Consider the following 60,948-nt stretch of genomic DNA (forward strand, 5'->3'; position numbering starts at 1 on the left):
AAAAGGGAACCCTCTTGCACTGTTGGTGGGAATGTAAATTGATACAGCCACTATGGAGAACAGCATGGAGGTTCCTTAAAAAACTAAAAGTAGAATTACTATATGATCCAGCAATTCCACTACTGTGCATATACCCAGAGAAAACCATAATTCAAAAAGACACATGCACCTCAATGTTCATTGCAGCACTGTTTACGATAGCCAAGACATGGAAGCAACCTAAATGCCCATCGACAGAGAAATGGATATAGAAGATGTGGTACATATATACAATGGAATATTACTCAGCCATAAAAAGGAACGAAATTGGGTCATTTGTAGAGACGTGGATGGATCTAGAGACTGTCATACAGAGTGAAGTAAGTCAGAAAGAGAAAAACATCATGTATTAACGCATATATGTGGAACCTAGGAAAATGGTACAGATGAACCGGTTTGCAGGGCAGAAATAGAGACACAGACGTAGAGAACAAACATATGGACACTAAGGGGGGAAAGTGGTGGGGCGGTGGTGGTGGTGGTGTGATGAATTGGGCGATTGGGATTGACATGTATATACTCATGTATATACTGATGTGTATAAAATTGATGACTAATAAGAACTTGCTGTATAAAAAAATAAAACAAAAGAATAGAAACATTGTACATATTGTCAGGGATATGTGATCTAATGGATTAAAGGATACCAAATTTTATTGCTTTGAATTTGCAAAAAAAAAGAAATTATAAATAAAATATAAAAATTGCCTCATAAACTCAGGTGTTTTGAAAGTGGCTTGTTAAGAATAACAAAGGACACTCCTTTCACCTTTATCACTCTGTAGGTATTTCAGCAACTGGGGATAAAACCAAATATTACAATAAAAGATGCTTCTTTCACCTGCTTTAGGATCCAGGGAGAAAAAACAATTATAACAAGAGATGTTCCTATTACTCCTATCACTTAGGAAGTGATAAAGAGTTTTAGAAGCTCTGTGCCAAGAACCAGGACAAAGACCAAATATGTATTTCTTATTATATCAAAATATCACAGTCATCAAGCTTGTTGATTTTAAAAATAAGAGTCAGTTATTTTACCAGCAAAAATTGGTTTAATTGCGAATAGCAGAGAGTTGCAATTCAGGACAAATAAGCCACAGCAAAAACCATAGGCAAGTCCAACAAACAAAGGAGAGGAACGTTATTTTATAGAGAAAATGGAGGAAGTTGGAAAAGGTTGTTTTGAATGAAAGCACACTGAAGAAAAGTGAGGGTTCAGGGTGATGACACTTTCTCATTGGCTGAGTTGCTGGGGTAGTCGAATTCTTGTAGGATACTCAACATACACCTCTTCCTGTTGGGGCCTGTAATTGGTGATTTTTTCCTGTTGATGATTCTTCTGTTGGGATCTGTAGTTGACTTTGAGTGGTACTGCATGAGAACTTCCACTCCTAGCCTCTTGATGCCATTTTTAGTGAGGTTTCCCTTTATTAATTTTCACAGGTTTACAATATACAGCTTTCTGTGTGCATGTTACACTTAGATTTTTTTAAAATATAAATTTATTTATTTATTTTTGCCTGTGTTGGGTCTTTTTTCTGTGCGCGGACTTTCTTTAGTTGCAGCGAGTGGGGGCTACTCTTTGTTGCGGTGTGCAGGCTTCTCATTGTGGTGGCTTCTCTTGCTGTGGAGCACAGGCTCTAGGCACGTGGGCTTCAGTAGTTGTGGCACGTGACCTCAGTAGTTGTGGCGAGCGGGCTCTAGAGTGCAGGCTCAGTAGTTGTGGTGCACAGGCTTAGTTGCTCTGCAGCATGTGGGATCTTCCCAGACCAGGGCTCGAACCCATGTCCCCTGCATTGGCAGGCGGATTGTTAACCACTGTGCCACCAGGGAAGCCCCCGACACTTTGATGTTTTTAAAACCCTTATTAATTAAAAAAAATTCAGGGGGACTTCCCTGGCAGTCCAGTGGTTAAGACTCCGCACTTCCACTGCAGGGGGCACAGGTTTGATCCCTGGTCGGGGAGCTAAGATCCCACATGCCATGTGGTGTGGCCAAAAAAAAAAAATCAGGAGATTTGAAGTAGCTAAACCATTTTTGTTTTTCACCAGTTCATTAATGGAAGTTTCCATAAGAACCCCACTGTCTATGAACATGCCTATCACACAGACACAGTGGGGGTCAATAGCCAATCTAGCTAGTAGGGTCTGCTAAGATTCTTTGAGATTAATGTTTGAACAAGAAATGTCAAACAGATATAGGGGTGAAGTCTTAATTTGGTTTACCCCAGAGTAGGACCTGAGATGAGAATTGCATGTAGTTTGTGAGATGATTCTGTCACCTAACTCAGGTTCAGCCACTTATCACTCAAGAATCCAATACTGAGAGACAAGTGTTGGGTAAAAGGAAAGACAGCTTTACTGAGGAAGCTTGCAATCCTGGGGAAGAGGTGGACTCATGTCCCAAAGAACAAACTCCTGACTCCCCAGGTTTTACTCAGAAATTATATTGGAAAAGAAGGGGATACATCCTGAGGAGAGGGTTGTGGGTTATGTGATCAGCTCATGGACATTCTTCCGACTGGTTGGTGGTGAGGTACTCAGGAGTCAACAGCATCAACCTTCTGGTTCTGACTAGTCTGGAGTCTACGTGCTTGTAGGCGGGATATAATTAACTTCTTCCATCTGGCAAGTGTTTCAGTATCTGCAAAATAGCTCAAAGAATATGGCTTAGAATATTATCTATAGTCCTTGAGGAGGAACTAAAGGTCCTTGACTTTGTTTAGTGGCTAAACTATTATTATCTTGTCTTATTTGACTGTTTTCCTTTGTCTCCGCATTTTCTCACTTCTCTGATTAAATTTATTCATTGGAACTCAGGGAAGGCCTAGGAGGCTAAAGTTTTTCTACAGATAATAGGCTTGGAAATAATAGGCAGAGGAAATGTGTGTGTGTAGGGGTTCTGTCCCAGAAAGGCCCCATAGCGTCCTGCTCAGTTACAATTTCAGGAAGCACCCATAGTACAGAAGTAGGAAAGTGAGACAGAGAAGGGAAGATAGCCAACACAGAGTACAGGTTCTCTCTGTGGGTAGTTGAGGCTCGATCCCTCTAAAGTCCTTTTGATGATGGCCCCCATTTTAAAATACAGAAATGGGGGATGAGAGATATTAAGTAATCTGCACAAGCTCACAGAGTTAAGAAGTGGTAGAACAAGAATTTGTACCAATCTGATCAGAGACCAATGACAGTTTAGCCTGAAGGACACCAAGCCAGGTTTTAGAAACTGGAATCTAGAAATGAGGGAAAAGGAAACCAATGCAAGCAGGCTGCAAGCAAATGGAGTGACCGCCTGGAACTGGCACTGTGTCTGAATTTTGCTTTTATATGATGACTGGGTCAGGTGAAAGGTTGAGTCTGGTGATGGAGCTAATAAAATGTATGGAATTCTCTTTCAAGAATATGAGCTCAGACATTCTCAATGAATCCTTTTGTAGTCTTTATAAATTCATAAGTTAAAGAACCCCTTCCTCTGATGTACTGGTGTAGGTAAGTATCTGGACTGAATGCATTTTCCTGAAGGTTGCACTGTGAGCAATCTAAAAAAGTTGGATAAACCAGGTTGGCAGCCCCCCTGACAAAGTATCATTTTAACAAGCCCTATTTCCATCCACATGTGCTACTCTTACAAGAACTCTTAGGGCAAGGTGGCCATTAGTAAACTTACTATTGGTAACTTCATCTCTGGCAAAAACTCCTGGATCTTTTCCCTGGGTCAGAAATAACATTACTCTCTTAGTGTCTGTACTTTGAGTTCAGCACTCAAAGATAGTACTCAAAGTATTCAATTATTAGTACTTGATTCAGCTCTAGGATGAACAACAAAAAGCTGCTGCAGCTTTAGAAGCTTGTTTCTCAGATGCTTGTTTTAGCAGACCAAAGTACTATTTAGTTCTTGGCACTGCTGTTTAGGTCTTGAGTTCCTCATTCTTTCAAAGATCTGTACCCTGCAACAGAAAGCAGGCAGAAATCTAGGTTGCAGCTTTGCTATGAAAGAGGATTGTGGAAGAAAATATTTTTAAAATATACAACTGATAAAGTACCATTATTCAAAATATACAAAGAGCTCCTAAAACTCAACAATAAGAAAACAACCTGATTTTTAAAAGTTTGAACAGAGATTTGAACAGAGATTTCACAGAAGAAGATACACAGATGGCAAGTAAGCATACGAAAGATATTCGACATCATTTGTCATTAGGGAATTACAAATTAAAATAATGAGATACCACTACACACTTATTAGAGTGGCCAAAATCTAAAACAATGACAACACCAAATGCTGACAAGAATGCAGAGCAAAAAGAACTCTAACTCCATTGCTGGTAGAAATACAAAATAGTACAGCCACTTTGGAAGACACTTACAAACTAAACATACTCTTACCATGCAATCCAGCAGTCGAGATCCTTGGTATTTACTCAATAAACTGAAAACTTATGTCCACACAAAAACCTACACATGTGTATTTATAGCAGCTTTATTCATAGTTGCCAAAACTTAGAAGCATTCAAGATTCCTTCAGTAGGTGAATGGATAAAGAAACTGTGGTACATTCAGGCAATGGAATATTATTCAGTGCTAAAAATAAATGAGCTAACAGGACTCCCCTGGCAGTGCAGTGGTTAAGAATCCGCCTGCCAATACAGGGGACATGGGTTCGAGCCCAGGTCCGGGAAGATCCCACATGCCGCGGAGCAACAAAGCCTGCGAGCCGCAACTACTGAAGCCCATGCACCTAGAGCCTGTGCTCTGCAACAAGAAAAGCCACTGCAATGAGAAGCCCGTGCACCACAACGAAGAGTAGCCCCCGCTTGCCACAACTAGAGAAAGCCCACATGCAGCAACGAAGACCCAACACAGCCAAAAATAAATAAATATTTTAAAATGTTTTTTTAAAAAAAAAGGAAAAGAAATGAGCTATCAAGCCATGAAAAGACTTGGAGGAAAATTAAATGCATATCACTAAGTAAAAGAAGCCAATCTGAAAAGGCTACATACTGTGTGATTCTGGCCATATGACATTCTGGGAAAAGCAAAACTAGGGAGACAGTGAAAAGATCAGTGGCTGCCAGAGATTTGTGGGGAGGGAGAGATGAATAGGCAGAGCACACAGTGCAACTATTCTGTATGATATTACAATGGTGGATACAGATTACTATGCATGTGTCAAAACCTATAGACTGGACAACACCTAGAGTGAACCCTAACGTAAACTAGAGACTTTGGATAATAAGGATGTGAAAATGTAGGTTCATCACTTGTAACAGATGTACCGCTGTGGTACATGGATGTCTACTGTGGGGGAGGGTGAGTCTGTGTGAGGGGAGGGATATATAAAAACTCTCCGTACTTTCTGCTCTTTTGCCTGGGAACCTAAAACTGCTCTAAAAAATAAAGTTCATTAGTTAAAAAAAAAAAGTTTGGAAAGCAAAATGATAGGGGACAAGGAGGGTCCAGAAGGTGAACCTGGCAGAAGAGAAGAGGAAATTCAAAGACTGGGCAGACAACAGGCCAAATAGCAGAGGCAATCAAGGATGGAATGATCAGCAGGTTCTGTTTAGGTCTGTACAGACAAGAGGTGGTCAGTTCAAGTAGGGAGAAGGGAACAAGTATTGGATCTGGATGGGCAAGCAGTATCCTAAAGGAAGCAGCACTGGTGGGTGGAATTGGCAGGCTCTGATCCCAGAGCCAAACCATTTGCTCTTTACCCTGTTCTAAACATTCTTCCAGAGGCTGGGGGCTGGTCCCCCAATGGCTCATGCTGAGTGTGCTGAGGACAGAGATGCCAGGTTACGTGAGAGTTTCCACCATTGTTCCTTCCTTCTCTATTTCCTTGTCAAGGTACTGGCCACAGGTCTACCCATCAGCAAACTAATGTTAGCTCCAGAGAAATGAAGGGCTTCTGAAGAAACCCCAGCAAAGAAGAACTTGATGTATAAAGTCTCGTGCATGGAATTCCCTGGCTGTTCAGTGGTTACGACTCTCTGCTTCCACTGCAGGGGGCCCGGGTTTGCTCCCTGGCGGGGGAACTAAGATCCCACATGCCGCACAGGGTGGCAAAAAAAAAAAAAGTCTCCTTCACTTTGCTGAACTCCTTAAGGACAGAGCCCCAACTATAAAAGGCTTAATCAATAAGGCAAAGTTGTTATTCCTCATAAGCACATTAGCAATGAAAGCGTTCTAGGGGAGGTTAATTCAGTGACAGCTTCTTTCTTCCTTTTTTTAAACTTTATCCTTTTTCCAATCTCTTTCTATTCCCCACCCTCCACCCCCCGGTCCCTGGCAACCACTTTTCTACTCTCTGTTTCTATGAATTTAACTTTATATTTAGAGTCCGCATATAAGTGGTACCATGCAGTATTTGTCCTTCTCTGTCTGACTTACTTCACCTAGCATAATGCCCTCAAGGTCCATCCATGTTGTTGCAAACATGAGAATTTTCTTCTTTCTTGGACACTTAGCTTGTTTCCATATCTTGGCTATTGTGAATAATGCTGCAGTGAACATGGGAGTGCAGGTCTCTCGTCGATACCCAGTATTCGTTTCCTTCAGATATACATATATACCCAGAAGTGGGATTGCTGGATCATAGTAGTAGTTCTGTTTTTAATTTTTGAGGAACTTCCATACTATTTTCCTTTGGGACAGGTTCTTTTCCTCTCTCTGCTCTGCTGCCCTGGCTTACTCCCTGAGGCTGGTTCCCCTCACGGCCGTAATAGGCTGGATGCTGCAGTCCCTGGCATCATATAAAGGAAAATCCAACAATATTGAGGGATGAAGAGAACATTTTCTCCCATGTGTTTCTTTTTATCATCAGAAAAACTCTTCTCCCAGTCACAAGAAGACACAATTCCCCTTATGTGAGGAGTTAGAATAGCCAAATTCACAGAGACAGAAAGTGGAATGGTGGTTTCAGGGGCTGAGGAGAGGGGAGAATGTGAAGTTGGTATTTAATAGGTACAGACTTTCAGCTGGGGAAGATGAAAAAGTTCTGGAGATGGAAATGGTGGTAATGTTTGGACAACAGTGTGTATGTTCTTAATGTCACAGAACTGTACACTTAAAATGGTAAAAAATGGTAACATTTTTAAATTGAGATATAATTGCCATATAACATTATATTAGTTTCAGGTATACAACGTAATGATTCTATATATGTATGCAGTACATGATGATCACCATTGTAAGTGTAGTTAATGTCCGTCACCACACACAGTTACAATTTTTTTTCCTGTGATGAAAACTTTTAAAATCAAGTCTCTTAGCAACTTTCAAATATACAATACAGTGTTATTAAATATAGTCACCATGCTGTACATTACATCCCGAGGACTTATTATTATAACTAGAAGTCTGTACTTTTTGACTACCTTCACCCATTTCACCCACCCCCCCAACCAAAAATGGTAAATTTTATGTTATGTATATTTTATCACAAGTTTAAAAAAATGTTTTCTCAGAAGCCCCACAGTAAATCTCCTCCCACATTTCATAGGGCAGAATTCTGCCACCTGCCCATTCCTAAACCAATGACAATGGCAACAATAATAAAATTACTGTGATTGGTTTGGTCTAATCAAGATTCACCACCCTTGTGACTAAGGGGGTGGGTAGACCCAGAGTCCCCTGAAGTACACAGCTGCCCAATGCTCGAACAATATTTGGATTTAGATTCTGTTAATGAGGAAAAAATAGCGGGGGTGGGGAGGTATTGGGGAGGATGGCCACTGGGTAGGATACAAAGACCCTAGCAAGGTTTCCCCACTGAGGCAAGGAAGGACTTGATTCCTTCAGGACCCCCAAACTTTTCTGAAAATTCATGTGAGACTTACTGACTCCAGCCCCCAGGAGGCCTTGGGGACTCATACTGTCTCTCAGGTCTGTCCCTTTCCTTTTTCACTCCAAGGACAGACATTGTAATCTCATCACTTCACCTCTGACTGTGATACCAGTCTCCTGAGGGACATCTCTGCCTCTGGTTTCATTCCCATTTGGATCCATCTTAAACACCAGTGCTAGAATAACTTACAGAACCAACACCGCACATATGTCCAAACTGCTTACCAGGCTGGCTAGAACCCTTTTGCAATCCTCGTTTTCAGTCTCCCTACTAGTATGCTTCTTAGGGCAAGGATTTTGCCTTACTCATTTTATTCCTAATACCTGGAATAGTGCTGATCATTCATTCATAGGTTTTGCCCATTCAATTTATATTTATGGTGTTCAGCAAATATTGAATAAGTAAATAAATTATTCAATGAATGAATAAATCCATGACCTGACTTTTAGCAGTTTGTGTCGTTTTTCTTTTTCTCACATGAATCTTTTGTTGAGAGAAAGTCAACAAAATACTCACTCATTGTTCCCTGACCACATCATGTACCTTGCCAACCACCCCTGTGAATTTACCCACACAGTTTCTCCAGTTTGTAATATTCTTCTCTCTCTTCTCTGATAATCAGAGACCTACATTTCCCTTAAGGCCAAGACCAAATCCCACCTTCAATGTGAGTGCTTCTCAGTTATCCAAGGCTTCAGTGACCTACTCTCTCATCATCTATGATTTTTACGGTCTGTATCTACTCAGCACACATTTTATATATATTTTCTTTTAAGTATATATTATCTTTTAAGTATCTCCCCAGTTAGTATTTAAACCCCTTGAATTCAGGAATCCTGTTTTATGTCTGTTTTTATTTCCAATACCTAATCTAATACTACAATAAATATAAGTTTCTAAGGATGGTCGGATTTTTTTGCATTGATATAATACATCATAAAAAGTCTGGAGCTTCTTTAAACCTAATTGAGATTATAAGTGAATAATTAAGCTCTTAAAATTAGAGAGTAATATTTCCATTAAATTTAATCCTAGTATATGTATACATTGTGTACCCGTATATCCATTTACCAGAATATACACAGAGCCACAATTACATCTGGCTGTTGTACTAGGTTGATGAACTATGGTCACTTTTCAAAGGCAAATATTATAGTGTATCCCAGGACACCTGTGTTCATAGGATCAGCCTTTGAAACTATATTTGGATGTACAAGCTATTAAAAGCTTCTTGTACTGAGTGACCTTTCAGGCAGAATTTAGATCGAATACTCACACTGCTGCTGCCTGTTGCTGAGTGGAAGAGAGCAGAAAACCCTGGATTCAAACCTCTATTGGGTTTTTGTTTTGCTTGTTTTCTTTTTCATTTTGCCTTAAGAAGATGAACAATGAAACCACAACCCTGATATCCTTAAAGGAGGCAATGAAAAGGTTGCTAATGGCTACAGGGAGGGAGCAAGCATGGGTCTGCTTTTCTGGGAAGATGAGTAAGAGAAGAATGAAGAATAAAAATAAGCAAAAAACTATGGACATGCTAATTAGAATTCTTTCTCTGTTAACGTGTTCAGGTTCAAAAAATGTCAATTAATAATAAAGAAAAATCTACTCCCAGGTGCTATAATTCCATTCAATTATTGTATGTGCTATATGCCAGGTTTGCAAAAATAAGTAACATGTGGTTTCTGCCCTCAAGGAGCTCACAGCCTTAGGAATAACAGAAGTATTCAAAAATGCTTACAATTTAATGTGACTGACATTATAATGGTGATGTTCCTAAAGGGCTATGAGAACATGAAGAGAGGAATGAATTTTGCCTTTGACACTAGGAAAGGGAACCCTTCATAGAGGGACATTTAGGCTGGATCTGAAAGTGTGAGTAGGAGTTTACAAGAAATAAAAATACGGTAAGGAATTCTAGGCTGAGGAAACAGTACATGGAAGCATAGAAGCTTGGAATTGCATATGGTATTCTGTCAGCAGCTAGATGTCTCATATGACTGGTGACTAGGATGTGTGAGAGGACTGGTAGAAGATGGGGGCGAAGGGCAAAGAGCCTGTTTCCTGCTGAGGAAATCCAACTTGGCTCCAGCAATATCACTGGGCAAGTCGGCAGCATAAAACGTATATAATAGTCAAATTATAAAATCAGAATTGTGTTTTAGAAGAATATCTCTGGAGAATGGATTGGACGTGAAAAGGAGGAATCATGTTAGACTACTGTAATCCTAGGTCCAAGTGAAAGATGGCGATTAACTGGCTTACTGGAGATAGAGAGGACGGGATAGATTAGAGACACGCTGATGGAGAGAAAGGGAAAAAATGGTGAGTTATTCTGAGATTTCTAGTTCGAGGAATTGGGTAGATGGTGACGCCATTAACTGAGCTGGAGAATTGTAGTAGAAATGCAGATTTGCAGACATGTTGTTTAGGATTTATGTGGAATGATCGGGAATGCCTTTTGGTGAAAAGATTGCAAAGAAATGCTCCAATTGTAAACCTTTATACTGAATGACAAGCTAGAGTTTCCCTCTAGAGTTCAAGCTAGAGATGACCTAAAAGCAGTATCTTCTTAAAGGTCTAAAAGTTAATACAAAGAGTTTGCCAGATATCATAGTTTTGACTTGCAGACAGAGATTACTGGCATATTAGGCCATGCAGGCCTATACTACAAAAATGCACATTTCGTACAGAGCCTTATCTATATGTAAATAGAATCCAAAGCAATGAGAAAATTCCATTGCCGAAATTCCTGAAGATGGGGTGCGAGAGGAGGGAGGAGGGACTTAGTAGATTCAGCTTAAGACAGTTGAGTTTGACATCACCATCCAGGTGGAGATGTGCAAAACATAGTTGAATATACAGGTCTAGAACTTAGGAGAGGGGTCGTACCTGAAGCTAAATTAGCCTTGGGAGAAAGTAAAGACCAAGAAGAGAAAATGGTAAAGGATAGAACCCTAGGCAACCACAACAGTATTCGGGTGACTGGGGACATAGAAACTCGGGGAACTGGCTGTGTGCGTATCATTTCCTTCGTGAAAGACAATGTGGGTGGCTTCAGGCAAGTGAGTTGTGTGGTTCCAATTCTTTGTGGTTCAGTTAGACATAATTTTGGTGCCACAGCGCCCTCTAATGATCAGGGCTGTTCAGAGCTACTCAGCTCCCCCTTTTGCTGTTACACTGCTTAGCATTTCACTAACATCAAAAATGTCAATCATAGGAGACACGTTGTATTACTTCTGTGTAAGGCCTCTTATAGGTATTGGGGGACAGGCATAAAGATGTCCAAGAAATAGTCTCTGATCCTCTCCCTCCAAGAGCTTACAACTTAGATCATGAAAAACTCTTTTTGAGACTCAATTTCTTTATCCGTAAATAGTAAAAATGACTGCTTTACTTCTAATGGTTGTTGTGAGAATCAAATTAAAGCTTGTATAAAATACTTTTTAACGTATAAAGTATGGTACGAAGACAAGACATGGCATGTAATTGAGGTAATTAGACAATTCACATGTTTGGCAATATAAGGAATGCCAGACCTAGGATGATGACTAGAGAGAACGGCAAATGGGAACAACTGTTCATAATCTTAAAATGTAAATAGCTACTCAAATTTGATAGTGGTTATAAACAATGTATTATAGCCTTATATTAAGACAGAACCTTAGTTTTGTGCCCTGACCTAAATTAACCCTTGATTCTTTTATCCTATAGAGTAGACCACAAACTCCAAGCATTAGAAGCACAGTTTAAAGAACTGGACTTCACCAAGGATAATCTGACACAGAAATTTGAACATCATAGCAAGACTCTGGCAAACCAAGCTGCCCAATATGAGCTGTGGACAGCAGTTCTGTCATTCAAGTGAGTATCCAATCAGAAATCAGTGGAATTTTGTGGTTTTGTGAGAGCTTGCTGTACTCATTCTAAAATTGGGTTTCTTTTTTTTTTTTAAAAATAAATTTATTTATTTATTTTTGGCTGCACTGGATCTTCGTTGCTGCATATGGGCTTTCTCTAGTCGCAGCAAGCAGGGGCTTCTCTGGTTGTGGAGCATGGGCTCTAGGCACGCAGGCTTCAGTAGTGGCAGCACACGGGCTCAGTAGCTGTGGCTCACAGGCTTTAGAGCGCAGGCTCAGTAGTTGTGGCGTACAGGCTTAGTTGCTCCGCAGCATGTAGGATCTTCCTGGACCAGGGCTCGAACTCGTGCCCCCTGCATTGGCAGGCAGACTCTTAACCACTGTGCCACCAGGGAAGTCCCTAAAATTGGGTTTCTTAATATGGTTCCAACAATGGATTGTGAAGAAGTTACGTTTTCTTAAGCTCATTCATTCAAAAGAGATTAATTTGAGCACCTGTTTACTTGCCAGAACTGTGGTACACATCTCAGAGTCCCTTGCTTGCCAAAGTCTTACTAACATAGAGATGGATAATATAACTCCTCTGCCATGGAGAAACTTAACAGTATGAGTGGCCTGAGATCTAAGCTATCCAGTTTAGTGCAAGCCCTATTTCTTTTCTTTTTTTTAAAATTCTTTTTTTTTTTATTCTTTTTTTTATTTTATTATTTTTTTTTATTAAAATTCTTTTAATAGTGTGTATCTGTTAATCCCAAACTCCTAATTTATCTCTCTCCCTTTCCCCTCTGGTAACCGTAAAATTGTTTTCTATGTCTGTGAATCTGTTTTGTAAATAAGTTCATTTGCATAATATTTTTAGCTTCCACATATAAGTGATACCATGTGGCATTTGTCTTTGTCTGACTTAATTATGATAATCTCTAGGGCCATCCATGTTGCTGCAAGTGTCATTACTTTGTTCTTTTTTATGTCTGAGTAACATTCCTCTGTATATATGTATCACATCTTCTCTATCCATTCATTGGTCGATGGACACTTAGGTCGCTTCCATGTCTTGGCTATTGTAAATAACTACTATGAACACTGGCAGGCCCTATTTCTAAAGTAAGCATTTTCTAAACTGCAACAGCTGGTTGTTACCTGAAAACTGGGTTCAACTCTTGGTGGGCGTTGAACCAAAAGACAACCAAGCCAAAGACTGGGACAAGAAAGGATGTATTACTTGCAGCAAGTAAGGAAAACACCAGGGATCTTCCCCAAAGCAGCGTCTTCCCAAACAGCAAAACTGGGGAAGTTTTAAGCTAAGGGTACATGCCTAATCATGAAGGCGCTTGAATAGAGGAGAACTCAGCAGCAAATTGGGGCAAAGGTTGACAGAGTCCAAGCTTTAGTTGACTGAAGTCATAAGGGTCAGAAAAGGTCAACATCATTATTCCATCTTCCACTGGGTGGGGACCTCAGTTCCTGCAGAACTCAAAAGATATGTATCAGATTATTATATATATCCCTTGAGGAGGAACTAGGACTCTTATTACTAAACTACTTTTTCTTGAAGCTTTTCCTTTGTCCCTGCATTCCCTCACTTACCATTAAAATCATGAATTACTGAGACCTGTTCAAGGTCAAGCACTGTGGCCAGGATTAGATCACAAAATGGCTTAGGTCAAAAATGGCTTCTCTTGGGCTTCCTTGGTGGAGCAGTGGTTGAGAGTCCGCCTGCCGATGCAGGGGACATGGGTTCGTGTCCCGGTCCGGGAGGATCCCACATGCCGCGGAGCGGCTGGGCCTGTGAGCCATGGCCACTGGGCCTGCGCGTCCGGAGCCTGTGCTCTGCAGCGGGAGAGGCCACAACAGTGAGGCCCACATATCGCAAAACAAACAAACAAAAAATGGCTTCTCTTATGTTAAGAGAGCCATGCCTGGTTCTCTTTCTCTGGGGACCTCCTACTGTATCTGCTTACAGTTCTCCTAGTAGGTTTATACTTCTTTGAATTATCCTAAGAAAATTCATTTTATGTTTGTATGTAAAGAGTTCTAATGCTTAAGAAGCTCTCCACATTTTTTGTAGGTTCACTCCAATGGAACTGAATATTTTATACAGCTACGTCATTGAAGTACTCATCCGCTTGCACACTCGTGTGCTTGAGAAGCTGCCAGATCTGGTGAGAGGTCTTCCCACCTTAGCCTCCATCCTTAGACGAAAAGTCAAGAACAAGCGCATTAGAGTTGTATGGGAGTCTGTTCTGGAGGAGCATGGGATGCAAGAAGAAGATATCACAGCACTGTGTACCTTCTTTGTAGCACATGGTAACAAGGCAGAACACTACATTGCTAAAGTAAGGCAAATGTATATAAAAGATGTCAATTTCATGATCACTAATATGGTAAAGAACCAGGCTCTGCAGGATGGTTTGCTAAAGGCTGTTCAGGTCATTGAGAAGGGAAAAGCAGTGAGGGCCCCTGAAGAGCAAAAGTCATCCCTAGAAGAGTTGACACCATCAGCCAAAAGCTAACCTGTTACCCTAGACCCAGAGATTACGCTTCTAGTAATTTATCTTGCAAATGGGAAAAAATACATACATGCAACTTATTACAGGGTTATTTTTATAGCAAAAGTGAGGAGAGTGTTAAATTATGATATACTGATACAGTGGATACTTTCTGTGTAGCAATACAAGAGAATGAAGAAGCTCTTCATGTAATCGTATAGTAATATGCAGTTATCACCAAGATGTGTTGTTTTAAAATATTCATTTCCAGGGCTTTCCTGGTGGCGCAGTGGTTGAGAGTCCGCCTGCCGATGCAGGGGACACGGGTTCGTGCCCCGGTCCAGGAAGATCCCACATGCCGCGGAGCGGCTGGGCCCGTGAGCCATGGCCGCTGAGCCTGCGCGTCCTGAGCCTGTGCTCCACAACGGGAGAGGCCACAACAGTGAGAGGCCTGCGTACCGCAAAAAAATAAAATAAAATAAATAAAATAAAATAAAATATTCATTTCCAATATATATTGCTAAATGGAAAAAAACGAGCAAAAACAAACATATAGGCTACTATATCTATAAACTTCATAAACTTCTGGAGAAATACATAAAAAAGTGGTAACATTGGTTTTCTTAGGGAAGAAAACTGAGAAGCTAGGGATCAAATGTAGGAGGAAGTCTTTTCAATGTTAATCTATTTGTACTTTTTGAATTTTGAACCATGTGAATGTACGTACTAAAAGCAATAAATAAATAAAACATCTAATATATTTTGTATGTTGATGTGCATTTTCTCTCTAGTACAGTTCCATAGTTACTTGTACTAGAAAGGGAATTCTCACACACTGACCATATATTTATAATTTAAAAAAAAATTTATTTATTTGGCTGTGCCAGGTCTCAGTTGTGGCATGCGGGACCTTCGTTGCCACGTGTGGGATCTTTAGTTGTGGCATGCGAACTCTTAGTTGTGGCATGTGGGATCTAGTTCCCTGACCAGGGATCGAACTCATGCCCCCTGCACTGGGAGCGTGGAGTCTTAGCCACTGGACCACCAGGCAAGTCCTATTTATAATTTTTTTTTTTCTCCCATTGCGGAGCACAGGCTCCAGACGCGCAGGCTCAGCGGCTATGGCTCATGGGACCAGCCGCTCCGCGGCATGTGGGATCTTCCCGGACCGGGGCACGAACCCGTGTCCCCTGCATCGGCAGGCGGACTCTCAACCACTGCGCCACCAGGGAAGCCCCCTATAATATTTTTTGAATAAATGCCATGCACTAGGTAGTGTGAATAACAGAAACATTTTAAAATGTGGATCCTGCCCTACAGGTAAAAGTTAAACACTGATACTTTATTTGGGAGGTACAAATTCAGGACAACCAGAATGAGTAACACTTTGGAAGGCTGTTATGTAGAGAAGGATGAGAAGTAATACAAGATGATGTGTTACCTTGCTGGCTCCTCCTTGACAATAGGTTGCTTGCTAGATCCATGCACTCAGTCTTGTCCTTCTCCAGACACATTGTTTAGAGACACCATGCAAAATAAAAAAAAAAGAGAGAGAGAGAAACCATGTGTTGGAAGTGTTACTGAACCAAACTTGGTCTGTTTGCCCGCCATGCAGCAAAGCCAACCTACTGACATGGGGGTGTGTTGAAGGAAAGTGCAGCGTTTATTGCAGGGCACCAAGCAAAGAGAACGGGCAGCTAGTGCTGGAAAGACGACAGGAACTCCTCTGTGGCTTCCAGAGAAGGGTTTTAAAGGCACCTTTTGATGTGAGGGTTGCAGCTCACGGATTTTCTTTTGATTGGTTGGTTGTGAGGTAACAGGGTGATGTTTCCAGAATCTTAATCATCAACCGATTTCTACAAGTTTAGGGTCTAGTGCTTGTTATCAGCATGTAGTCACCATCCTCCACCTGGGTGGGGTGAGCCTTAATTTCTTCAGAACAACTCAAAAGATATACATCAGATCCTTGTGTACATCCCTTGAGAAGGAACTAGGAGTGTTTTATCACTGAAGTATTGTTTAACCTATTATTAATTTTTCTACTTGGCTGCTTTTCCTTTGTTTCTGCATTTCCTCCCTTCCCTAATTTGTAACTGCTTGAGTCTGCTCTTTGGAACTCAGGGAAGGGCTAGGAAACAAAAGCCTTTGTTTCCTACAAGAAACAGGAAACATGGAGGGACCTTTGTAGCCGGAAGGGCCCTGCAGGGTCCTGCTTGGTTTCAATCCCCCCTTTTCTTTGATACTCCTCAATCCTACTGGAACAAAAAAGGGAATAAAGTTTTCTACAGAGAGGTTAATCATAAACTTGGCAGGGAAACTCGATTTTAGAGGGGCTTGGTTTCAATAGGAAGAAGGAAGGAAAATTTCTCTGTTGTGCTCACAAAGTCTACTGTTTTCAATTGGTCAAAATTGGCTCTGTGGGGAGTGACCCCCTCATACTTCCAGGATGCATCATCTAAGCCCTCCTAGCAGCCACTGGGAAGCCAGTGACTGCATTGTTCAGTGCAGTGTTTCACAGGATCCCAGAAGTGGCAGGAGAAGCCAGAGATTCCAGAATTGCAACTGGTCAGCCCCAGGCAGAGGAAAGGACTGTGGGTCCGCAAAGTAAACGAGGCCAGGGAAATCTGAGGAAGCACATAAACTGTATCCATTACACAAGACACAGGTACCGGAAAATAGAAATCAAAATGCAAGAGTTAAAATAAGATTACAAAAAACCCCATAATCACTAGGCAATATACATATGAGTGAGTTCAGAGGAGGGGTATCATTGTGTGGTGGAGAAATATCTCCTAGAGGAAGTGCCTTGAACGAGGCAAAGCCATGAAGCAACTCATTTAGGATGAACTGAGATTTCAAGCAATGGCCCCAAAACACAAGATTTGTATGACAGTGAATAGATCATAACTGAATGTTTAAAAGAATAATAGGAGATTCCACAGGAAAAGGAGGTTGGGATCACATTAGGGAGCCTGGAATTAAGGGATTGATACTATGGACAACTGGATGACAACCAGTTTTTTGAACTCGAGTTAAAAAAAACGAAACTTCCAAAGCTCTCTAGAAAGGATCCACACCTCCTAGTTTTGCCTTCATCTGTAAACCACTCATCTCCAGCACCTAAATGACCTCAGCAAACCTAAAAGACCTTAATGACTATTTACATGCACAGTGACTTTCTTTCCTCTTCGTCCACAGCTATTTAGCATTTACTCAGAAAACTCAGACCTGTTTTTTTTCCAAAAATTTTAAAATTGAGGTAAAACACACATAACATAAAATTCACCACCTTAACCATTAAAAAATTTTTTTTATTTTTTTTTTAAGACTAGTCAAGTGCAGTAGTGAGAACCACCTTAACCATTCTTACGTGCACAGTTCAGCAGTATTAAATATTTACATTCATAAAATTGTGCAACCATCACCACCATCCTTCTCCAGAACCTGTAAAACTGAAACTCTATATCCATTAAATAATAACTCTACTTTGTCTCTATGAAGCTTGGTTCTTAAGTACTAGAGATCACAGTCTTTATATAATCCCCACCGTTTTCTTAGCCAAAATCTACTTTTTCATACAACTCAATTCAGTAGGATCAGTTGTCAGTAAAAGAACTCAATACCAAAGTAGAAAAACTTATTCCAAAAGCATAAAAAGATGAAATATTTTCCTTTTGACTTCCTTTGTAATTCTGACTGCTCTAGACTGAAATTTAACAATAAAGTAGTTAAGCCCAAGATCGTGGCAGCAGCACCAGTTTGTTTCCCAAGTGCCTGTTCAACTGCAGCAAGTTTGTGGATTCTCTGACCACAGCCTTTCTCGGAGATGCTTTTCCAAGAACTTTGGAAAGCGACCTAAGAGGCTTAGTTACAAATTAACGAAAACAGAAGTGTATTCTGTGGAGTACTGATGAAAGAATTTTTTAAATTACTATTCGGTTTTTAGTTTGTTTTGAGGTTTCCCATTTTCAGCCCAGAGACTAACCTTGCGACACTTCCGGGCTTCCGCAGTCTCCGGGAGCAAGAATCAGGCGGGAAAAGTGGAGCCGCAGGGGTTGCGACGCAAGGGGAGGGCCCTCTCCCGGGGGCGGGGCGGGCGGCGCGCGCAGGCCCGGAAGTCCCTCCCGGCCAAATGTTAGCCGTCTCTGCTGTTGGTCGGTTCTCTAAGGTGGGCGGGGCCGTTTTGGCGGGCAGTTGTGACGTCACTAGCCCTTGTCGGTTTGCTACAGCACTGCAGCCAAGATGAGGCTTTCTGGCTGACCGAAGAAAGGCGAGGGGTGGGCTCAGAGCCCCGGGAAGTGCTCGCTTGCGGCCCCACAGCAGCGGTAAGACTGGAGTCCCGCTCCAGCAGAGGCCGGCGTCCGGGCGGAAGCAGCGTTCTTTCTCGAGCGGTGGCCTGGTGGTTGCGCGCCTAGGCGGCCTCGGGCTTGGCTGCCTGGAGCTAAGAGAGCATCCTCCCCTGGTAAGAGGGAGGAGGGGAACTTGGTGCAAGCCTCCTGCGGCGCCAAAGAGCCAGAGCCCACCGTTCTCCTTGCCGCAGCGGTTGTTAACGCCTGGGAGCAGCCAAGGTTCATTTGTTTTCTTTCCGGATGTTTGTCTTAAACATGGACAAATACACCGCCTTCCAGGGTCGTACTGTTTACCTTGCCAGCAGAACATCTTTTTACTTCAAGACGTTTGATACTCCCAATCTCTGAATTCTGGTAGACTGCTGAGCATAATATTTAAACACATAACTGTTAATTTGCTTTTTCCTTACTTGGGCTGGAAATACGATTCTTTCTCTTTCAGGTGTTGATGTTGAATATGCCTTATTAGCATATTAAAATGGCTGTACCCAAAGACGCCATCCCTTCCTTGTTGGAATGCCAGTGCCAGATCTGTGTGGAAATCCTAATTGAGCCTGTGACACTCCCTTGTAACCACACGCTCTGTAAACCATGCTTCCAATCGACTGTTGAAAAGGCAAATTTGTGCTGTCCCTTCTGTCGCCGCCGGGTCTCTTCGTGGACTCGGTACCATACCCGAACAAATTCTCTTGTCAATACGGAACTGTGGGAGATAATTCAAAAACACTATACAGAGGAATGCAAGCTTAGAGCCTCTGGGCAAGAATCAGAGGAAATTGGTGAGTAAAACCCAAGGCGTTTGTTATCTAAAATCAAAAATCCTTTTAAAAGCCAATCACCGGGCTTCCCTGGTGGCGCAGTGGTTGAGAGTCCGCCTGCCGATGCAGGGGACATGGGTTCATGCCCCGGTCCGGGAAGATCCCACGTGCCGCGGAGCGGCTGGGCCCGTGAGCCATGGCCACTGAGCCTGCGCTCCGCAACGGGAGAGGCCACAACAGTGAGAGGCCCACGTACCCCCCCAAAAAACAGCCAATCACCAGTAATCCATTTTTTTTAATTAATTAATTATTTGTTGGCTGCGTTGAGTCTTCGTGGCTGCGTGTGGGCTTTCTCTAGTTACCGCGAGCGGGGGCTGCTCTGTGTTGGGGTGCACGGGCTTCTCATTGCAGTGGCTTCTCGTTGCGGAGCCCGGGCTCTAGGCGCACGGGCTTCAATAGTTGCGGCACGCCGGCTGTAGAGCACAGACTCAGTAGTTGTGGTGCGTGGCCTTCGTTGCTCCGCGGCATGTGGGATCTTGCGGACCAGGGGTCGAAAGGGATAGAACCCGTGTCCCCTGCATTGACAGGCAGATTCTTAATCACTGCGCCACCAGGGAAGCCCCTAATTCATTTTTTTAAAGAATAAAACAGAAAGCCCGGTTAGTGTTTGTCTAAATTTTTCAGGGGTATTTGGGTTTTATGGGTCCCAAAATGTTGATTACGGTCAGTGGCACGATTTTGTTCATTGTCACAGCGCAGGCTGTATTCAATTGATATTTGCTGGATTAAAAATGAAAAGAAAAAACCTAGAACAGAAGAATTGCTTGCTAGAGTCTTAAGTCATGTGAAAAGTTACATAGTCACAGATGAGCAACAGTGTAGTATAGCAACAGCAGAAGTAAGGAAACTACTGGATTCTTGTGTTAATATCTTTTTCACTTTAAATTACTTTCTCTAACTTACTTGCCGTGCATCGCCATTCATTTAATTCTTCAGCTTGCAAGTGTTACAGTATCCAAGCTCTCTGCTCCCTGGCGACAGGCCAATAAATCAGAGACGAGGTGTTGAGGAAAGGAATACGAGTTTATTTGGAAAGCCGGCAGACCTAGAAGATAGCCAACTAAAGTCTCAAAATAGCCATGTTACCGGGTTTGGATGCCAGTTTCTTTTATAGCACAGAGAGGGGGAGGAGATGAGGAAGTAAAGTAAAAAAGCCATAAATTTTGCAAATATCCCAGATGTTTCCTTGAACAAAGGCACTTTTGGTTTAACATTCAGGCAGAGAGGCAGGGTTCCCCCAGGCAAGCCATTATGTGTAGACAGTATCCTTTTAGTGAACAAAAGCAACAGGAAGCAAAGGTTAAAGTAAAAAACAGATCTAGTCTGATTTGCCTCTTCCCTGTTACACTGGGAGCCTAAAATAGCTTTCTGTGGCCAGTTCCATCTAGTTCATCCATTTTTATTCATAGCTCTCCACAGTATGTACTATTCATTATGCTCCAAACTGAACACTGGACTCTAGCAGCCTGATCACTCACGTGATCAATAAGTCATGCGGTGTTTCATGTTTAGGCTTTGAATGTGGTGCTTATGCTCTGGTCTACTTGCCTTATTTTGGAATTCTTTTTATTGTGGTAAATAAAATTTGCCATTTTAACCCTTTTTAAGTGTACAGTTCAGTGTTGTTAATTACATTCACAATGTTTTGCAGCCATCACCACTGTGTTTCCAAAACTTTTTCATTACCCCAGACAGACTCTTCAACCATTAAGCAATGACTCTTCCGCTCCCCTCCCCCTTTCCGGAGTTTCTAATCTCTATGAATTTGCTTGTTCTAGGTTTTTCATATAAGTGTGTTCATTCAGTATGTGATCTGTTGTGTCTGGCTTCTTTCACTTAGCATAATGCTTCCAAAGTTCATACAAGGTTATATCAGTACTTCTTTCCTTTTTAGGGCTGAATAATTTTATGGATATATTTTTTTCACTCATCCATTGATGGACATTTGGGTAGTTTTCATCTTTTGGCTGTTTGAACAGTGCTGATATGAATATTCATGTACAAGTATTCGTTTGAATATGTTTTCATTTCTTTTGTGTATATATCTAGCAGTGGACTTGCTGGATCATACGGTGATTCTATGTTTAGCTTTTTGAGAAACTGCCAAACTTTTCCACAGGTTTGCATCGTTTTACATTCCCACCACAATGTGTAATGGTTCCAATTTCTGCACATCCTAACCAACACTTGTTATTTTCTGGGGTTTTTTTTTGTTTTTCTTTTAATTTTTTTACAGCCATCCTAGGAGGTGTTAAGTGGTAGCTTAGTGTGTTTTTTAAATTGTGGTAAAGTATACATAACAAAATTTACCATTTTAACCATTTTTAGGTGTGCAGTCCAAGGTATTAAGTACATTCACATAGGTGTGCAACCATCACCACCATCCCTTTCCAGAACTTTTTCATCTTCCCAAACTGAAACTGCATACCCATTAAACAACAATTCCCCAATTCCCTCTTCCTCCAGCCCGTGGCAACCACCAGTGTTACTTCCTGCCTCTGAATTTGACTACTTTGGGTACCTCATATAAGTAGAATCATAGTAGCTGTTTGTGCTTTTGTATGTGGCTTCTTTCTTCCTTTCCTTTCCTTTCCTTTTCTTTTCTTCCCTTTTCTTCTCTTCCCTCCCCTCCCCTCCCCTCCCTTCCCCTCCCTTCCCCTCCCCTCCCCTCCCCTCCCTTCCCTTCCCCTCCCCTCCCCTCCCCTCCCTTCCCTCCCCTCCCCTCCCCTCCCTTCCCTTCCCCTCCCCTCCCCTCCCCTCCCTTCCCTCCCCTCCCCTCCCCTCCCCTCCCCTCCCTTCCCTCCCCTCCCCTCTTCTCCCCTTCCCTTCCCTCCCCTCCCCTCTTCTCCCCTTCCCTTCTCTCCCCTCCCCTCCCCTCCCCTGCCCTTCTCTCCCCTCCCCTCCCCTCCCCTCCCCTGCCCTTCTCTCCTCTCCTCTCCTCTCTCTTCTTTCCAGGAGGACAAATGGGCAATTTTTTTAAAAATTGAAGTATAATTGACTTACAGTATTGGTTTCAGGGGTACAGCAGTGATTTGATATTTTTATACACTACAAAATGATCACCACCTTTCACTTAGCATAATGTCAGAGTTCATCCATGTTCTAGCATGGGTCAGAATTGCATTCCTTTTTATGGCTAAATGATATTTCATTGTATGTATTTACCATGCTTTGTTTATGCATTCATCTGTCAATGGATCTTTGGGTTACTTCCATCTTTGGCTTCCACCTTTTGGCTATTGTGAATAATGCTGCTGTGAACATTGGTGTACAAGTGTCTTATCCCTGCTTTCAACTCTTTTGGGTATGTACCCAGAAAGGAACTGCTGGATCACATGGTAATTCTATGTTTAATTTTTTGAGGAACTGCTATACTCTTCCATAGCAGCTGTACAATCTTAAACACTCCCACTAGCAATGTGCAAGGGTTCCTTTTTAGGATATCTCGGTCAGCATTTGTTACTTTATGGTTTTGTTTTGTTTGTTTGATACAGCCATCCTAGTGGGTGAGAGATGCTATCCCATTATGGTTTTGATTTGCATTTCCCGAATGACTAATGATATTGAGCATCTTTTCATGTGCTTATTGGCCATTGCATATCTTCTTTGGAAAGATGTTTATTTAGGTCCTTTGCTCATTTTTTAATCGGGTATTTGTTTTTTTGTTATTGAGTTGTTAGTATTCCTAATATATTCTGGAGTTAACCCTTATCAGATATGATTTGCAAATATTTTCTCATTTCATAGGTTGCCATTTCACTTTATTGATTGTGTCCTTTGATGGACAGAGTATTTAAGTTTGATGTAGCCCGTTTGTCTATTTTTACTTTTGTTACTTGTGCTTTTGGTGTCATATCCAAGAAATCATTGCTAAATCCCATGTCATGAAGCTTTTCCCCTGTTTTCTTCAGGAGCTTTATATGTAGTTTTAGGTGGCCTTTCAGTAAGTATGACTAAAAAGTGGTGATGGGCAATTAACTGTCATTGTATAGAAGTGTCTTGTGTAAAATGTTTGAGGTTAAGATGGTAAAGATAATAATGTAAGTGGTGGACAGTTACAATTTGTGGCTGCACAACATCTTACGTTTTGATAGTTTCCTACCTCAGGGTTCTGTCTTCTCCACAAAATTACAGGATTCATACTTCCCATCGCCTAGGGTCAGGCATGTGACCTAAGACCTGGATTTAGAAGTAAACAATATGAATATGTAGCATTGAGCAGGAAGACTGACCTGCAAGCCTGGTGACAGAGAAACCCACTTCTTCAGGGGCAGCACTGCTTGGACTTTTGGAATCCAGGTCTGAGCAGAAATGGTATTTTTGCTAGAACAACTCTCATGGTGTAATTGGGCATTATTGCCGGTTACATACCTTTAGGACCTGGGTCTCAGGCCCACCCAAAGATTATTTCTATATTTGATTTCTATAATATGCTATTACTAGGCAGACCTGTTTGATAATTGATAGCAAGATTAGTTGCAAGTAGGAGACCTTCAAAGATGTGGGAATCTCACATTGGTTGTAGCAACTGTTTGGGTTTGATGGCAGTGAGGATAAAATTAGTTACAGAGGATGTGACTTTAGCAGTCCAATATCATGCAGTGATGAAACAGTTCCTTAAGTTATTACCTAGAATAAAGTGCCCACTTAAGGAGAGGCTATGGGTGCTTGCCATGGGTTTGTATAGAATTCTTCTTTTCCCCCACTCCATTACTCAGAAATTTTACTTAAGTAGAATTCTTTCTTAAGGCATTAAAAAACCCAGGAAGTTTCTGTGATTTCCCTAAGAGAGTTTTCTCATCTTTTACAGTCATAGGCTGATACTGTCAAAACACAGAGCCTGAGCTTGTGAGTTGATGAATTACAACATAAATTGAGTTTAAAATCTCACTAGATCTCTTATAAAAGTTAAGGGACTTAGTAGGGAAAAGAGTGGGACCATAAAATTGGACAGTGACATAGGGCTGATTTGGGTGACTAGTACCTCAGACCCCACTTCTGAACTAAATTCTCTCACTGTTACAAATTTTGATCAACTATGTGCAAGAGGCACAGCAACAAATAACGGCTTAAACAAGGAAGACATCTTTTCTCAACAAGAAGTTCAGAGGCAAGCAGTCTAGGACTTGACTCATGTGGATGTCATCAAAGAACCAGGTTCCTCCCCGTTTTTTCCCCCCTCCATCCTTAGTATTGGCTTGTGTCCTCATGGTCACAGTACAAATGCTGCGCTCCCGTATTCCAGCATGGACAAGGAGGGAAGGGGGTGGCGTCTCTATTACAAAGGTAAAACAGCCACAGATAAAGAGTTCTGCTTGTTTTAGCTGGACACATTTTCTTGTACACAGTTGAGGTTCTTTTAATAAGGAAGCAAAGAAGACTGGGTGTGAAATAGGAAACTAACAGAGTCCATCATAATGTCATTCTTTAAAATCAGCCTTCATGATACACCGTGTTATTATCTGTAGTCAGTCCAAGCCATTGCGTGTCACGTGAGCACATCTGTTTGCTTTTCTGTCAGTGCTATTTGTTTATTTTTTAAAATTTCATAGCTTTATTGAAGTATAATTAATGTGCAGTAACTGAGTGTATTTAAAATTTGCAATTTGACAAGTTTTGATATGAGCATCTTTTCATGCGCTTTTTTGCTGTCTGTCTCTTTTGGTAAAGAGTCTGTTCAGATCTCAGGCTCATTTTTTTCTTATTGGGTTGTATATCCTTTTTTTTACCCCACCCCGTGTGCTGTGCAGTATGTGGGATCTTAATTCCCTGACCAGGGATTGAATCTGTGCCCCTTCATTGGAATTGCAGAGTCTTAACCACTGGACTGCCATGGAAGTCCCTAAGTTTTTAACCCATTTTGAGTTAATTTTTGTATATGGTGTGAGGGAAGGGTCCAACCTCATTCTTTTACATGTGGATATCCAGTTTTCCTGGTGCCATTTGTTGATAAGACAGTTATTTTAAAGTTTTTGTTTAGTAAGTCTGATGTGTAGGCTTCCTTAGGGATGGTTTCTGTTCCTTTGAATTGTCCAAATGTTCTTGTTTCTTAGTATGCCTTGTGGTTGGTTTTTTGGAGAAAATTGAACATTTGAATATTACAATGTGGTAACTCTGGGAATCAGATTCTTCCCTTTCCCTGGGGTTTACCATTTTTTTGATTGTTGAAGGCTATAATAGGCCATTTGTTACTGAGTTTCCCAAACTATTTTTGCAAAGACTGTGTTCCTTAATGTGTGTGGTCACCGAGTCTTTGTCTTAGTTTGTGTTCAGTTAGTGTTTTGACAGATTTCTTTGAATGTCAGGAGCCGGAAAAAAACAAGAAAAAGAAACAAAACAAAGAAGCACTTCTCCGTCTTGGCACATTGGCTTGGTGCCAAGGCTGCCCTTCAGCAATTCGCCAGCCTTGAATTGAGCCTGGGATCAGCCCAAGGTGAAAGCTTAGGGTCTGCTCAGATGTTTTCTGAGCATGTATCTTGCCCTGAGTCTGCTCATTTCCCTCCAGAGCCAGGAACAAGTGTCCCAATCTGAGAACGTGGGTTTCCCTCTTAAAGATTGCCAGTATGCTGAGGAGGGTGTGGGGCAAGAACAAGTAAAGTGTCTGCAAAATTTTCCTACTGCTTTTTTTTTTTTTTTTTTTTTTTTTTGCAGTACGCGGGCCTCTCTCTGTTGCGACCTCTCCCATTGCGGAGCACAGGCTCGGGACGCATAGGCTCAGCGGCCATGGCTCATGGGCCCAGCCGCTCCACGGCATGTGGGATCTTCCCGGACCAGGGCATGAACCTGTGTCCCCTGCATTGGCAGGCGGACTCTCAACCACTGCGTCACCAGGGAAGCCCCTTACTGCTTTTGAGATTGGCTTTTTCTTTTTCTTCTTTTTTAAACATTTAATGTTATAATTCACATTTACCCGGCTTTAGAAGAATAAGAAAGATACAACACTAGGATCTCCATAGAGATATATCTTAGACAAACCACTAAAAACCCCATTGGAAACAGCAAGACATTATCTTTTGAAGTTTTTTCTATTTTATTTTTTATGCAGCAGGTTCTTATTAGTTATTTATTTTATACATATTAACTTATATATGTCAATCCCAATCGCCCAATTCATCCCATCACCACCACCCACTGTTCCACTTTTCCCCCCTTGGTGTCCATATGTTTGTTCTCTACATCTGTGTCTCTATCTCTGCCCTGCAGACTGGTTCATCTGTACTATTTTTCTAGGTTCCACATATATGTGTTAATATACTATATTTGTTTTTCTGTTTTTGAGTTACTTCACTCTGTATGACAGTCTCTAGATCCATCCATGTCTCTACAAATGACCCAAATTCGTTCCTTTTTATGGCTGAGTAATATTCATTGTATATATGTACCACATCTTCTTTATCCATTTGTCTGTCGAAGGGCATCTAGGTTGCTTCCATGTCTTGGCTATTGTAAATAATGCTGCAATGAACATTGGGGTGCATGTCTTTTTGAATTATGGTTTTCTCTGGGTATATGCCCAATTAGTGGGATTGCTGGGTCATATGGTACTTCTATTTTTAGTTTTTTAAGGAACCTCTGTACTGTTCTCTATAGTGGCTGTATCGATTTACATTCCTATCAACGGTGCAAAAGGGTTCCCTTTTCTCCACACCCTTTCCAGCATTTGCTGTTTGTAGATTTTCTGATGATGCCCATTCTAACTGGTGTGAGATGATACCTCATTGTAGTTTTGATTTGCATTTCTCTAATAATTAGTGATGTTGAGCAGCTTTTCACGTGCCTCTTGGCCATCTGTATGTCTTCTTTGGAGAAATGTCTATTTACATCTTCTGCCCATTTTTGGATTGAGTTGTTTGTTTTTTTAATATTGAGCTGCTTGAGCTGTTTATGTATTTTGGAGTTTAATCCTTTGTCCATTGATTCGTTTGCAAATATTTTCTCCCATTCTGAGGGTTGTCTTTTCATCTTGTTTATGGTTTCCTTTGCTGTGGAAAAGCTTTGAAGTTTCATTAGGTCCCATTTGTTTATTTTTGCTTTTATTTCCATTACTCTAGGAGGTGGATGAAAAAAGATCTTGCTGTGATTTATGTCAAAGAGTGTTCTTCCTATGTTTTCCTCTAAGAGTTTTATAGTGTCCAGACTTAAATTTAGATCTCTAGTCCATTTTGAGTTCACTTTTGTGTATGGTGTTAGGGAGTGTTCTGATTTCATTCTTTTACATGTAGCTGTCCAGTTTTGCCAGCACCACTTTTTGAAGAGACTGTCTTTTCTCCATTGTATATCCTTGCCTCCTTTATCATAGATTAGTTGACCATAGCTGTGTGGGTTTATCTCTGGGCTTTCTATCTTGTTCCATTGATCTATATTTCTGTTTTTGTGCCAGTACCATATTGTTTTGATTACTGAAGCTTTGTAGTATAGTCTGAAGTCAGGGAGTCTGATTCCTCCAGCTCATTTTTTTTCCCTCAAGACTGCTTTGACTATTCAGGGTCTTTTGTGTCTCCATACAAATTTTAAGATTTTTTTGCTCTAGTTCTGTAAAAACGGCCACTGGTAATTTGATACAGATTGCACTGAATCTGTAGATTGCTTTGGGTAGTATTGTCATTTTCACAATATTGATTCTTCCAGTGCAAGAACATGGTATATCTCTCCATCTGTTGGTATCATCTTTAATTTCTTTCATCAGTGTCTTATAGTTTTCTGCATATAGGTCTTTTGTCTCCCTAGGTAGGTTTATTCCTAGGTATTCTTTTTGTTCCAGTGGTAAATGGGAGTGTTTCCTTAATTTCTCTTTCAGATTTTTCATCATTAGTATATAGGAATGCAAGAGATTTCTGTGCATTAATTTTGTATCTTGCAACTTTACCAGATTCGGTGATTAGCTCTAGTAGTTTACTGGTGGCATCTTTAGGATTCTCTATGTATAGTATCATGTCATCTGCAAACTGACAGTTTTACTTCTTTTCCAATTTGTATTCCTTTTATTTCTTTTTCTTCTCTGATCGCCATGGCTAGGACTTCCAAAACTATGTTGAATAATAGTGGTGAGAGTCGACATCCTTGTGTCATTCCTGATGTTAGAGGAAATACTTTCTGTTTTTCACCATTGAGAATGATGTTTGCTGTGGGTTTGTCGTATATGGCCTTTCTTATGTTGAGGTAGGTTCCCTCTGTGCCCACTTTCTGGAGAGTTTTTATCATAAATGGGTGTTGAATTTTGTCAAAAGCTTTTTCTGCATCTATTGAGATGATCATATGCTTTCTCTTCTTCAATTTGTTAACAGTATATCACTTTGATTAATTTGCGTATATTGAAGAATCCTTGCATCCCTGGGATAAATCCCACTTGATCATGGTGTATGTTCCTTTTAATTTGTTGGATTCTGTTTGCTTGTATTTTGTTGAGGATTTTTGCATCTATATTCATGAGTGATATTGGTCTGTTTTGTAGTATATTTGTCTGGTTTTGGTATCAGGGTGATGGTCGCCTTATAGAATGAGTTTGGGAGTGTTCCTTCCTTTGCAATATTATGGAAGAGTTTGAGAAGGATGGGTGTTAGCTCTTCTCTAAATGTTTGATAGAATTCACCTGTGAAGCCATCTGGTCCTGGGCTTTTGTTTGCTGGAAAATTTTTAACCACAGTTTCAATTTCATTACTTGTGATTGGTCTGTTCATATTTTCTATTTCTTCCTGGTTCAGTCTTGGAAGGTAATACCTTTGGAAGAATTTGTCCATTTCTTCCAGGTTGTCCATTTTATTGGTATAGAGTTGCTTGTAGTAGTCTCTTAGGATACTTTGTATTTCTGTGGTGTCCGTTGTAACTTCTCCTTTTTCATTTCTAATTTTATTGATTTGAGTCCTCTCCCTCTTTTTCTTAATGAGTCTGGCTAAAGGTTTATCAATTTTGTTTATCTTCTCAAAGAGAACCAGCTTTTAGTTCTTTTGATCTTTGCCATTGTTTTCTTTGTTTCTATTTCATTTATTTCTGCTCTGCTCTTTATGTTTTCTTTCTTTCTTCTAACTTTGGGTTTTGTTTGTTCTTCTTTCTTTAGTTCCTTTAGTTGTAAGGTTAGATTGTTTATTTGAGATTTTTCATGTTTCTTGAGGTAGGCTTGTATTGCTGTAAACGTCCCTGTTAGAACTGCTTTTGCTGCATCCCATGGGTTTTGGATCATTGTGTTTTCGTTGTAATTTGTCTGTAGGTATTTTTTGATCTCCTCTTTGATTTCGTCAGTGATCTCTTGGTTATTTAGTAATGTAGTGTTTAGCCTCCATGTGTTTATGTATTTTACGTTTTTTCCCCTGTAATTGATTTCTAATCTCATAGCGTTTGGGTCAGAATAGATTCTTGATGTGATTTCAATTTTCTTAAATTTACCGAGGCTTGATTTGTGACCCAAGATGTGATCTATCCTGGAGAATGTTCCGTCCCCACTTGAGAAGAAAGTGTAATCTGCTGTTTTTGGATGGAATGTCGTATAAATATCAATTAAATCTACCTGGTCTATTGAGTCATTTAAAGCTTGTGTCTCCTTATTAATTTTCTGTCTGGATGATGTGTCCATTGGAGTAAGTGAAGTGTTGAAGTCCCCCACTATTATTGTGTTACTGTCAATTTCCTCTTTTATAGCTGTTAGCAGTTGCCTTATGTATTAAGGTGCTCCTATGTTGGGTGCATATATATTCATAATTGTTATATCTTCTGTTTGGATCGAGCCCTTGATCATTATGTAGTGTCCTTCCTTGTCTCTTGTAACATTCTTTATTTTAAAGTCTATTTTATCTGATATGAGTATTGCTACTCCAGCTTTCTTTTTGATTTCCATTTGCATGGAATATCTTTTTTCATCTCCTCACTTTCAGTCTGTATGTGTCCCTAGGTCTGAAGTGAGACTTGTAGACAGCATATATATGGGTCTTGCTTTTGTATCCATTCAAGGAGCCTGTCTTTTGGTTGGAGCATTTAATCCATTCATGTCTAAGGTAATTATCGATAATTATGTTCCTGTTACCATTTTCTTAATTGTTGTGGGCTCGTTTTTGTAGGTCCTTTTCTTCTCTTGTGTTTCCCGCTTTGAGAAGTTACTTTAGCATTTGTTGTAGAGCTGGTTCGGTAGTGCTGATTTCTCTTAGCTTTTGCTGGTCTGTAAAGCTTTTGATTTCTGTGTTGAATAAGAGCCTTGCTGGGTGGAGTAATCTTGGTTGTAGGTTCTTCCCTTTCATCACTTTAAATATGTCATGCCGATCCCTTCTGGCTTGTAGAGTTTCTGCTGAGGAATCAGCTGTTAACCTTATGGGAGTTCCCTTGTGTGTTATTTGTCGTTTTTCCCTTGCTGCTTTCAATAATTTTTCTTTGTCTTTAATTTTTTTCAGTTTGATTACTGCATGTCTGGGCGTGTTTCTGCTTGGGTTTATCCTGCCTGGGACTCTGTGCGCTTCCTGGACTTGGGTGGCTATTTCCTTTCCCATGTTAGGGAATTTTTCAACTATAATCTCTTCAAATATTTTCTCAGGTCCTTTCTCTCTCTCTTCTCCTTCTGGGACCCCCATAATGCGAATGTTGTTGTGTTTAATGTTGTCCCAGAGGTCTCTTAGGCTGTCTTCATTTCTTTTCATTCTTATTTCTTTATTCTCTTCCATGGCAGTGAATTACACCATTCTGTCTTCCAGGTCACTTATCTGTTCTTCTGCCTCAGTTATTCTGCTATTGATTCCTTCTAGTGTATTTTTCATTTCAATTATTGTATTGTTCATCTCTTTGTTTGTTCTTTAATTCTTCTAGCTCTTTGTTAAACATTTCTTTCATCTTCTCTATCTTTGCCTCTATTCCTTTTCCAAGGTCCTGGATCATCTTCACTATCATTATTCTGAATTCTTTTTCTGGAAGGTTGCCTATCTCCACTTCATTTAGTTGTTTTTCTGGGGTTTTATCTTATTTCTTCATATGGTACAAAGTCCTCTGCCATTTCATTTTGTGTATCTTTCTGTGAATGTGGTTTTTGTTCCACAGGCTGCAGAATTGTAGTTTTTGTTTCTTCTGCTGTCTGGCTTCTGCTGGATGAGGCTGTCTAAGAGGCTTGTGCAAGCTTCCTGATGGGAGAGACTGATGGTGGGTAGAGCTGGGTGTTGCTCTGATGGACAGAGCTTAGTAAAACTTTAATCCTCTTGTCTGCTGATGGGTGAGGTTGGGTTCCCTCCCTTTTGGTTGTTTGGCCTCAGGCGACCCAGCCCTGGAGCCTACCCAGCTCTTTGGCGGGGCTAATGGCCGACTCTGGGAGGACTCACGCCAAGGAGTACTTCCCAGAACTTCTGCTTCCAGTGTCCCTGTCCCCACGGTGAGCCACAGCCACCCCCCGCCTCTGCAGGAGACCCTCCAACACTAGCATGTAGGTCTGGTTCAGTCTCCTATGAGGTCACTGCTTCTTCCCCTGGGTCTCAGTGCACACAGTACTTTGTGTGTGCCCCCAAGAGTGGAATCTCTGTTCCCCCCAGTCCTGTCAAAGTCCTGCAATCAAATCCTGCTAGCCTTCAAAGTCTGATTCTCTAGGAATTCCTTCTCCCGTTGCCGCACCCCTAGGTTGGGAAGCCTGATGTGGGGCTCAGAACCTTCACTCCGGTGGGTGGACTTCTGTGGTATAAGTGTTCTCCGGTTTGTGAGTCACCCACCCAGCAGTTACGGGATTTGATTTAATTGTGATTGTGCCCCTCCTACCATCTCATTGTGGCTTCTTTGTGTTTGGATGTGGGGTATCTTTTTTGGTGAGTTCCAGTGTCTTCCTGTTGACGATTGTTCAGCAGTTATTTGTGATTTCGGTGCCGTCGCACGAGGGAGTGAGCACAACTCCTTCTACTGCACCATCCTGAATCAATCTTCCTGAAGTTGCCATTTTCTTGGTTGCTATAAACCTTTGCTTTCCAGAGTTCTGAAAGTGTTGGCTCTGGTAGTTTCTCCTTGCTTTTTTGATGTTTCTGTGGAGGGATGAGAGCTTGGAGCTGCCTGCTCTGCCATTTTGCTGACATCACTCCACCCTGCCTTCTCTTTTTAAAAAAAAAAAAAAAAAAAAAAATTATTTATTTATTTATTTTTGGCTTCGTTGGGTCTTTGTTGCTATGCGCGGGCTTTCGCTAGTTGCGGCGAGCAGGGGCTACTCCTTGTTGTGGTGTGCGGGCTTCTCATTGCTGTGGCTTCTCTTGTTGTAGAGCATGGGTTCTAGGCACGCAGACTTCAGTAGTTGTGGCACACAGGCTTAGTTGCTCCACGGCATGTGTGATCTTCCTAGACTAGGGCTTGAATGCATGTCCCCTGCGTTGGCAGGCGGATTCTTAACCACTGAGCCACCAGGGAAGTCCCACCCTGCCTTCTCTTTAAGTGTTTACCACTAAAATTGCCATTGTTTTCAAGAGTGCCTTTAGGCTTGAACTAATCCACATTCTATTCCAGATAAAGTCATTTTCTTTGAGGGAAATCTTTGGAGCCCTCAGTTCTTATGGGCTGTCTCTTTCCCTTGGCAAAATCTCTGAGCCACTGCTCTGCAGCTGGAGGCAGAGACAATGGCTTACCTCTCTCTTTAGGAACAGGCCAGTGGACAGGCATGGTAGTCTCTTCTCGGCTTGCCTGTCCTAGAACCCTTGGCCCTATGAGTGAGCTGTGATGAGGGCAGTGGGGCCCCGTTATTGTTCCATATTATGCCTGAGTGGGAAGTGGACGGAAGAGCAGAGCCCACAATCAGCTCCACTTAGCTCTGCAGCACTGAGCTGGAAGTGATAAGAAATGCTGTTATGCTGCTCCTCCTGGAGGGATGATGTACTACCCCTTGACTGGGAGCTAGGGAGCTAGGGAGCCCTGTCTTCCTGTCTTGACACACCCACTTGGAGTGGAGCTTCCTTCTTGTTGAGTTAGGGAGGGGGCAGAACAGTTGTGGCTGCAGTGCCACAGATTCTCACTTTTCTTGCTGAGATTTAGTAAATTTGGTGGGGTGGGGGAAATATTTCTTCTTTTGCTGTGGGCTCTTAGGACAAATTTCAGGAACTTTATTCTACCAGTTTTTTTATACCTTTCTCCAGTTATGGTTGTTTTGTTGAAGAAAAAGTCTGCAGATCTACGATTCTGGAAGTTGATCCTCTTTACTTTGTTTTTCATGTAAATTTTATTGACAGGTACATGCAAAAGTGTACAAGTCATAAGTCTACAGTTCAGTGAATTTTCAGAGTGAACATGTCTGTGTAACCAGTACTACATTCAAGACCCAGAACTTTGCCAGAACTCCTGAATCATCTCTTGCAGAATCTATTCACTCACCCGTTCCTGTAACTGTTGATGTTATTCTGGCCTGCAACACCATGGCTCATATTTGCTTGTTTCTGAACATTTTTAAAAATGGAATCGTACTCTTGTGTGGGGCTTCTTCAGCTCATGGTTAGATTGATGAGATACATGTGGTTATGGTTTATTTTCATTGCTACTTAGTACTATGTTGTATAAATATTAAATAGTGAAAGCAATGAAAAATTCTGTATCCTGTTAGGCTGTTATGAATAGTGTTACTGTGAACATTTTTATACTTGTATTTTGGTGAACACATGCCTACATTTCTGTTGGATATAGAATGGGATTTGGGGGTCATAGAATGTGGATAAAGAGTTAAATCTTTTCCTGTGCTATATGAAAATCTGTCCTTTGATGAAATCTCTAGCTTTGTTTCTCCCAAAACAGAATGAGGGTAAGAATGTCAATGATGTTACTAGGTAGCATGCATTGGTTGTGGTAAAAATTATTTCTGATTGACAAATTACGTCTTTATTGGGAGGAATGATAATGCTGATTGGGATACTATGCTTTGTGCTTCTCTTGAGTGTAGTGACCACTGTAACTGGGCATTTTTCTTGTGGGGAACCTGTGCCTGTATTGTTGCCACAAGAGATGTTGGCTTCTGTGGGGTAGGGGTTACCTGGCTTGCTTGCTTTCATGCTGTTAGATTGATGCCAAACGTGGCCTTACGGTCATTTTGAGTTTGAATGTTTAATAGAACCTAAGACTATCCCGTGGTGGGTATTACAGGTAGGGTAAGCCTTAGGAGATACTGCCAAGCAGTTTTCCAAAATGGTTTTACCAATTTACACTCCTACCAGTAGTGTACGAGAGGTGTAGTTACATCTTGCCAACCCTTGGTTTTTGTTTTTATTTCCCTCCCTCCTTTCTTTCCTTCCTTCCTTCCCTCCTTTCTTTCTAAAAGAGATTTTGGTAGTGTGCTTACATTATTTTCAGCATGTTATTATGAAAAAATTTTAATATAGAGAAAAGTTGAAAGAATTCTATGGTGAACTCTCATATATCCATAACCAGATGTGGCAATTAACATTTTGCTATACTTGTTGTCATATATCTTTTCATCTATCCACCCATTGATTTCCTATTTTTTTATTTCATTTCCCCTTAAATATACATATAAGTATATATATTACTTTGCTTTGTTTTGTTTTTTGGTTTTTTTAATATCTTTATTGGAATATGATTGCTTTACAATGGTGTATTAGTTTCTGCTTTACAACAAAGTGAATCAGCTATACATGTACATATATCCCCATATCCCCTCCCTCTTGTGTCTCCCTCCCACCCTCCCTATCCCACCCCTCTAGGTGGACACAAAGCACTGAGCTGATCTCCCTGTGCTATGTGGCTGCTTCCCACTAGCTATCTATTTTACATTTGGTAGTGTATATATGTCCATGCCACTCTCTCACTTTGTCCCAGCTTACCCTTCCCCCTCCCTGTGTTCTCAAGTCCATTCTCTATGTCTGTGTCTTTATTCCTGTCCTGCCCCTAGGTTTTTCAGAACCCCCCCCTTTTTTTTTTGATTCCATATATATGTGTTAGCATACAGTATTTGTTTTTCTCTTTCTGACTTACTTCACTCTGTATGACAGATTCTAGGTCCATCCACCTCACTACAGATTAACTCAATTTCGTTTCTTTTTATGGCTGAGTAATATTCCATTGTATATATGTGCCACATCTTCACATAGAAGTATACATATTATTAAAGATAAATATTAGCTTATAACTTTTTTCTTTCACTGTAAAATTTACATATAATTGAAATGTACAAATTTTAATTGTAACTCACTGTGTGTTCACATAAGTATAACCCTTTGTAATACAAACCCCTATAAAAATGTAGAACATTATCATCACACCTGAAATTATCCTCATGTCCCTTCCAGTTGAGCCCTACCTCCACCCCACAAAAGTCAACAATGTTTTTATTTTTTCCCACCATAGATGAGTTTTGTCTGCTCTAGAACTTCATATAAATGGAATTCTATTAGTTTCCTAGGGTTGCCATAACAAACTACCACAAATCAGGTGGCTTAAAATAACAGATTTTATTTTCTCACAATTCTGGAGGCTAGGAGTCCAGACACATGTTCTCTTGAAGTCTCTCGGAGAGAATCTGTTACATGCCTTTCTCTTGAGTGTTGCTGACAGTCCTTGGTGTTCTTGGCTTGCAGCTGCATAACTCCAGCCTCTGCTTTCATAGTCACATGACATTCTCCCTATGTGTCTGTACAAAGTCATCTCTTCTCTTTGTCTCTCTTTCAAGGGCACCAGTGATATTAGATTAAGGGCCCACCCTTCTCCAGTATAAACTCAGTTATGTCTACAACAACCCTATTTCCAAATAAGATCACATTCTTGGGTACAGGGGTTAGCACTTAAGCATATCTTTTGGGGGCACACAATTCAATCCGTAACAGTAATCATACAGTGTGTATTGTACACATTTCTTTTACGTAGTATAATGTTCCAGATTTATCCCTTTGTGATTAGTAGTTTACTTCTTTTTAAGTATTGTTCTACTGTACTTTTTTTTTTTAATCTTTCTTATTTTTTTGGCTATGCTCCACAGCTTGTGGGAGTTTAGTTCCTCCACCAGGGATTGAACCCAGGCCTTCGGCAGTGAGAGCGTGGAGTCCTAACCACTGGACCGCCAGGGAATTCCCTTGTTCTCTGCAGCCACAATTTGCTCTCCTCCCTGCCTAACTCAACAAGAGGGAAGCTCCACTCCAAGTGGGTGTGGCCAAGACAGGAAGACAGGGCTCCCTGTCTCCCTAGCTCCGAGTCAAGCATCCCTCGAGGAGGAGCAGAATGCCAGCATTTCTTATCACTTCCAGCTCAGTGCTGCAGAGCTGAGTGGAGCTGATTGTGGGCTCCCTTCCTCCATCCACTTCCCTTGTTGGTTCTCCAGTTCATGGTCCCTCAGCTGTTTCCAGCTTTTGGCTATTTTGAATAAAGTTGCTGTGAAGATTCTTGTACAAGTTTATTTTTGTGGTCATATGTTTTCATTTTTCTTGAACAAATACTTAGGAGTGGAAGTGCTCTGTCATAGAGTAGGTATATGTTTGGTTATAAAATAAACTGCCAGGTCATTTTCCAAGGTGGTTGTATTATTTTCTAATCCCAGCAACAACATACAAATCCTGGCTTCTGCTCATCTGCATTAGTTAGTTTGGGCTGCTGTAACAAAGTATATGGAGTGGGTCACTTAAACAATAGATTTGTTTTTTACAGTTCTGGAGCTGGGAAGTCTAAGATCAAGGTGCTGGCCAATTTGGTTCCTGGTTTGGCCCTCTTCCTGATTCTGTTCTCATATAGTGGAGAGCTAGCCAGCTCTCTGGCCTCTTATTAGGGTGCTAATCCCATTCATGGGATCTCTACCCTCCTGAGCTAATTAGACCTCCCAAAGGCCCCATCTCCAAATACCATCACATTGAATTAAGATTTCTACGTGAATTTCGAGGGGACACGTTTGGTTCACTTACAGTATCCTCACCAACATTTGCTGTTACCTATCTTTTTAATTTTAATCCTTCTGGGATTTGTAGTAGTATCTCATTGTAGTTTTAATTTGCATGTCCCAGGTAACTAATGATATTGAATCTTTTTTCATTTTTTATTGGCCGGCCACTTGTATGTCTTCCATTGTGAAGTGCCTGCTTGAATCTTTTGCCCCTTGAGTTTTATCTTTGTATTATTGAGTGTAGGAGTTAAGTAGTGATATGTATCAGTACTTTGCCCGATGTGTTTTGTGAATATTTTCTGTGGTCTGTGGTTTGTATATTCATTTTTTTCCTTTTTTTAATAAATTTATTTTTTATTTATATATGGCTGTGTTGGGTCTTCGTTGCTGCACGCGGGCTTTCTCTCATTGCAGCGAGCGGGGGCTACTCTTTGTTGTGGTGCACAGGCTTCTCATTGTGGTGGCTTCTCTTGTGGTGGAGGCTCTAGGCGAATGGGCTCAGTAGTTGTGGCTCACGGGGTCTAGAGTGCGGGCTTCAGTAGTTGTGGCACACGGGCTTCATTGCTCCGCGGCATGTGGGATCTTCCTGGACCAGGGCATGAACCTGTGTCCCCTGCATTGGCAGGCAGACTCTCAACCACTGCACCACCAGAGGAACCCTCTTTTTTTGTTTTTTAATACTTATTTATTTATTTTATTTATTTATTTTTTTTTTTTTTTGGCTGAGGCAGGTGTTAGTTGTGGCATGCGGGATCTTTAGTTGTGGCATGCAAACTCTTAGTTGCAGCATGTGGACTATTTCCCTGACCAGGGATCAAACCTGGGCCGCCTGCGTTGGGAGCGCAGATTCTTGGTCACTGCACCACCAGGGAAGTCCCTGACCTTTTTTTTTTTGTATTTGGTTAATTCCAGGGAACGTAGATTCCTTTCTTTTCTTTTCTTTTAATTTTATTTATTTATTTTTTGGCTGCATTGGGTCTTTGTTGCTGTGCACGGGCTTCCTCTAGTTGCGGCAAGTGGGGGCTACTCTTTGCTGTGGTGCGCAGGCTTCTCATTGTGGTGGCTTCTCTTGTTGCGGAGCATGGACTCTAGGTGCGCGGGCTTCAGCAGTTGTGGCGCATGGGCTCAGTTGCTCCATGGCACGTGGCATCTTCCCGGACCAGGGATCGAACCCATGTACCCTGCATTGGCAGGCAGATTATTTTTTTTTTTTTTTTTTTTTCGGTACTTGGGCCTCTCGCTGTTGTGGCCTCTCCCGTCGCGGAGCACAGGCTCCGGACGCGCAGGCTCAGCGGCCATGGCTCACGGGCCCAGCCACTCCGCGGCATGCGGGATCCTCCCGGACCGGGGCACAAACCCGTGTCCCCTGCATCGGCAGGCGGACTCCCAACCACTGCGCCACCAGGGAAGCCCGGCAGGCAGATTCTTAACCCCACTGCACTACCAGGGAAGTCCTGGCCTTTCTTTTAAAATGGAATTCCATTAAAAAATATTGCTATATCTGTTCATAATTGTATGTTTATTTTAATTTTGCATTTTTATATTAATACAGGTTTAGTGGAAGATCAAAGCTAGCCATAGAGTTCGGTGTTGCCTATAATATAATTTTCTTTCTTGATCTGAAACAGTTGATGACTATCAGCCAGTTCGCCTATTAAGTAAACCTGGGGAATTAAGAAGAGAATATGAAGAGGAGATAAGCAAGGTAAGTACTAAATAGTTGCTCTTTTCTGGAAAAATTTTCTGCTGTGTTTACATTATGTGCTTATGTAAATAAATAGTATATATTGAAATGTTAATAATTTTAATGTGCTTTATAAAGGCTCCATTTTTTACATGTGTTCAAAATAGTTTAAAACTTGCTTTAATTTATTTATATATGCTCTTCTTATGTGATAGTGATCTGTAAGCATTTAAGTATGAAGGAAATTTTTTTAATTTCCGGGAAGCTTTGAGCATAAAGGATGGGAAAAAGGTGGTAGATTATGGGTGTCTTAAGTCCATTTAAGCTGCTATATCAAAAACACCATAGACTGGATGACTTAAACAACAAACATTTGTTCTTACAGTTCTGGATCTGGGAAGTGCAAGATTAAGGCACTGGGAGATCTGGTATTGGGCAAGGGCCTGCTTCCTGGCTTGTAGACAGCTGCCTTCTCACTGTATTCTCACCTGGCAGAGAGAGGAAGGGAGAGATAGATCATCTGTCTTGTGTGTCTTCTTCTAAGGGTACTAATCCCTTTCATGAGGACTCCACCCTCATGAACCTTACCTACCGAAGGCCCCATCTCCAAATATCATCACATCAGGAGTTAGGGCTTCAATATATGAAGTTTGGGGGGCACAAACAATGCATTTAGGTGAGGAAAGCATAAAGGGCTAATTGTGAAGAACCTAAATATGAAAAGAGGGAGTGGTGCTTACGGCCTTTGAACTTCACTAGTACTAGGAAAGCCCTAGTACTCCCCCTACCCTGATTAATGTAGAGCAGTGTTGTTCAATAGAAATATGGTGTGGGTTCATATATCATTTAAAATTTTCTATTAGCCACATTTTTTAAAGATTAAAAAAAAAAAACAGATGAGGGGCTTCCCTGGTGGTGCAGTGGTTAAGAATCTGCCTGCTGATGCAGGGGACATGGGTTCAAGTCCTGGTCTGGGAAGATCCCACATGCCGCAGAGCAACTAAGCCCGTGTGCCACAACTGCTGAGCCTGTGCTCTAGAGCCCGCGAGCCACAACTACTGGGCCCATGTGCCGCAACTACTGAAACCCATGCACCCTAGAGCTCATGTTCCACCATAAGAGAAGCCACCACAACAAGAAGCCCACGCACCGCAACAAAGAGTAGCCCCCGCTCGCCACAACTAGAGAAGGCCCGCGTGCAGCAACGAAGACCCAATGCAGCCCAAAATAAATAAATATTTTTTTAAAGTATTTTTAAAAAAGATGAAATTAATTTTATGTATATTTTATTTAATCCCGTATATCTAAAATATTTTATTATGTAATCAGTATAGAAAGTATTGACTTTTTTTCTTATTTAGTGTGCAATTGTATACTTTGTACTTATAATACATCTCAATTTGGACTAGTCACATTTCAACTACTCAGTAGCCACATGTAGCTAGTGGCTACTGTATTAGACCATGAGAGCTCTAGAAGAACTAGTAAATAATTATGATAGTTAATTGTCAGCATATTGTCTAGACGATGTTCTTAAGTAAGGGTTTTATTTATTTATTTTTTGGCTGCGTCGGGTCTTCTTTGCTACGCACGTGCTTTCTCTAGTTGTGGTGAGCAGAAGCTACTCTTCCTCCTGGTTTTCAGGCTTCTCTTGTGGTGGAGCATGGGCTCTAGGTGCGCAGGCTTCAGTAGTTGCAGTGCTCGGGCTGTAGGGCATGCGGGCTCTAGAGCGCAGGCTCTGTAGTTGTGGCACATGGGCTTAATTGCTCTGTGGCATGTGGCATCTTCCCAGACCAGGGATCGAACCCATGTCCCCTGCATTGGCAGGCGGATTCCTAACCATTGCACCACCAGGGAAGTTCCTTAAGTAAGGAGTAATTTTATCTTTACAACAATATAGTGAGAACAGGTTTTTTCAGGATGCTTTTGAGTACAGGTGACAGAAAATTGTAATTTACTGGAATTCCAGAGGTTAATAGGGGCTTCAGGGTCGGTTTCATCCAGAGCTCTAGTTCCATTTCTTTGCTAACTTCTGTCAGCTGGCTTTCTCCTCAGGCTAATAACAAGTAGCTGCACATTTCTGAACCTCAGGTGCATATACAACAGTATGCAGAGGAAGAACCAGCTGTCTCTTCCAGTGGCTTTCCTTTAAGAGCAAGAAGACTTAAAAGTTCCTTAACAAACCTTTACTCATGTCACCTTCACTTGAATTGGGTCAAGGACTTATTCTTGAGTCAAATTCTTTAGATGTCTAAAGTAGTTGTTACATTATTTCTTTCAGGAAGTATAGTTCAGATGCCCACAAGCATGGCCTTAGGTCCTAGATGCTGAGTTTGAGTCTCCCCGCTGCCAGTTACTGAGCTAAGAAAAGAAAGTTAGATCACTTTCTGATCTAGGAAAGCTTTTATGTGTCTTTCCTCATCTGTAAATCATATAATGACCATTGTGGTTGTTTCTTCAGCAACTATTCACCCCTGCCCACTGTGTTTGGGGATTCATCCCAACTTCAGGGAGGGACACTGTTTGGTTTAAGTCAGTTTTTATCATTTCCATTCTACCTTGCTAGGGTTTAGTTCAGAAACCTATGCCAAAATTAGTCAGAACATGGCCTTCTGTTAACTGAGGAAAAGTATCACCTAGAAAGACCTCCAAAAATGTGTGACAGTGTAATGGAAAATGTGATAAGGACCGAAATGTGGAAGGATGAGACTTTGATCAAGGTTTCATTGGACTGACTGGGGAAGGCTTCCTGAAGGAGACTTCCTGAACTATTCTACAGGAATTTGCCTCTCCAGATTTGTACTTCATTTGAGAAATTTTAATTCCTGCCGATTTGTTCTTTTTTTTTTTTTAATTTTTCTATTCTTATTAAGAAATATTGGGACTTCCCAGGTGTTTTAGAGGGAAGGAATCCACCTGCCAATGCAGGGGACACAGGTTCGATCCCTAGCCTGGGAAGATCCCACATCCTGTGGAGCAACAAAGCCCATGCGCCGTAACTACTGAGCCTGCGTTCTAGAGCCCACGAGCCACAACTACTGAGCCCACATGCCTAGAACCCGTGCTCCGCAACAGGAGAAACCTGCACACCATGACAAAGAGTAGCCCCCCCTCGCCACAACTAGAGAAAGCCCGCACACAGCAATGAAGACCCAACACAGCCAAAAATAAATAAAATTAAATCTTTAAAAAAAGAAAGAAAGAAATATTGCAAGTATGCTAAAAAGTTCAGAGAAGGATTGTTCTTTATTAATCATTTTTAAGGTGGAGGCAGAGCGACGAGCCAATGAGGAAGAAGAAAACAAAGCCAGTGAAGAATACATACAGAGATTACTGGCAGAGGAGGAAGAAGAGGAAAAGAGACAGGCAGAAAAAAGGCAAAGAGAGATGGAAGAACAACTGAAAAGTGATGAAGAGCTGGCAAGAAAGCTAAGCCTTAATATTGTAAGTTTTAAGAAAGAACTTTGAAGTATTTACATTCCTATTGCTTTGACTATGTGAGTTTGAACAATCTAAAAAACGAAGCATTCACCATAACTAGAAACTATTTCTGACATATTTGCTCTACTTAAAGCAAAACTTTTTTGGCATACTGTTATATATGCTCTAATCCAAGTATGCTTTAAAAAAAAACATTTTTATAAGTTGTTAGTAAATTCAGTATGCAGGAAAGCTATTCAGTGGAAAATGAAAGCTCCATTCCCCGCCCCCACACACACACTTCTCCACTCCTATTCCTGTTCCATTACATCAGTCTTTTTCCCCAAAGGTTAGTTAGCACTATTAACAGTTTCTTATAACTTTTTTTTTTTTTTACCTAAAAAGGATGTGTGAATCACACTGTTTTTCTCCTGACCTTTTTCACTCGCTATTTCTTAGAGATTTTTCCTATTATATTACTACATATAGTGTATAATTCTTTTGTAAGAGTGGCAAAATATTCCATTGTATGGATGCAGATCACTTTTTGAAAGTGAAGCACATTAAATTTTTTTTTAACTTCTTTTTTTTCCCTGGCCATGCTGTGCGGCTTGCAGGATCTTAGTTCCCCAACCAGGAATCAAACCAGTGTCCCCTGCAGTGCAAGCACAGTCTTAACTGCTTCCCTGGACCACCAGGGAAGTCCCTAAATTCTTAAATAACATATTAAACCTGGATTTTGTTATCTTGCTGTAGTTAAATTACTGCCCAGGGGACAATGAATTAAAGAAAGGATGATAAAACACATACTCTAAGACCAAAGGATACAGTGGGACCCAGTGATTTGAAAGAACCTGGCAGAATCACTTGTAGTTCTTTTAAAATACTGAATCTCTGGGGATGGGATTTAGGGAATACCACTCCCAGAGGCATCTAGGGAAGTCTGATGTACATTCAGGTTTGAGAGCCTCTAAAAACAATTCCTCTGCTTTCAAACAACAAATATCTTAAAATATACTTACCAAAATGAAGTATATCCAGAATTGGGTTGTGGTTTTTTTTCCCCATTTTTGAGAGGCCTGCCATTCATAATAATATGCCCAAGTTTTAGATTATATGCCCTTTTTTTTGCCGTACGCAGGCCTTTCACTGTTGTGGCCTCTCCACCGCGGAGCACAGGCTCCGGATGCGCAGGCTCAGCAGCCATAGCTCACGGGCCCAGCCGCTCCGCCGCATGTGGGATCTTCCCGGACCGGGGCACGAACCCATGTCCCCTGCATTGGCAGGCGGACTCTTAACCACTGCACCACCAGAGAAGCCCTATATGCCCTTTTTAAAAATGTATTTCCTTTTAAAATTTAAGTGGAATAGCTTTGGAGCAGTACACAATTGAGAAATTAAATAAAAGACATAGACTATGGAACTTCCCTGGCAGTCCAGTGGTTAGGACTTGGCGCTTTCACTGCCATGGCCCTGGGTTCAATCCCTGGTTGGGGACTAAGATCCTGTAAGCTGCACAGCGTGGCCAAAAAAAAAAAAAAAGACATAGATTAATAGAATAACAAGTGGGATAGGAGAGAAAATATATCAGAGAGGAAAATCTGGGGTCAACTTTGTCTTTCAAGAGTTATTGTTTTAATTCTTCGTGTTTTCACATGGGCTTATAAGAGCAGATCTACTGATATTTTAAAATAGTTTTTCATTTACTTGTAAAAGTTTGGTCGTCCTAGGCCAGATGTCTACCACCACCAAGTATATTAATTTTTCCAATAGTGTAGTAAGAAACTTATGAGACTGCCATAAGACAGCAAGTAAATATTGATGATATTTATTGGTATGCCCTTAAATCCCCAAATTAAATTATTTAACACAAAATAAATTTTATACCAGGTATAGCCACAGCTCTGAATTTTTCCCTACAGATTACGGTAGTTATAAATATGAAATTATTCATTAGAAAAGTTAGCAGAAATTATCAGCTAATGAGATTAGTACCATCATGCTCTTTGTGTTTATAATGTAGAGTAAAAATGCAATTTAGACCAACTTAGATAAACTTTATCTTGTTTATATTAATTTTTTCATGGTCAGTATTATTCAAAGGATGTATAGAATTTAATAATTCCTGAAAAATTCTATTATGGATTCTGAATTAATAGCTTATTTTATTTTAAAATTGTTTTATGCTTTTTCTGCTGTTGAAGAACAATTTCTGTGAGGGAAGTATCTTGGCTTTGCCCTTGAATTCCGAAAAATCTGATCCACTCACAACCAAGTCACAGAAGAAAAGTAAGAACAAACAAACAAACACTGGAGATATTCAGAAGTAAGTGAATATAGTTTACTGCTATATCAAAATTTGGCCCATCAGCTCTGCATGAAAACCCTCCAGATGGTCTGAGGTTGATGTAAAGTGAAAATAAGAGAGATGCTCACATAGCTTAGATTCCTGGCTAGCATGAAGAGGGATGTGAAACCTTTTTTATCTTCATTGCTCAGGATTTCCATGTTGTTCCCATTTCCTTTTTCTCTTGATTTAGATTCAAGTGAGAATCTAGTTCCATATAAGGTCATCCTCATTGAAGGAGTTTACAGTTTGGCATCTAGATCATTACCCCACCCTCTTTTTCCCAGTTTATATATTACATTTCTTCCCCACTGTACAAAAAACATGAGTCAGGTAGTCAACAGTGGAGTGAATTTCGTTGCCCCAGAGTGCCCCTCTTAGCAGCAGGAAGAGTTGATGACTCTATGAGGATATAAGCTTTTCCATAGTAATTCATAGTTGAAAAAGTTTATCAGCTACAATCCAGACTTCAAAAACATGTAAGGGCTTTTGATTCAACTGGGTAAATATTGTGCAGGTAATTTGCTTCCTTTCAAAATTCATAGAAATTTAGGATTTTAGATGGTGGAAATTTGGGACAGGGAGATGGAGATAGATGGGAAGAGGGCAGCATTAAATGAGGTGGTTGCTATTGAAAGAAGAAATAGACATGTAACATCGATATTGTTAATGCCTGATATAATGCAAAGTAGAAGTCGAGAAAAACCATTAAAAGAAAAGCAGGGATATTTCATATTGATATTAATACTATTCTGCGTAAAGGATATAACTGCTATGAATCTAAATATATATTTTGAAATATATAAAGATAAAACTTTACTAGAAATATAAGCATAAACTGATGAATTTAAAAGCAGAAATTGGGGGCTTCCCTGGTGGCGCAGTGGTTGAGAGTCCGCCTTCCAATTCAGGGGACACAGGTTCGTGCCCCGGTCCGGGAAGATCCCACATGCTGCGGAGCGGCTGGGCCCGTGAGCCATGGCTGCTGAGCCTGCACGTCCGGAGCCTGTGCCCCGCAATGGGAGAGGCCACAACAGTGAGAGGCCCGCGTACTACAAAAAAAAAAAAAAAAAAAAAAAAAAAGCAGAAATTGGAGAAACTGGTGGGTTAAAGGTACACAAAGTTAAAAACAGATAAGGTCTAGTCTCTGGAATATATAAAGAATTCTTAAAAATAAACAACAAAGTAGATAGAAGTGATGGTTGCACAACTTTGTAAATGTACTAAATGTACGCTTTAAAATGGTTATTTTATTTATTTATTTATGTTTTTGCGGTACGCGGGCCTCTCACTGTTGTGGCCTCTCCCGACGCGGAGCACAGGCTTCGGACGCACAGGCCCAGCAGCCATAGCTCACGGGCCCAGCCACTCTGCAGCATGTGGGATCTTCCTGGACCGGGGCATGAACCCGTGTCCCCTGCATCGGCAGGTGGACTCTCAACCACTGCGCCACCAGGGAAGCCCTAGCTTTGGTGTTTTTAAAATATGTTCACAAATCTTTGATATTTCTCCCTTCAAAAGACTGAGCCTAATTCCCCTCCCCTTGAATGTGGGCTGGACTTAAGTATACACAGAAGGGACATTGTACACTTCAGAGAGGGGGACATTGTACACTTCAGAGACTAAGTCCTAAAGTGACTTTTCTCTTTTGGATTATTTGCTCTGGGAAAGTTAGCTGTCATGTTGTGAGCAGCCCTATGGAAAGTCCCACATGGTAAGGAACTGGGGCCTTCTGCCAACAACCAGTAAGGAAGTGAGACCTCCAGAATAGCCTTTGTGCGTGAGCCTGGTTGGAGGGTGATCCTCTAGCCTCAGTCAGGCTACTGACCAGATGACTGACCAACATCTTGACTGGACCCTCATGAAAATCCTGAGCCAGAACTACCCTGCTAAGCTGCTCTTGAACTCCTGACCCTCAGAAACTATGAGATAATGTTTGTTGGTTTAAGCCACTAAGTTTTGGGGTACTTTGGATAACCAACACAGTAGTCATCGTTGCTGGTCAGTGCGGAAAGGATGTACTTGTCAATAAATGCCTGTGGGACAGTGGATAATATGTGGGGAAAATTAGCTTGGATCTCTATTCATACTATCTATAAAAATTAAGGCGAATTAAAGACCTATTAAAAAGACAAGGGAATTCCCTGGCGGTCCCGTGGTTAGGACTCGGCACTTTCACTGCCGAGTTCAATCCCTGGTCCGGGAACTAAGATCCAGCAAGCCGTGCAGCGCAGCATGCGTAAATAAGTAAGCAAGCAAATATGTAAATATATACATATATACATAAAATAAATCTTTAAGAAGATAACAAAGGAGGATGTCTGTAGAGAGGGATGCTTTAAGGAGCAAACCAAATAGACTATAATAAGATTTAAAATGTCTTTATCAAAATACCTTTAGAGAATGAAAAGATAAGCTGCCCTCTAAAAGAAGGTATTTCAACTCATTTACTGGAAAAAGTTTATTATTAAAGAATACCCACCTATTTGTGAGAAAAAGACAGAACTACAGAAAAAGAGGCAAAAAATTTTGACATCACAAAACACAAAAGCTGAAGGCCAAAACATATGTGAAAAGATTGAACTTTATTAGTAATCAAGGAAATTTTAATTTAAATTACAGTGAGGCAGACATAGAGAACAGACTTGCAGTTGTCAAGGGGGTGGGGTGGGGAAGGGAAGGATTGGGAGTTTGGGATTAGCAGGTGCAAACTATTATGTATAGGATGGGTAAACAACAAGGTCCTACTTGGAACACAGGGAACTACATTCAATATCCTGTGATAAACCATAATGGAAAAGAATATATATATATCTGTGTAACTGAACCACTTTGCTGTACAGCAGAAATTAACACATTAGCACATTGTAAATCAACTATACTTCAATAGAATTTTAAAAAAATTACAGTGAGGTCATTTCACATATACAAATATTGAATTATTATGTTGTATACCTGATACTAATATAATGTCATATGTCAATTGCACCTCAATTAAAATAGCAACAAAATAATGATGAGGTAACATTTCATACTCACCCTATTGGAAAAATTAAACTTTCTGGCAATATTAAGTATCCTAGAGGATAAGGAGCACTTACACTATAGGTGGGAGTGTAAAAGGTTGATGCTCTATGACTGGACTGTAGACACTAAAACCCCAGAAGACATGTGCAGGAATGTTCCCAGCAGTACTATTAGTAACAGTAAAGAGCCAGAAGCACCCACATGTCCAACAGTGGACCAGAATACTGTTACTTTCCAGCAATGAAAATGAATTCTGGCTAAGGAAAACATGCCTGAAGCAGGAAGGCGTTGTGTGAAGAAGTCAAGTTGTGGAAAGATACATGTAGTATGATTCCATATATGTAAAGTTCAGAAATCATGCAGTGCTAAGCAATAAAATGTTTAGGGTTACTAGTGTGTGTTAAGACTATTTTTAAAAGCAAGACATAAGACTAACACATTATAAAACAACTATACCCCGATAAAAATAAAATAGACCAAGGGGAAAATAAATAAATAAATAAAAGCAAGAGATAAGAGCATCTCAGGATAGTTGTAGCCTGTCAGCTGGGGCACGAAGAGAAGGCCCCATAAAGAATTTTTAAATCAGTGATTTTTTTCCCCCTAAACTGAGTGATAAGTATACGGGTTTTTACAATAATATAAGATTTTAAAACTTTTTAAAGTATATATATATATATATATATATATATATATATATATATATATATATATATAAATCTTAAATGTAACTTCTGGAGAATTTTTACATATGTATAAACCACACTCCAGATTAAGATACAGACTGTTTCCAAAAGGTTCACTCGTATCCTTTCCCAGTCAGTATCTCCCTCCCTGTAACTAATGTATTAGTCATCAATTTTATACACATTAGTGTATACATGTCAATCCCAATCGCCCAATTCATCACATCACCACCACCACCACCCCTTACATATATTTTGTAACTATTTTCTTGTAAACTATTTGTTTTTATGAGGTAGGCCTATGTATATAGTTTTTTATAAAGATCTATAAGACATAAGTGAAAAAAGGAAATCACAAGAATATGATTGCTTTAAAAAAAGATAGTGTGTAGTGTATAGAAATAATTTTTTTAAAAATTGGTTACATATGAGGAAGCAAATAGGAATGGAAAGGGATGATGACACATATTTCCTACATGTATTCATATATTACTTGGTTTTTGTAAATAAACAATATCCCAGAGAGTTCACAAATCTTCACCAATTATGTTAGATGGGTATCTGATCACACTTTGTTTTGTTTTCTGCTTATGGATTTCTGAACAACTATTAAGCTGTACTAATTCTATGTTGGTTTTAATATACTTGGTTACTAATGTCTAACATTGGCAGAAGGAATTCTTCAGCTTTGGGAAACAAAATTAAAATGCGACTAAACCTGGACTCCTGTTTTATCAACTGAGAGGTAGTTCTTATTCTCATAAGTTTTCAGAGTAAATATTTAGGTTGATGTAACTAAATATGCGGTTTGGATACTATTTTGTCTATAAGGGTTATTTATTCTTTATGTGAGATCTTTGTCTAGATTTTATTTTAATGTTATATGCTACACGTTGGTGCTTTGGACAGTGGAACTTATGATTTTACATATTTGCAATCAGACATTTTTCCATTGTTTTCTTTAATTATAAAAGCTAGCTGCGGGCTTCCCTGGTGGCGCAGTGGTTGAGAGTCCGCCTGCCGATGCAGGGGACGCGGGTTCGTGCCCCGGTCTGGGAAGATCCCACATGCCGCCGAGCGGCTGGGCCCGTGAGCCATGGCCGCTGAGCCTGCGCATCCGGAGCCTGTGCTCCGTAACGGGAGAGGCCACAGCAGTGAGAAGCCCGCGTACCGCAAAAAAAAAAAAAAAGCTAGCTGCTCTTTGAAAATCACCCAAAGTTACCACCACTTGAAGACAGCCAACATTTGTGCCATTTTTGAGCAGAGTTGTTGTATGTGTTTGGATTTTTTTTTAACAAAATCCAAAAAAAAGTATTTAAAAAATATACCTAATCTCTTATAACCTGTCCTTTTATTCCCATTTCTTTTATGTTTTCCATTATATTACAGACTTAATATTTTCAGTGGCAAACAGCCTATTAAAGATGCTTAGATATTTAGAGATGTGCTCTTATGCTGATACTTTGATAAATCTTTTATATCTCTAAGTAGATAGTTGATATAAAATATGTATATAATAAAATCTCTATACAAAAATGGTAAAGAATCTAATCATAGACCATTTTTCAAATAGAGGTAAAAAATGTAGAATTTCTGGCATTAAAAAGAAACTAACATATTCCTTCTCCTGACTTGAAATGTCAGTTCCATTACTTTTGGGAAGACTGTATACAGTCTTACATTGTTTTGATGCTAGTACCTACCTGTTTAAATTCTTTTGAGAATTAAGGAACAATTTAGATTTGACTTTTACTTCCTTTTCTTCTGCTTTTCACTAAAATATATCAATACTCAGACTTCTAAGTTTTGCTCCAGAAATAGACCAAAATACCTGAGACAGGAAAATGAATTACACTCTTTCTGATAAATCAGCCAAGCAGCAAGCCAGACAGCCTTCAGCATAAATAGCTAATCTGGCTTTATTATATTGGATACATGCCACTTGTGTTTCAAAGCATTCAAATTTTGGCAAACTTTTTTTTTTTTTAAGGTATTTGTCACCTAAATCTCAGCCTTGGTCAGCATCACAGTCTGAAGTTGTGCAAGAAGACAGGAAAGACTCCATGTCTAAGGTATGTGGATGCTAAAGATATTCTTGGCTTGGCAAGTTTATTAATGCTATAGAATGTTAATACTTGCAGTTTCCTAACTTTTTTTAAGTCACTATAGTAAATGGAACAACCTTTCTTAGTCACCTTAGGCTCACTTAGGCTAGGAGTCAGCAGACCTTTTCTCTAAAGAGCCAGATAGTAAATATTTTAGGCTTTGTGGCCCAAATGGTCTCAGACACAACTGTTCAATGATGCTGTTGTCATTTGAAAGCATCCATAACAATATATAAACAAATGAGCTTGTCTTTGTTCCAGTAAAACTGTACAAAAACAAGCACCAGGCTGAATTTGGTCCATGGGCTGTAGTTTGTACATCCCTGACCGAGATCATCAGACTCACAAAACTAAATAGGCTACCCCTGGTACCAGCTTCACTTAAAGGATTACACAATGGTAAACAAAGCGTGCTAGTAGGGTAGCATCAGACATCAGGCATATCTGTTCAGCAAGAGGCCTCACTGCAGAGCTTCTAAGTGATGGCCTGGAAGTGAGACTATGCAGAGGAGTGTAGTAACCACCCAGACTTAGAAGTCCCATGCCCCATAAGAGTAAATTATTTACTGTAACAACTCATGGGTGTGGCTTCCAGGGGTCTTAGGAAGGAACACAGCCAAAGAGTTGTAAGTCACTTACAGAAGCCCTGAGCTTTGGCTTCCTGCAAGGTATTTATAGATCACTCCTAGTTCTCCTAGTACAGATGCAGTTCACCAGTAAGGGTCATTTTTACCATAAACTATGTGGCCTAGTAACACAGGTGACATTTCACCTGTATCAGGCTTCCAGGAAAATAGAACTAGGAAAAGCCAGCTGACACCAAGGTCAGTTTCCTACATGGAAGTTTTATTAGCCCTTTACTCACAGGTTCCTAAACTTTTTTCAGTTTAGCTAGGTGGTTTTATAGCACCTAACATTTAATGGACGTTTATGTGCCAAATAATGTATTTATTTTCTTTAATCTTCATCACAGCCACCAACTCTATAAGGTACCCTTCTTGTGCCCAGTTATAGTTGAGAAAACTGAGGCATGCAGAGGCAAGAGAATTGCTCAGTGTCCCTTAAGTAGAGGTATTAGAGGGAGAATTCAAGTCCAGATGGTCTGGCTTATGCTGGAACTAAGGATTGATGGGAGAGGCATTGTAGGCTGGGATTTTTTTTCCTATCCTGGTGTTAATATTCACAGCAAAACTAGGTAAGCAACCTAGAATTTGTCCAATCCAAACTACATTGGTTCATAAAAAATCTTATGAGGAATGATAAATGCAAAGCAAAGTAGGTAAAAGAACAGATTTAAGATCGCAAACAAGGAGGAATTTTTGTTTTGAAGCAAGTTCTCATTGAAGCCTTTCTTCTTTTTTATTTATTTTATTTATTTGGTTGGTTGGTTGGTTGGTTGGTTGCGCTAGGTCTTAGTTGCAGCATGCCTTAGTTGCGGCTCGCTGGCTCCTTAGTTGCAGCATGCATGTGGGATCTAGTTCCCTGACCAGGAATCGAACCCGGGCCTCCTGCTTTGGGAGCGTGGAGTCTTAACCACTGTGCCACCAGGGAAGTACCGAAACCTTTCTTCTTAAGGCTTTCTCATGGTCAAAACTAATCCTAGGTCTTAACTTACCCAAGACCTGTAAGTGAGAAGAACTATACTGGCTAAAGCAAGGGTTCTTAACCTAAAGTCTGTGGGTAGAACCCACAGAGTACATATGAACCTAGATACAAGGAAAAGTTTATCTTTACTTCCACCTGACCTCTCATTTTAGCGTTTCCTTTAGTTATGAATGTAGGCAGCAAACCAGTAAACCATAATACTGTTAACAGTACCTGTGACTTTGTCACCAATAGATAACACAGGTTTTTAATCACATTACATTTGTTGCAGATCTCTTGAAATATTGTTTATACTCATCCCTCCTTCAGTGTTACAAATTATTAGACTTGCCACTAGATCTTATTATTTAATTTATTAATAGATATGCATTATTACATCATAAATTGTAAGATTTTAATAATTGTGTTACAATATAAATTGTTCCGTATGTATGTATTTATTTTTGGCTGTGTTGGGTCTTTGTTGCTGCGCGCGGACTTTCTCTAGTTGCAACCAGTGAGGGCTCCTCTCTGTTGCGGTATGTGAGTTTCTCATTGCAGTGGCTTCTCTTGTTGGCAGAGCATGGACTCTAGGCGCGTGGGCTTCAGTGGTTGTGGCGCACGGGCTTAGTTGTTTTGCGGCATGTGGGATCTTCCCAGATCAGGGCTCGAACCCATGTCCCCTGCACTGGTAGGCAGATTCTTAACCACTGAGCCACCAGGGAAGTCCCCCTGTGTATTTATTGTTATGTTTAAAAATATTATTCTCAAAGAGGTCTGTAAGCTTCACAAAAATGCCAAAAGGAGGAGGGTTTGTGACACAAAAAGGGATTAAAAATCCCTGGGCTAGAGGAAGTTTGTAAGATGAGAAGTCAAGTCATGGTGCCAGCTCCTGGCCATGTATAGAACTAGTTTGTGGATTTTAAACTGTAGATCTTCATGGGAGTGAAAATGAAGAAATACCTTAATCTAAATTGGCACACAGAATAAAAATACCATTAAGAATTAATATATCTTATTAGTAGTAATAATAATTACCTTATAGTGACAACTCAGCTTTGGTATCAGTGTAATTAGACTTATGTATTATGACTTGATGTTTTCCCCTGGTTCACTCAGTGTTTTTCTGTTTTCTACAGGAAACTGACAGCAGTGATGTGAAGAGCCCTACATGGCAAGACACAGAAATTAAGGAAGATATGCCAACACTTTCTCCTCAGTTACGCCTTGAAGTTCATGAGCAAGGTGCACAGTCTTCACTGGAGCCACCTGTGCCTCAGTTACGCGCCAGTGGTGAAGAATGGTGGCCTGAAGGAAAAGTCAGAACAAGACCAAGCAGTCATGAAGAAGAGTTGTGTGTCATAAATCATGAGGGACCTGAAGCCAGAGTTCCCTGCTCTGGAGAAGCTGCAGTTAAGCCTTGTGGCAAAACAGAGAGTCGGTGCACTGTATCAGATATGACACAGATAATTAGAAATAACACAGCTGAGACAGAAAATGAAGAGTCTCACCTACTGATCGGTAAAGATACCTCCAAAAGAAAAAACCAGGAATCTTTGTCTGAAGCAGTCAGGGATCCATGCTTTTCTGCAAAAAGAAGAAAAATGTTCCCCAAAGCTGCCTCAGACCAAGAAGAAACAGAAATCAACTTTACCCAAAAACTGATAGATTTGGAATGTCTACTTTTTGAGAGACGTAAACAAGAAGAACAGGACAGGTTATTAGCATTACAGCTTCAGAAAGAGGTGGATCAAGAACAGATGAGGCCAAACCGGCAAAAAGGATCCCCAGATGAATATCAGTTACGTGCTACATCCTCACCTCCAGACAAATTACTAAATGAACAAAGGAAGAATTCCAAAGATAGAAACTTCAAAAGACAAACTAATCTAGAGCTTCCAAAACCTAGGAGAGGCTCAAAAAATGAAAATTGGCAACCTTCTTTTAAGATCCAGTTGAAACGTTCAGTTAATGGAAGAAAGATAACAAATTCTACTAGAGATAATTGTAATGTATCTAAAACTCCTCATTCCCTACAGCCTAGTAAGTCACAGAAAAGTATTTTTCAGATGTTTCAGAGATACACAAAGTAGTGCTTGGGTAAGGGGAGTGTTGTATAATCTAGTGAAGCTCTGTATCATAGATTCTTTTTAAATTTTTCATTAATTCTGCTCCGTGGGCATACTCACTGTCCTTAATTAAAGGACGGTGTGATTACAGGGGAGGAATATACAATTGTGTTTCTGCCAAACTCGGTTGTAAGCAAGAGTCCCACTCCTTTCCTTTTTTAATCACTGGTGTACTAAATTTAAGTTGACAGTCCTTATGGATATAAAAATGCCTTGGCCAACTCCCAAGAAATCTTCATTTCCATGCATTTCCCCCCATATGCATGTTTTGTGGCCTTCACGCACCTTTTTCTACTGACTAGTAATCAAAGCAACATTATAATCTACCAAGTAGCTAAGGAATCCAGGCAGGGTTTAGAATCTCAGTTTTCTTGCAACTTTCCCATATATTTGCAGAGCACTTGAAGTACATCTTTCATAACACTAAAGTAATCTAATTTCCATGTCCACTTCAATTACTTTAAGTATTACAGCATTTTTTTTTTTGACTTAAAATGGGTTAGGATCAACGTGAAAGCAGAAAAATCAGAGTTTTCTGGAAAATTAGGACTTAGCTGACAGAAGGGAAACTAGACTCTTGATGCAAAAGTAGCTAAGCTTGGGATGAGGCTGAGTGGGGTAGATTGACAATTTGGAGGCCTTGAAACTGAGTGGATGATCAGACAACTGGGTCCAGGCTGGAGTAGCTGGTGTAGTTTGGCAAAGTATTCTTCCTCGTGCTTTCTTTGCTAGATGGCACAGAAAACATTTGGGTTTTAACAGCTTTTCATACCATACTACCTAATCTGCTATTCCAAAAAAGCGGGGGGATGGGGATTTACTGTAGGAGAGTTATGTCGCAGTATCCTGTGTTGTAGAACCTGACTAACCATGTGTTTATTTCCTTATGTTAACCTTTGTATTGATACTGACTTTTATTTGTGTTTGAAGACAAAAATAGAAAGTATGATATTTGGGTTTTGCTCTGTCTTGCCCCCGAAAGTTAAATCAGAAGGCTGCTATTTCGTTTTGTGAAATTTAACTTAGAGACTATTAATCTTTTGTTTCATTAATAGGAACAACTTTGGGCAAACAACTGTTTTAACAGCATTGCTGCTGATATCTAGTTAGCCGTCCTTTTAAGGTAATAATGCAATGAACTGTCCTAGAGCTAATAATTCTAGCTTAAATTTGTCAGTGTTTTTATACATAATTAAGATTTTTTTCCTCCAAATTTTGTAACTGAAATTCTGTAATCTTTGCATACTTGATGGCGTCTACTTCAATATTGATTGGGTAATTATGGGTAGAATTCTGATGCTGATTTAAATTTTGGTTTGCCTTTTCTCAAAAGTGATTGTCCCCTGAGTAATGATTGTGCTGAAATGTAGTTAGAAGCTAACCAAATTTGTCTAAAATATATCTTTTCATCAAACCAATATTTTTTAAGACCAATTTTGCTTTACATTTTAGTGACTCTTCAAATTAAAAGTTATATAATTAAATCTTCCTGGAATAGTCCATGACCAAAAAGGGGGGAAAATAGTGTAATGTATTTAGGATTTACATATATAACCACTCATTTGTCTGTGAAAAAGTCTTCCTGACTAAAGTTGGTTTTAAGATAATTTTTTTTTTGCGGTATGCGGGCCTCTCACTGTTGTAGCCTCTCCCGTTGCGGAGCACAGGCTCCGGACGCGCAGGCTCAGCGGCCATGGCTCACGGGCCCAGCCGCTCCGCAACATGTGGGATCCTCCCAGACCGGGGCACAAACCCGTGTCCCCTGCATCGGCAGGCGGACTCTCAAGCACTGTGCCACCAGGGAAGCCCATAAGATAATTTCTCAATTAGTCTTTCTGATACTACCATGTATGCATTTTTGTGAGAAACTAGTAAATGTTTTGTGTCAGTCATTAGAATTTACTGATACTTTCCTCCCATTTTTATGGAAGGGATATGAGTGTGTTTAATTTCTCAGGAAGTGCTAAAACTACACAGAGGTTGAGAATCTGAAAATTAAAATAATTGTTAAAAATTGAAATGGACTATGTGTTTTTCACAGTTAAAAATAAAAATTAACACATGAAAATAAAAAGTTCTGCATAACAAAAACTACCATAAAGGAAAATTGGAAGACATGGCAAACTTGAGAAGAAATAGATACAACTCATCACAAAGAGCTTATTTCCTTTATATAAAGTGTCTGCCAATACATTTAGAAAAAGACTAACAACCCAAAAGGAAAATTAGAAAAGTTTATGTCCCCAAGAAACATAGTTCCCAGGAAAGGAAATATAAGTGGCTCTTAAATGTGTGAAAAGATGCATAATATCACTTATACTAATACTCATACATTTTTCCACCCTTCAGATTAGTAAAGGTGTTTTGTTTTGGGGTTTTTTTTTTCCCCAGTCTTGGCAAGCATGTGGGTAAATAGGCACTCTTACATGTTGCTTGGTATGTATAGAAACTTTTAAAGCCCTAGAGAGGTAACTTGGTAATCTACCTCTAGGAATTTCTTAAAGCTGTTTTCACATATATGTAGAATGGCATGCATAAAACATTTTTGTTTGGCATTGTTTGTAATAAGCTTAGAAACAACCTTAATCATATCAAGAAACACTAAATAAATGATGGTAAAGTAGAATACTATACAGCAATTAAGCAAAAAACCCACTTTACTGATACAAAAAGAACTATAAGATATAGAGTTAAACAAAAAATACAAGATGTAGAGTAGTGTATAGTGTGCAACCATTTATCCAAAGAAGAGAAATATATATTTAAGAGAGAGATAAACAGTGTTGCCAGCAGGGTGAGAAACTGGGTGGCTGGGAGACCGGAGTGGAAGAATGACTTTTCTCTATATGTTCTTTTATACTTTTAAAATTTTCAATCATATTGAATATATCATCTCAAAATTTAAATGTTCTTAAAATATTACAAGATTAAGGATACTTAAACATCTCAACCTATACCACTCTAGACAGTGCTTTTTTGCCTTTAAATTCTAAGACTCATAGGAAGGTTTTTCGGTGCAAAAAAAAAAATAACGCAAATTTTTGGAAATAGCGTTGTGAATGAATTTGAATATATTTAGCTTTTTTTTTTTTTTTTAAATAGATCTTTATTGGAGTACAATTGCTTCACAGTACTGTATTTAGCTTTAATATACTATTTTTAAATTATTTGAAAGCAAAGCTTATGCTTTTCAGGTAGCAATGCTGCAGACCTGCAGTCCTGCTGAGAACAATGAGAAAAGCCAGATAAAGATGTAAAATTTTTACATTTAAAAATTAAAATGCTTTACTTAAAAGCATCAGAAAGCTACTGAAACAATGAGGACTAACTTAGGGGCTAAGATTCTAGAGAGGGGAGATTTGAGAGGTAAACTGATGTTTGCAACCACTTTTTTGCTTGTAGCATGTGCCTGTTCTGAATGCAGGACGAGAATCAAGGCTGCTGCTGGTGAACAGAGAAACCAGCAGAGCTCTGGGCCATCTCATGAAGCTAGAGTGACAGCATTGGAGACTTGAGGGTCATCAAACACAAGGTCGGTTTTCCCATCAAGATAACTGCAGTTTTGAAACTGTTCAGAGCAGAGGCTAAAAGGCTGAAAACCTCTGAAAAGCAGAGAGGAGTTGTCGTCAGGCTCACACTGCTGATGAGACAAGAACAGAGTTCAGGACCTACCGGGGAAGGAAGCCTGTTGAACACACCAGGGCCTCAATTGAAAGCCCGAGCACAGAAGTCTGCAAACTGCATCCCAGGGGCCAAATCTGCATGCCGCCAATATTTGTAGAGCCTGTGAGCTAAGAATGGTTTTAAATGGCTCTTCGATTCCTTAGTTCACGTATAAGGAATTGAACAATGGGACTAGTAATTTGTGCATGAGTTTTGGACCACCAAAACAAGGGCATGTCGTGCAGGAGGGAAGAAAGAATAATTTCCTTCTTAACTTGGTCTCTACCTGTTAATCTCACTTTCTTAATCTGTAAATGGGAATGAGTGTAACTAAGAGTTGCTATCAAGAGTTAAGGGTAGTGGGACTTCCCTGGTGGTCCAGTGGTTAAGAATCCGCCTTCCAATGCAGGGCACATGGGTTCGATCCCTGGTCGGGGAACTGTCCCACATGCCACGGGGCAAGTAAGCCCGTGTGCCTCAATGAAAGATCCCGCATGCCGCAAGAAAGATCCTGTGTGCCGCAAGTAAGACCCGACACAGCCTAATTAATTAATTTTTTTAAAAAAAGAGTTAAGGGAAGTAATAGAGCACCTGGCACAGGCCCTGACTCAAAAAAGAACCTTAATAAGTGATAGTGACTTTCTCCTGGCTATCCTTCAGCCCCACTACTCCATCACTCCCACTTTTGGGAGAGTTTTACTTTATCCAGTGACTTTGTGTACCGTAAGTACCCACATGTGGCATCCAGTAAATTGCAACTTACCTTTTGTCTACTCATGAAGACTACTCACCTCTCCCCTACCAGATGTATCTACAGCTCCATGTCACAAGAGACCCCTGCCCATAAGTTCCCCTGTGTCACAGTTCCCAGATTGCAAGAGACTTTGGCCTCAGAAGAAACCATTTCTCAGAAATATTTTGTGGCTTCCTCAAATTCCTATACAAGTTCTACACATTTGGTATGCATAAAGGTTTGTGAATCACTACAGACTTTGAAATGGGGAGTTGGGCCACTACTGTATGTTTGCCCATATCTTAATTCCTGTGTAAAGATCTTAAAAAAACAATCATGACTTCAAGTTTTGAGTCAGTTTTGTTCTCCCCAATATATATTTCCTTGTTTTGGCAGGACTTGGAGCAACATGGACCCTGAGTTCAACTTAGGGGACCGTTCTCTTACTTTACATTTCACTTTATGTTTCTCTTCAACTTGGCTTTTGTGGTCCCAGGCTGCTGCAGTTAGGCTCTACCCATGAAACTAGTTGAATCCAGAAGGTTTTCTCTCAATTGGAGATCATAAATTGAGTTTGCCCATCTTTTGTATCATTCCTCTTCATTTCTTAAGACCCATAAAAAGTTTGGGTGTCTCTGTTTTTTACTGCAGGATTAGAATACCACTCCCTGGTCAGTTTATACTAGACAAATGTAGATTATATTGGACCTGTTGCTTGGGATCCACTTAAGAAAGCAACCAAAATAGGTATTTCAACAGAGGAAATGCAGTATAGGAAATTGGTTAGACAGGTGTTGAAACAAAAGGGAACACAGATAACCCAAAGATGATAACTGCAGGAAGTGGCTAGCACCCTCAAAGCTGGGAAACACACAGGAAGGGTTTTGGTTACTAGAATGTAGGTGCTCAGGATTATTTTGGAGAGCGGGCCCTGCAGACTTGATGTTCAGACCTTTGAGAAAGAAACACTTCCCAGCTACTGCTGGTACTCTGAAAGGGCCCGGTGAGTCTGGTTCTAGAAGAGTTGAAGGCATTTGGAAGCTGGGGTCAACTGTCACTGCTGGGGCAACACTGATAGGAACAGCAAAAAAAATGTCCCTTTTTCCCTTCCCTTCTAGTACCTCTTATAAGTAATAGAACTTAATAGGAAGCTTGCTGGCAAAGGAGTCTGGGAGAGTCTGGAAAAGTGTTTTTTATATCCCAGCGGAGTTTAAAATGGCAGGCTTGAGAAGACAGGCAGGAGCTAAGAGATAAGAGGGGGAAAAAAATACAGCAGAGATGTTTTCCGTAAATAGATTCTAGTACAAAGATGTCTTGAAATCTCTAAGGCAAAAACTTGGAAAGTTCCTATCCTGTTAAGATGGAGTAATATGTGTGGGAAATTATGCTTAAGCACAAATGCCCAGAAGAAGTAAAACCTCATAAAGGATCTATGGAAGAAAACTGGAGAACCTTCCCAAGTACGTGTAGAGAGCCCTGCCAATTGTTCAGTTCCTGTATACCCAAGTGTCCCCATCTCGACCAGAACTGATGATTAGAGAGTAAGGTTTGTGTGTGCCACCCTATACAGAAGCTAACAATCACCTAAAGCCACCATTGTCCCGAGTGCCTACAAAGCTTTCTAATTCCTCACCTACCAGGATGCCAAGAACCCCTCTGAAATTTCTTCTACAGAAAATTAAGGCCATCAGACATCATCGCTAAATTCCCAGAGATCCTAGGAGGGTACGCCCTAGAAATAATAGAACACCAGGATAAGGTTTAAAGGAGGGCATTTTAGTAATTGGAATAGATCATAATGAAGCAACTCCAGAGTAATCCTAGATTGCAAAAAATAAGATGACAGGAATTATGTAATAATCTTAGCAAGAGGCACTGAGATAATACCTAATCAGTTTGGTTTCAATGTGACAGAATCTTTCTACTCCCAAAGAACTTGAAGTGCTGTAGTTTATACAAATGTATTCTAAGTTCATTGACTTGAAAAATGTTCAAAATGATTGTCCTTTTGGAAAAGCACCTTGTAAACAAAAAAATGTACTTGGTTCCTTCTATTGGAAAATGCTTAGAAAACTTATAATTAAAGCTTTTATTTGTATAAAGCTACAAATTACATTAGTTAACTGGTTTACTTTTAGAAGAAAAATATTTTTTTTGGTGCTGATTAGCACGTCACAAACCAAAAAGTAGATAAGAGGTCTAATTGCCTAAGACTTAGGTCCTTGGTTGGGGAGAAGTGGCAATTTTAATGTTGCATAATAGCAAAAACTACCAAAAAAACGGGAGCTAAACCAACCATGCCTCTTTTCTTTGGTTTAAAAAAATAACTTATGGGGCTTCCCTGGTGGCGCAGTGGTTGAGAGTCCACCTGCCGATGTG

At 40.3% G+C, this 60,948-nt stretch overlaps 3 protein-coding genes across 9 annotated transcripts; 2 read left to right on the top strand and 1 right to left on the bottom strand.

Moving 5' to 3' along the window:
- Nucleotides 1–11,566: 11,566 nt before the first annotated feature.
- On the top strand, nucleotides 11,567–14,541 carry SMCO1 (single-pass membrane protein with coiled-coil domains 1; the record flags this gene model as incomplete). Its single annotated transcript, XM_032629406.1, has 2 exons — nucleotides 11,567–11,739; nucleotides 13,804–14,541. Coding segments are annotated over 2 exons (618 nt in total), but the record flags the coding sequence as incomplete, so codon positions are not given.
- On the bottom strand, nucleotides 12,791–18,906 carry LOC116753018. 3 transcript variants are annotated; one of them, XM_032630422.1, is made up of 3 exons: nucleotides 18,210–18,906; nucleotides 15,666–15,723; nucleotides 12,791–13,199 (listed from the first exon to the last, which is right to left on the bottom strand). In XM_032630422.1, the coding sequence occupies exons 1-2, from the start codon at nucleotides 18,881–18,883 to the stop codon at nucleotides 15,699–15,701; spliced, it is 699 nt and encodes a 232-aa protein (XP_032486313.1). In that variant the 5' UTR covers nucleotides 18,884–18,906; the 3' UTR covers nucleotides 12,791–13,199; nucleotides 15,666–15,698. The 3 variants fall into 3 exon arrangements, with proteins under 3 accessions (XP_032486313.1, XP_032486315.1, XP_032486312.1); XM_032630424.1 differs by having other exon boundaries at nucleotides 12,791–13,207; XM_032630421.1 differs by lacking the exon at nucleotides 12,791–13,199 and adding an exon at nucleotides 14,649–14,675.
- On the top strand, nucleotides 18,447–60,679 carry RNF168 (ring finger protein 168). 5 transcript variants are annotated; one of them, XM_032630420.1, is made up of 8 exons: nucleotides 18,447–19,352; nucleotides 38,820–38,896; nucleotides 42,140–42,319; nucleotides 44,500–44,621; nucleotides 50,346–50,427; nucleotides 53,184–54,087; nucleotides 55,229–55,296; nucleotides 57,576–60,679. In XM_032630420.1, exons 1-7 carry the CDS (start codon nucleotides 19,052–19,054, stop codon nucleotides 55,255–55,257), a joined length of 1,695 nt encoding a protein of 564 aa, XP_032486311.1. In that variant the 5' UTR covers nucleotides 18,447–19,051; the 3' UTR covers nucleotides 55,258–55,296; nucleotides 57,576–60,679. The 5 variants fall into 5 exon arrangements, 4 of the variants coding, with proteins under 4 accessions (XP_032486311.1, XP_032486310.1, XP_032486308.1 ...); XM_032630419.1 differs by having other exon boundaries at nucleotides 18,455–18,549; nucleotides 19,016–19,352; nucleotides 53,184–60,679; XM_032630417.1 differs by having other exon boundaries at nucleotides 18,457–18,686; nucleotides 19,016–19,352; nucleotides 53,184–60,679.
- The last annotated feature ends 269 nt before the right edge of the window (nucleotides 60,680–60,948 follow it).

This window comes from Phocoena sinus, chromosome 4 (genome assembly GCF_008692025.1).
Source record: "Phocoena sinus isolate mPhoSin1 chromosome 4, mPhoSin1.pri, whole genome shotgun sequence".
Classification (NCBI taxonomy): Eukaryota; Metazoa; Chordata; class Mammalia; order Artiodactyla; family Phocoenidae; genus Phocoena; species Phocoena sinus.

Excerpts from the sequence above, each read along its gene's own strand:
- LOC116753018 (XM_032630422.1), bottom strand. The coding sequence starts at position 18,883 with ATGTTCTGCTGGCAAGGTAAACAGTACGACCCTGGAAGGCGGTGTATT. Across the intron at positions 15,724-18,209 it reads AAGCCCGGAAGTGTCGCAAG|GACAAGACTGAGTGCATGGA; the intron begins GTTAGTCTCTGG and ends TGTCTGGAGAAG.
- RNF168 (XM_032630419.1), top strand. The coding sequence starts at position 19,052 with ATGGCTGTACCCAAAGACGCCATCCCTTCCTTGTTGGAATGCCAGTGC. Across the intron at positions 38,897-42,139 it reads ATGAAGAGGAGATAAGCAAG|GTGGAGGCAGAGCGACGAGC; the intron begins GTAAGTACTAAA and ends ATCATTTTTAAG. Across the intron at positions 42,320-44,499 it reads GAAAGCTAAGCCTTAATATT|AACAATTTCTGTGAGGGAAG; the intron begins GTAAGTTTTAAG and ends CTGCTGTTGAAG.